The sequence below is a fragment of the Miniopterus schreibersii genome, assembly GCF_964146895.1.
Source record: "Miniopterus schreibersii genome assembly, chromosome: X".
Lineage (NCBI taxonomy): Eukaryota > Metazoa > Chordata > Mammalia > Chiroptera > Miniopteridae > Miniopterus > Miniopterus schreibersii.
The window spans coordinates 85,546,378-85,618,466 of NC_138104.1; positions in this window are offsets into that span (position 1 = coordinate 85,546,378).

The window sequence follows — 72,089 nt, forward strand, 5'->3', positions numbered from 1 at the left end:
CTGCCTTTCCAGCCGAAGCCCGCCAGCCTTCCGGCCTCGAGGCTTTACGACGGCGCGGGGCGGGGCTTCCGGTCTTGCGCACTAGGAAGTCTCCATTTTAGCTTCTGTTCGGCGCGCCGAGCGGAGGCTTTTCCCCTGCGGGCTCTTCTCCGAGGCGCCTTCTCTTCTGCTTCTTCCCCACCGAGCAGACGACAGTATCGAGGCTGACACCTGCCTCCGTGCTCTTCCCGGCTCCAGGTTCATGTAAGTGAGACTCCCTGTCCCTGACTGCTGCAGAGGGCCTCTCGCTTCGAGTTTGCCGGCTCCGGCGGAGCGCTCCTTCTCGGGGCCTTAGTTCCACAGAAATGGCGGAGGCTGCCGGACAGAAGGCCCCTGCCCAGAATTTGGTGACTTTCGGGGATGTGTACATTTTCTTTACCCCAGAGGAAAGGGTCCTACTTAGTGAGGCTCAGAAACAATTGTACTATTCTGTGATGATGGAGAACTTCCTAATGGCGTCTTCAGTGGGACGCAGAATTTGCGAACACCCTGTAATTACACAGCCTGGGCCACTGAGATAACCCAGTGTTCCTGAAAAGGTAGACAGAGCTCCAACCAAGTGAAAGATGATATAAGGGAGCTCTGTTCCTGGTTGTGGGAATCAACTAGGAGATAAAAATGGACCTTCTCCGAGGGGTGTTTCTGTTAGAGTGTCACAGGTGAGAACTCTCAAGGTGGGTCCTTACATCCAAAAGAGCCACCAATGTGACATGGGTGACCCAGTCTTAAAAGACATGTTGCATCTGGCTGGGCAGCAGGGAACATCCCCTGGACAGAAGTCATATAAGTCCTGTGGGAGAGCCGTCCGTGTAAACCATGACCAAATGCTGAGGCAGCCCAGTGGAAAGACATCCAGTATGATGAAAAAGGGCCAGGACCAGTCTGTTAAGAGTGGCAGGTGCCACGTATCAGAGAATGCCTTCGTTTGCAGGAAGGGTGGGGAGGACTTCTCTGCCAGCTCTGGACTTGTCCAACACCAAGCCACTAACAATGGGGAGAAGTCATACTTGAGCACTGAGTGTGAGAAGGCCTTTCACACTGAACAAAAAGGTTCTGTAAATTTTTGTGGGCAAATTTTTGGCCACAAAGGCATGTGGTCAGGACCAGAATAGCCAGATGGGAGAAGAACCTTATCAGTGCAGCCAATGTGGCAAATTCTTTAGCAACCACTGGGACTTTATTTACACAACAAATTTCACAAGGCATTTATGGATGCCGTGATTGTGGGGAACATTTTAAGTGTAGCACCAGCCTCGAAGTACACCTGAAACATCACAAGGAAATATTCACACCTTATCAGTGTGCAGAATGTGGGGAAATCTTTTGTAGAAATTGCTACCTTATTCGGCACCAGAAAATTCACGCTGGAGTAAAACCTTATGAGTGCAATGAGTGTCAGAAAACCTTTGTCCACAAAAATGCACTTATTCAGCACCAGAAAAGTCACAGTGGAATAAAGCCTTATTCTTGTGACAAATGTGGCAAAAGCTTTTGCCATAAATGTATACTTCTTGACCACCAGCTGATGCACAATGGAGAAAAGATTTATGAGTGTGATGAATGTGGGAGATGATTGTTACAGCACCTCCCTTAGAACACATAAGAGACTTCACAGTGGACCCAAGCCTTATCTGTGCACTGAATGTGGGAAAACCGTCATTGCTAATACCCACCTTACTCAACACCGAAGCAGGGGCAAGGGGGAAGAGAATGTGGGAAATTCTTTGGTGGCAACTTCAGCCTCATTATCCACCAGGGACAGAACACTGGAGCAAGGCATTATGTGTTCAGCAAGTAAGGGAGAGTCTACAGAAGATGCTCCCACCTTCTGTACATGGAAAGTTTGTACCAAAGGAGGACCTCATGAGTGTAACCGTTTCAGTGATCCTTCAGCTCCATCTTTTAAGTTCATTTAGCACCAGAACCTTCACACTCAAGAGAGGCCGTGAGAGAGCTGGGAATGTGATTTCTCCTTGCTCAACATAGCATCACTCTGAACAGCAGCCTTTGAGATGAAGTAAACAACCAGAAGTTGAACTTTGTGCATCCAGGGATCCACACTGTGAAGATAATACAAGTACCAGGTAGGTATGTGGGAAGTTTTCTGGAGCTACTTTATGTTTTCTAACCTTTCTCAGGATCTTTCCTTGACCTGAGTTATGTTTTTGCCAGTGTGTGTTGCAGAAACCATCCCACTTTTACCAGCAGTCAAGACCCTAAACTGTGTGTCAGTCACTCCGGTGTACTCAAAAGACCTCCACTATCCCTCCTGTTACCTTGAGAGAATCACACGTGATCAGAACCCACTGGGGTTCCTCATTCCCTCCCCCCTGATGGTTTCAGCATGGACATAACCCAGCTCCTTCCAAAAAGAAGAGCTGGAATCTGCTGGAATCCAGAAGTTGCTGTTTTCCATATACAGTATTGACTCTATATGAGATAGTCTCCAAATCACCCAACCTTGGAACTGTTTACCTTACACTGACCTTATTTGTGCAGTGAAAAAGACTTTCTGGTAATGCTTTTACTCTGTTCTGTTCACTGTGTGGGGTTGATTGAGAAAATAAATGGGTTTTTAGGAAACAGGTCATCACTCACTGAGCTCATTTCTCTCCTTCACACCCACAAGGGTGTTGATTGCTTTCCACAGTTAGGAAGAAAACTAGGACTGTGGGCTGAGTTAAATATCTAGGGGAATTTTGCTGTCCAATATGGTAGCCACGTAGGAATATTGAGCCCCTGAAATGTAGCTGGTCTGAGCTAAGATATGGTATAAGTATAACATGCACACTGGATTCTCAAGACAGTATTTTAAAAAAGGAGAGAAGATGTAAAATATAACCGTCATATTGACTATGTTAAAATGATAACATTTTGGATATATTGGATTAAATAAAATGTTATTAAAATTTAAAATAAATGGACTTTGCCAGCATGAAGGTAGGAACCCTTTTTTGGGGCCCCAAACTTATGTGCCTCAGAAAAAATAGCGAGATTGCTGAGAACAGCTCTCTGTTTAATTTGGCTTAATTGGTAATGCTGGCTAAGCACTCTTAGGAAAAACTGTTCGGCCTTGTGAAACTGATCTTATGACCAAGATGTCAGGGTCTCCTTTGAGACCTATGCTCACCCTATTGAGGGAGTAATTGGTATGACAACCTCCAGTGCTTTTCAGACAGGATGAGTTAAGTCCCTTTTTCCCAAAGGATGTCTCACATTCCCCAACACTTGAAGTGTAGCTGTCTCCCACGACCTACCCTACCGTGCAGTCATGACCCCTGTGAAGTCTGATTCTGGTAGGCAGATAAGACCTACAGGGGCTAAGTGGGGAACATAATTGATATATTTCTTTTTCTAGTGCATAAAATGTCATCTTTCCTGATGTTCAAATTTATGAAAAGAGATACAAATTCTTTCTAAAAATTTAAGCCTTAACAATTAGTAAGACTAACACTGTTAAATATTGTTTTACTTAGAAATCTTAAAAGTTTTGATTGTATTCTATGTTATATTTTACTTAAAGAAAAAAGTATTTTAAAAAATGACAAAATACTCCTTTCAGGTATATAAACACTGTGTATAAAAACATTAATAGTAGGGAATGGTGGATATTGTGGCAAAGTAGAAGTCATGTGTTTTGTTCTCTTCGGCAACACATATACTAAAGTTGGTATGCTACAGAGAAGATTAGCATAGAGGTTATGTGTCTGCTCAGAAGGGCATACACAAGTTTCATGTGACATGGCTCTGTGGGTTAAAGGTATACAGAAATTCTCAGAACTTATAAACCAATTTATCTCCTGTGGCTGAGATCAAATAATCTAAATGTTTTCTGTATTCCTGTACCTCCCTGGGCTGTTGCCCTTATGGCCACATTGCACAAGCAGGAACCCTAGGGCAGAGAAGAGAGATCCTGAAGTCTCAGGTGGGTCTTTTGACCCACCCAGTGTTTGAGTAGATATGGTTTTAACTGTTCTCCAGTTTTTGCTGCAGGGCTCACCCTACCAAAACATGGAAGTGGAAGATGGTTGAGTCAATATGGTTGATTTTCCAAGAGAAATGAGAAATGCAGACTTTTATGTCTAGCTATTTTATCTCTTAACAGTTTTATTGATATATAATTAGAATACAGTAAACTGAACATATTTAAATTGTACTTTTGGATAAATTTTTACATATGTATACACCTATAATACCATCACCACAATTAAGGTAATGAACATATTACCCCAAAAAGTTTTCTTATGCCTCTTAATAATCTCCTACTGTTCTTCTCTGATCCCTCATCCCCATGCAACCATTGATTTGTTTTATTTCACAATATAGCAGGTATTCGAACAACATCATTTTGTTCAATATCGTTTTGATATAATGTTGAGAAAGAAAAATTGTTCCCAACTAGGACCACTTAACTGTGTGGAGGTTGCACATTCTCCCCATGTCTGTGTAGGTTTTCTCCGGGTACTCTGGTTTCCTCCCACATCCCAAAGATATGCACGTTAGGTGACTTGGCGTGTCTGAATTGTCACAGTCCGAGTGAGCATGGATGTGGATATGCCCTGTGATGGAAGATTGTCCTGTCCAGAGTTGTTATCTCCCTTGCACCCTGAGCTCCCGGGATATGGTCCAGTCACCTGCAACCCTGAACTGAAATAAATTGGTTGGAAAATAATAATTTTACTTGTTTCTATTAATCTTTCTTAAATGTACTTATAGCTTACATTTATTTCAATGTTTAATATTAGAAGTTTTTTGGGTCTTTGTTTTGAAGTCGGTGGTTTGTGTGACAAGAAAAATGCTATAGGAACTTAAGTCTTGTTTATGTCAACTAGTGTATAGTAAAATCTGTTTAGTTATATGTCATTTTGCTTAAGCCACAGTTTCCAAGAACCTATCAGTGATGTTAAATAAGGACTTTCTGTATGTTAGTTTGCATTTTCTAGAATCTTATATAAATGTAATACAGTATGGGCTTACTTTTTTCCTACCTTTCAGTAAGCATAATTGTTTTGAGATTAATTACTATTGATAATATTAATAGGTTATTCCTTTTTGTTGCTGAGTAATATTTCACTGTGTATGGATGTAATACAATTGTTTATCAGTTGTTGATGAACATTTAGGTGGTTTCTAGGTTTTGGTTATTAAAAATAAAGCTTATTTAAGTGAAAAAAATCTTTAATAGCTTCTGAGAGTCAGTTTCCTTTGAAAGAAAAGCAACTCCTAAAGAACAAACCCCACCACTCACATTGGTTCCACGTTGGCCTTGAAGAGTCAGCTGCATGGCCCAGGGGGAAATGTCAGGATTTGGGGAGGATATAGCACTTTTATCCAATGTAATCATGAGTTCCTGCTAATTTGTATGAGCCAGAAATCAGGAAGTAGTGTGGAATGGATCTTAATTTTGCTGGACTGAGGAGAATAGAGCATAAGGTTAAATCAGGTGAAATTGATCAAGGTGGGTAAAGTTACCTGAAGTTTGTCATTGAATGGGCAAGGCGAAGGAAGCATTTGGACGTGGATCTAACAGTTTGTTAAAGCCTGGATTGAATGGTAGCCTGCATAAAAGAGTTCAAATGCCCCAGAATTTCCCTGGGATAATTTTTCTGTATCTCAGAGGTGACTCCTGCAAATCACATCTCTGAGTTTACTTGTTCTCTGGCTTCTATGTAGATTCAGCCACTGGGAGGCACTTAAGCCAGACTGGAGGGCAGGAAGTAGGACGAGTCCAGGTTTCTTCTGCTTCTTGTACGCTTCAGCTGGCTTATATGGCAATGTCTGCATCTCCTTCTTTCCTTGCAGACAGCCCTATCATGGTTCCAACACTGACCAAGTTATCTTGGGCCCTGGACACCAGTAACACCACATTGGCTTTGTACTTCTAGCCCAGGGGTGGTAATTTCTTCCTGCTGATACTAATCTCTATATTGCGCCACCTCCCCCCAGTTTTGGGTTCCCAACAATCCATCAACTGAGTAGTCAGTTACCTGAATTAAACTCTGTCTGTTTAAATACTTATTTAAAATATTTTTTTTCTTAAGTCCTATTTTTCCTGCTTATATCCTAACTAGTAAATGACTATCCTGAAAGAATGGGAGGAGGAGGGTGAGTGTGTGAGAAATGTGGGAGCTAAATATCATTTAGTTATTGTTTCTGCAGAAAAAAAGATAGCGTATTCAAAAGAAGAGAATTTAATGAAAAAGCTATAGAGTTGAGGGAAGGATTAAGGAACCCAACAGAACTGGTGATGCGCCTGGAGACTAACAATATAGGAAGCTATTCCCAGCCTTACAAAAGAAAGCATGGGAGAGAGCAGTGTTACTGAAACTGGCAAGACCTGTAACTGTTGGAAAGGGCCTCCCAACAGGAACAATGGCCATAGGTAGGGAAATACAGCCACTATTAAACTAATCTGGCAGGGAAGCATCACCAGGGACCGGAAATAGACACCTGACCTCTCTCTGCTCCTGACCTTAGATCTCTGCCAATACTGGTCATTGGCAAAGTACAATCATCAACCAAAGGTCAAGTGGGCTCTAGTGATCCAGTCCATACAGGTCATCCTCCCAGGACACTGAACAGAACAAAGAGAGACAGAGATTGGATCTAGAGAAACAAATAGAGATCAATCAGCATATTCAACTTCAGAATTGAAAGTTGAGAGTACTTGCTAAAACTGATAAATCAAGAAATAGCTGTAAAAGTTTGTGTCTAGGGAAAAGCACACTGTTTTCCTTTACTCATACACAATACTTCTGATACCAGATGTATGTGTGGTGTGTGTGTTTTTTTCCACACTGACCAACTCTCTAACCAGCTAAGTGCCCTGCAATTCAGTTCAATCCTAATAAAAACTGGAGTTAGCACAGACCCCATAGGTTAAGGGCTCAGTCCTACAAGATTCCCCCCTACTTCAGATGCCAATTGTAAGTTGTAGGTCCCCACAACTTATATCTGACTTGGCTACAAATCAGGGGTTCCCATGACCCATTCCTTGAGATTGATAATTCGCTAGAATGGCTCACAGAACTCAGGAAAATGGTTTACTTACTATTGCCGATTTATGACAAAGGATATTTCAAGGAATACAAAGGAACAGCGAGATGAAGGAATACATAGGGCATGGTCTTGAAGGAGCTTAGATGTGTTTACCAACCTGGAAGCTCCCCCAACCCCATACTTTGGGGATTTTATTGGAGTCATCATCGTGTAGGCATAGTCGATCATTAATTCATTCTCCAGCCTCTCTTTCCTTCCCAGAGGATGGGAGTAAGGGCTAAAAGTTCCAAGCTTCTAATAATGGCCTAGTCTTTCTGGCAAGACCTATAACTGAGGTGGGGCATTATTCAGGCTACCACACATAGTGAGAGAGAGCACTGTGAATAATTACATAGCAGCAATGGGCAAATGAGGACTGCCCAGGCAAACTGGAATACATGGTCACCTATTTGAAGACAGATTTGGGAGCTTCAGATTTCTGAAATGTTCTTTTATAAGTAACCATGAGGCAGGAAGCCTGGACAATGCTCACTGTCCATTCAAGCAAGCATATTACAGAGGAAGCAGTTATCTTTGAGATATAGGCAGGAAGCTGCTGGCCCACACAACACCTGTGATGCATTCTGGTGAATGCAGCCCAGCACCAGGGTGTATTAATTTGGTCACTCTGCAGTAAGCATTCTTCACAGCCATATGCGATAGCCCGAGACAGACACCAGTTTTATAGAAGATAAAGCAAAAAAAGTGTTTGTGAAGAAGTTTGGAATTCAAATAAAAGAGGTTGAATTTGAATCACTGATAAATACAGATACAGGAAATGTGAAAATAGCTGATGTCAAAATTCCTAATTGACATTTGTTATGAACTTCACCCACCACCGAATTTTCTTCATGATCAGCAAGCACCAAAACTTGTAATGCAATATTTTCCCACTGTTTCTGCTAGTTTCATCCTATTGCCTTTTCAGAGGAGGAAAAATAATTTTCCTTCTACCCTTCTATGTTCCTCTGGCTGGCCTAATCAAATTGATATGTGACAGATTAACAAGAAAAAATGACCAAATTTATCATGTATGAACATAAGGGGTTCCATTGGGCAGTTGAGGTTTATATGCCATTCTAGGCTAAGGAGAGGGAGGCAGGGATCTGGGACTTCAAAGGGAAAGTAAGCAATTCACAGATGAGAAAGAGCAAACATGGTTAAATTCTTGCTGGACCACCCAGAAACAGTGGGACACAGAAAGTAGTGTAACAAACAGACTTTGCTAGATTCCTCCCTGTCTGTCAGACTTAATTTATATTATGCTAAGGTGATAGCTCTCTTCCTTTTAGCAGGTTTTTCTATCAGAATTCTTTTAGGCAAGTAAGAGGGAGGAAAAGGGCTCTTCTTGAGTCTTTTGTTCTTTAAAAAATAATCAGTATCCCAAAAAGGCATAGTTTAGGGTGGCAAATTCTGCTCCCCCTCACCTTGTCTCAGTTCTCCAGCTGCCTAGATTTCTGTACAGGGGTTGTAATTTGGTCTAGGCTACCATCTCTCTCCAATAGGGAACATTGAAATCTAACTTTTTTCTTAGATTATCTATTTAAACTCAAATCCATTAAATAATTTCAACTAATTTTTCAACTTTATGCTGTGCAGATATAGCTTAAACATAAATTTCCTAAATTGGAAAAATACATTTAAAGTAAGAAAATTAAATATAAGGCAGACACATCCTTCTTTTTTTTCTTTTTAAATTTTGTATATACTACTCCCCAAGGTTCAGTTGAAGATTTCTGAGGAGGAGAAATTAGTTTCTTTAATGAAACAAGATGTCCTATTAAACAAAATAATTTCTTCAATTCTCCTATTCAAAGGTATATATTTAGTTAATGGATTATAGGGAGTAACGAAATTATTTTGGATGAAAAACAAACTTAGCACTGTTAAAGATGCTACTTCAAGAAAAATATATAATCTTTATTACTCTGTTAATAGATAGTTATGACAATATATAAGCATTGTTTTCAGTTATAATAGTATTCTATCAGTCCCAAAATGTATAAATTCTATTATGTAGTTTCTTGATTTAATGCACACATAAATAAAAACAGATCAAAGCAAAACTAATTTTTCATATGGAAATGAAAAGGAACGAAGAAACAGATAAGTAAACATGCTTTGCTCAATCCCTCGGTAAAGGATTGCATTACATTGAAAATATTTCTATTAGATTTTAAACCTGTTGATTGGCGAGCTATTTTTGCTATTGTTTCCCTTGGAGATGCACCAGGTATTCACACACATAATCTAGTTCATTTCTAACAGGCAGAAACACTTAAAATTGAGTAAAAACAAACAGCTTTCTAATCTCATGACATTTGGCATGCAAAAAAGAAATTAGAGTATGGATTTGGCAGTAAAATGACAGAAGTGGATTCCCTCATCTATTCTCCATCTTGAGGGAGCTCTAAATTAAGAAGGTGGTAAAGAAGGTAATATGAGCCAACCATAAACACAGCAACCTATTTCAAAAGCATTTCATCCTCTCTCTTCCTCTCAAATCAATAAAGATTTTTTTTTTTTTTCAAAAAAGCATTTCATCCTTAAATGTTCCAGGGATTCATTTACCTATCTATTCTTCCAGCATTTTTCCATAACTTGTAAATTCTGCAAGTTTGCCTTTCAGATAAGTTACCGACGATGAGTTCAATCTCTTTTAATTTAGTAAAATCAAATCTATTCACAGTGACCTGTACTTAAAACTTTGCGTTTTGAAAGGTAGCAAGCCATTATAGAAAAGGAAATCTCACCTCTATGGTAATGGAGTTAGAAGCCTCCAAAGCAACAGTGCTAATAATAAGATTTTGAAAGCAATTTTAACCCACAAAGTCAAACAATGACCTGTAGGATTGATTTTACTTCACTGAGGGTGAATTAATGTGTCATTTCTTTGGGTTGTAGTAATAACAAATTTATTTCACTATAAAAATAAAACAGTGAAGTCAACTCTAGTTTTAAGTTACTAAATTATTGCATGCCTATCTGTTTTATGAAATATTATTTAGGATTAGATACATGAAGACTACTTTAATGTATCACATTAATTTTATATAGCTCCTAAGAGTATAACTTCTATTGGCCAAGTGCATTACTTTAATCTATTATCATACAAGAATGTTCCTTGTGATAATAGGGTACATGTGTAAATTCCACTCTAAATTGACATTAAAATATTATTTAGCCTTCTCATAATAAGAACAGAAGTTAAGTACGTTGCTGTACATGGAAAATAAATAGTTTCTACATCATGAATATTAATTGCAAAAGAGAAAAAAACATAGCATGGTAGTACATGAATTTATATCTTTAGAGAGTAAATATATCCTACCAATTCTCAAGGAAACACTATTTTCTCATTAAGTATTTTGAATGTCTACATTTAAAACTGAATGATTTTAATGTAGACATTCAAAACTGAATGATTTTAATGAAACAACCTAAAAGCCAGATTTAGGGCCTGCTGGGGACTATATTTTGAAAATACTTATTTTTACCCCCCTCTGTCCTCCATCACTCACTGCCTTATTCTCCAACCCTCCTGTCTCATAAGTTTATCTACAAAGTGGGCTTAGCCCTGCCTGTTTCTATCTTGTAAATTTTGAAATTTTACAGTGTGGGACTCATATTTTTCATAATTGCTGCCCTCTAGTATGTGATGTTCTAATCTGTGATGAACAGGCTTCATTTATTAAATAATTTTTTAATATCATGCCACTTGTAAAATGAATTAATTGCCTGTGCCAAATAAATTTTCTAAGTTTGAAATTCTGAGATAAAAGGGACTGGGGTAAAGTGAATTACTCAACCTACTATAGAGGGAGCCTACAATTGTTGGCTTTTAAATAGTTAGCAGCTTTAATGACAGTTTCAAGCTTGTTGTCTTAAAATGGTGGAGGAAACATTAAGGATAAATGTCTAACTCATCTCCATATGATAGAGCATAGGCCTCAGGCCTTAAGGTATAACTGGAAAGAGTGGGACTAGGCTACAGAACAATGATGTCTTTAGAGTCATTTTGCACCTATAATTTTGTATTAAATAAAATTCATTTATCAAATCAGCTAAGTTTATATGCAAATACAAAAAGACATATATATATTTTGTGCAGTTAGGCATTGGGAAGTAAAATTCCTGTTGAGCTATATTGAAAAAAATGATCCTCTGTATTCTGTAATAGTAGTGTCAGTGTCTTTACCAAAGCATAGAAGAGAATTGATATTCTGAAAAAACAGAGGTACATCTTGGACAATGTCATTCAACATAGGTATCGATGCATAAACCACTGGACAGAAGAAACTACTAAAGCCTACTAGCCTTTTTATTGTATTGCAGAATTAAAAGGGAGGACCTATGTTCTATACTTGATGTATTTCTTCTAATGCCATTGAAGTGTAATAGAATAGCTATCGTTGGGCTATTTTCTTCCTGTAATAGAATCTTTGATTTATAAAGGCGCTGAATCATGCATTAGCCTTATTTCTGTGTATACACACAGGAGTCATTTCAACCGGAACTGAAGGGCTACAACCAGGATAGAAGACAGCAGCTGTTTAACATTACACAGTATAACCATGCATATGAAAAAGCAGCAAAGATTTCACTTTATTGATTTACCTTCAGAACATTTGCACATCACAATGGCAATCATACTAAGACATTTTCATTTTAAGGGAATGTCACTGGTCCAAGTTTAATGAGATTCTATCCTCAATAGAATTAAAGTGTCATACAATTTGGAGTTAGGTTCTTCTCTAGAGAATCTATTCCCCTCATCCTCAATTTATATATTAAGAAATCAAGGGCTGAAAGAGGTTAAATGATTTGGCCATGGCTAGTAAATAGCTCTGACTAGAGCCCAAGTATAAGCCCTTTGACCTTTTTACATAGCACAATTATTAAAGAGAAAAATAGTATGTAATTCAGTTCTTCCTATGTTCCACACAAAATCTGATGTTTAAAATATATCAGGGACTGCCTTGGCCAGCATGGCTCAGTGGTTAGAGCAATTGCCTGCAGACCTAAGGCTCGAGAGTTTGATTCCTGGTCAAGGGCATGTAACTGGATTCCAGGTTTGTTCCCAGGCACCCCATGGGGAACGTGTGGGAGGTGACCGATCAATACGTCTCTGTCACATTGATGTTTCTCTCTCTCTCTCTCTCTCTCTCCCCCCCTTCCCTCCCGTTCACTCTCTCTAAAAAAAAAAATCAATGGAAAAAATATCCTCAGGTGAGGATAGATAGATAAATAAATAATAAAATATTAAGAACCAGTTAGTCTTAGCAATTTTGTGGCATGAAATAGAATGAATGGGAATCAAGGGTATTTGTCTCACTGAAAATTCCTATAGATTTTCTAGATTTGAATACTTGACCACATCAATGAATTTAATATAGTGAAAGTGGATTCAAGGAGGGACACAGGGAACAGTTGTCCTAAGTGGTGTTTCTTTCAGTAATTTTCTCATTTTCCTGCGTCCTTATTTGTCTGGTAGTCTAATTTCGTACAATCTTCGTTAGGCTCACCAAATTCCTAAAATCTGATGGAGATTAAGAAAGAAATACTTTTTAAAAGGTAAAAAAGTGGTTGAAGAAGATTGTAGCAGAATAAAACCCATTAGCCAAGTACTCGTATTCTTCCAAAGCATTCCATAATGAGTGACATAACTGAGAGCAGCTAATACCAGTGAAAGGGGCTGATTTTATTTCAGCTTAGTTATTTCAGTTAGACTATCCACGCCCAGATTTGACATTAACACAAGAGGCACTGAGCACATACCATTTTTAGGTGCTATATATTGAAAAATCCTGGTTGCCTAGACACAGGCTAGTGGCACTGTAAGCACCTGGCAAGTCAAGAAATACCAAAACACAGAGAAAAGTTTAAATGACTGAGCATATTAGCAACAAGTAATTCCCAAATTTTTCTAATCCTAAAACTTAACATTTAAATTCTGCTATGATTGGTAGATGGCTGACCTAAGGGATTATAAAATCTACTCAGAAGCCAATTAAAAAATAGCAGTGGTCCCAGAAAGTGAAAGAAGAAAGAATAGCTAGATCAGGGAAAATAGGAGAGGCATCCCCAATATAACAACATTTTTAAATATAAAAAGCACTGTTGCTTGAATATGCTCATATAAACCATAAATGTTGATTATTAAAGCATTGTTTATAACAGATTGAAAACTACATGCATATGCATCAATGGATAAGTGACTAATAACTTCATGTTGATGCTTTGAAACACCACACTTTAATGTGGTAGATTCAGATGTATTGATTTGAGGGGATGTTCCTGGCATAGAGTTAAATTGTATTAAAATGTGCACAATAATATGTATTTTCATAAAATCTGTGTTTTTAATCTCCAACCATGTAAGGGTATATTTGGTTTTATGCATGAACATAAGTAAAGAAAAAGAGTTGAAAGGAAACATATAAGATTCCAAATAGTGGTTACATTGCAGGGGTGGAATTGTAGTGTGATAGAGGAGGAGACTGTTGATTTCATGGTAGACACTCTGATAATATAATGAGCATATATAATTTACTCAGTTAAATGACTGGATTTTTAAAACTGAGATTCAGAATAATTCATTTCTAGAAACACTATTTTAAGGACCCAAATAAAACACTTGACAGGGCCTCTATAGACTACTAAAGCGCAAATACCTAAAGATACATACATGAACCATATGGCCAAGAATAAGGAACAATAAAGTGAAAATCAGTGGTGGTCTTTAGAAGTTAATCATCTTAAACTTTGGTTCTCTCTCTCCACTTGTTACAACTGTGGTCTTAAGAAAGCTTTAAACCTCAGGACAAAAGTTGAGCAAATGGAGTTACACATCTCTTTTGAGATCCCTTTGAACTGAAAGCCAAGATATTTGATAAAACTGTGATGGAATGCAAAATTGTGTGATATTATTGCATACAGGGGCCTTGGTAAGTCAGTATGAACTGGCCTGACTGAAGCAGTTATCGAGTAAGACTTACAGCAGGCATTGAACGATATACCTCCAGACTTCACATGGAAAAATCCAAGACACTGGATTTCATACTGTTAAATCCAAAAGCTGTCTTGCTGGAATTTGATGCTATATTTGGCACCAATTATCACATTTCTTTGGTTAAACTATCAACTACCTTCAATTTCATGGCATCATTCTCTCTCACTCCTGTTCCTCATTCTAACTCTGACTCTTCCTGTTTGAAGTCTATAATTGACTTCTCTTTTCCTATCTCCTGCCTTATATTTTACATCCCAAGGTTTCTACCCAGACTATTGCTCTGTTCATGCTCCATGCTGTGCGTGACTGATTTCATCCAGCCCTTTCTTCCTTTTAACTAGAGTTTAAATATCAGTGACCCTTGGTTCTAATTTGACCCCAGATATTCAGATTTATATATCCAACAGTTTGTTGCATACATCCACTTGGATTTCCATAAAGCAGTGAAAGCACAGCATGTCATCTTCTTTCTTTCCTTCCTTACTTCCTTTCCTTCTGTATAGTCCTATGACCTGCATCTCTTCCTGTATTCCATTTTTCAGTTAATAGCACTACCATTTATAAGGTTAGTCAAGCCTTTTTTCTTCCACACCTTAAAAATATTCAATATACATCCCAATTCGTTTACTTCTCTCTTCTCTAAAAACACCATAAGGATCACTGGAGCATTCATGTGTTACAGTTCAATGATTCCAAGGCTGGCTCAGATTACTCTTTCAAAAGTAAATACTGGAATTATCAATAGTAGTGCTTTTCAACTAGGGATGATTTTGCTCCCCAGGGGACATCTGACAATGTCTGGTTGTCACAACCAAAGGAGGGAGTGCTACTGTCATGTAGTAGGTAGAGGCCAGGCAAACTACAGAACATCCTACAATGCATAGGACAGGCCCCACAACAAAAACCCTCCCACCAAAATGTTAGTGGTGCCCAGACTGAGAAACCCTGATCTGTCGTTTTGCATTCTAATTGGAGAGCTCTTAAGAAATATTTACAGATTGGATTATAGAACCAGTGTGTAGCCACTCTCTAAGAGCATACTCCAATATTATTCTTTTTTTTTAAGTTTCTTTATCTTTATTGTTGAAAATATTACAGATGTCCCCTTTTTACCCTCATTGATCCCCTCCACCCTGCATGCACCCCACCCCCAGGCCTTCCCCAGACCAGTGTCTGTGTCCATGGGTTATGCCTATAAACGTAAGTTATTCTAATACGACTAATATTTGAGTCACACAGATAATTTATTTTAGATCAGTATTAGTAGTATTGTAGTGGGCACACCCTAAGGTGACCTTCAGTGAGGCATGCCTTTATATAATCCCCTGCCCTTGAGGTCAGCTGGAACCTGGGACTTTTGTGAATAGCAAAGTGGTGGGATAGCCACTCCCTTAATTATGTTCCACTGCAGAACATTCCCTCTTAGCACACTGGAGCAAGAGAGTCTCTTGCTGGCCTTAAAGAAGTAAGATGCTACGTTTTGAGAGAACCACTTAGCAAAGCACTGTGGAGGCCTCTAGGAACTGCAAAGAAAGTCTGCAAGAAAGTAGAAACTTCAGTCCTACAATCTCAAGGAACCACAAGGAACTGAATTCTGCCAACAACCACATGCATTTGGAAGAAAATGCTGTGTCTGCGTTCCAGACGAGAGAACACAGGCCAGCCAACACCTTGATTACATGCGTCTAGGAGCAGAGAACTCAGATAAGCTGTGCCCGGACTCCTTACCCCTGAACACTGAGGTAAAAAAAAAAAAGTATGTTGTTTTAAGCTGTGATATATATGATAATTGATTATGCAGCAACAAATAACTAATACAAGTGCCATTCAGGGAAAAAAGAACAAAAGAAACCCAGGAAGAGTGAGCACATGCCTTGAATTAATACAGTATAACAATTTATAAATTTTATTGTGCATTTTTTTGTTTTCTCTTCTAGCCACTGATTTCTCTCAAACCTTTTCTTCTATGTATTTGGGGGATTAGATTAATATCCATATTAATTTAATATACATTAAGATTCTCCCAACGTTTGTTTGCAACTTAAAACTCCAGCATTGAGATAGTTGTGGTGAAGAGAACTTTGCTGAAGGTCAGTAATTAAATAGAATACTTTCACAAATGGAAAGTCAGGTGTGCTGATATGTATATAATAAGGACATAATATGGATTTCTTTGTTTTTAGCTTTACTTAGTAATCTGGGTTTGATAGTTGTTGTAGTTATTTTCAGTAGATATTAAATTTCAAATAGAGGTGATGTCTCTCTGGTACAAAATAGTTTTAAAAAACAGTCAAAATTGCTGGTATCTTGGCAGAAGATGAGAAACATGCTGTATAACAAACTAGAAGAGACGTATAAGATACAGAGCTAACTTGTGATTATTTCAGCATTTTAAAATACCCGTATCCTTTAAGATAAGTGAATTATATCTAAAATACTGTCAAATTTTAAATGTCATCAAATTTCATTTTATCTCATAGATCTTGACTCTCTAAAGCAGGGATCAGCAAACTATAACCTGTGGGCCAAATCCAGCTCACCGTTTATTTTTATACAGTCATCAACCTAAGAATGGCTTTTACATTTTTAGATGGTTCAACAAAATTAAAAAAATAATATCTAGTGACATGAAAATTGTGATATTCAAATGTCAGTGTTGATAAATAGTTATTGGAACCCAGCCACACGCGTTCATTTACATATTATTTATGGCTCCTTTCCAGCTACTCTAATAGAGGTGAAGAGTTGAGACAGAGACTGGATATAGCCAGCAAAACTTAAAATATAAGCTATCTGCCCCTTTTTAGAAAAAGTTTGATGATCCTTTCTCTAAAATATGCTGTGTTTTGAAAAATCATGCCAAAGAAGGTTAGCATATATTATATTTAGTATGTGTAATGTATATGTTCATCTATGTGTGTGTATCTATGTTCCTATTTTTTCTTTAATATACCGATTTGATATATTTTCTATTCCATTCCAATTAAACATCACATTCCAAAAATATAGGATATATTTCTTTTGCATAGCTTCAGTCTTGAGAATTCTAAGGTACAGGCTTTAGGTTTGGGTTCCATTATTTTTCCCCATTATCCCCATTTTTATGTGTCCTAAGTGCACAAAGCCTGTAAGACATTCCTGAGCTCCACAGCCCTGCATCCTGCACTGCGCTGTTCAAGAATGTTTCAAGCCATCTGGTGACTTCTTTACAAATGCCCTACAGGGGTGGAGAGTTGTAAATCATTGCTTGGCATTTCCAAAAAGTTAACAAAAGGTATTAAGATTCTATTAGCAATGCTGGAGGAGTACAAGCCAGCCCCCATCTTCCCTGTCTGGAGATTTTCATAGCATGATGTCTCTATAAAATGGAAACATGCCCCAAAGGAAGATAAAGATACCAATGGTAAAGGTTAGAAAACTCCAGTAAAGTTATTCTAATAAACATGGAGGCATTATGGCTGCTTTTTACATGGGAATAAAGGAAGAATGGAAAAATCACAGGAAGGAAACGAATGTATCATTTACTGCTGTGAACACTACGTTGTTATTCTTTTGACAAAATGTTGAAACATACTTGAAATGTGTCTGATAATTATCTTCTCAGACTTCCTTGACACGGAATTCACTGGTAATTTGGTTTGTAAAACATTGAGACAACAAAATACATTTTAAGATGCATGTATTTACAGATAAGCATTTAAATTTTTATTCCTCCCTCTATTTTACAAACTTTATTTTACTAATATCTGTGATATGTGAAGCAAATACAAAAAAGTAATTCTTATACAAATGGAAACTTTGTTAGAAACATCATACAAGGCCCCCCACTCTAACTTCTCTGGACCAATAGAAGATGCTCTTCATGACTGTCCCTATTAATATTTGTTGGGAAACAGAAATGACTTGGATCCTGGTAGGAATGGTGTTACAGTGCTGGGCCAGGGACCCAGAATTACTTCAGTCTTACCTAGCCCAGCAAGATCTTCCCTATCACCTTTCCAAGGAAGGTATATAAGAGGTTCAGAAAACAAAGAAATTTGTTATTATTCAATGGGGCTTTGGCCCTGAACCTCAAAGTAGAGCACTACTGCCAGATGATCTAGACCACCTAGCAGGCTCCGTGATCCTTTGGTCCAGAGGAGAAATATGCAGCAAAATTTTTGTTTACTATTTCAACTACACAAAACGCTGCACCTAATTTTCATGTTAAATCCTGGCCCTTTGACCCCACTTCTGTGACCAAGAAAAGACACATGAACGGAGAAAAAAGATAGAGCTGCTCAGATGAAGCCAAACCATTTGAGTGAAGGGATAGCATGGGGAAAGGAAAGTTCAAGTTCATTTGAGAAGAGTCAAATGAACACTAAATCCAATTACGTGTTGATCCATCAGATGAAGATCATAGTTTGTTAAAGAAAGAATAACAAGGAAAACAAACCCTGAGATAAGGTGAACGACAGTGATTTACTAACGGGAAAGTTACCTGTTTATTTCATTTAACATTTGAAAATTTCTTTTATTAATCCAAATTATATCTATCTTTTCTTTGTAACTGCTCTCTATGATTTCTCCTAGTTCTGCCCTCTGGATGTAAACAGGGAAAGCCAATGCACTAGTCATCCATGAAGTAGCTGGAATTTCAGGATTTACTCCATCATCTCAGGTGGGACAAGTGGTCACTACTCCCTTCTCGCACACATAGACACAGAGGTAGCAAAAGGTCACATTGAATTCATGAGGAACTCTGACTTCAGGAAACCACAATATTTTAAAGGGGGCTGCTAGTGAACAAGCCCAGACTTTACTCTGAGGGAGACATTATCTTTTTTATTCTGAACAGCAAAAACTATCAGTCCTCTGCCTCTTATCCCAGAGGAAGACACTATTTCTATCTCCCAATCCTGTTTTCCATACAAATATCCTTGAAAGATAGTCCCAAACAAAAGCTGATATAAGATTGCAAAATGTGAGAGCTCCATGGATACATGTCTGCCATGTATAGGGCGGGGCAAAAGTAGATTTACAGTTCGTATGGAAAATAATACAATAATTTATAAAGAATAATAAAGAATGAACTTTTGTTTACTTAAAACTGTAAACCTACTTTTGCCCCACCCTGTATATACACACATACATATAAAATATGTGCACTCTTTACACTCATAGAAGTTAATTTTTGCATACGTTGGATAAATTTTAGTATAGTTTGTAACATATTTTCTTTGTGGGTATCTTTCTTTCTCAATATAATTCACTTTTTCGAAACTATATAGTATTCTGCAGTACTTCTATACCATGATATATTAAAAGTTCTGAGCCATTTTCCAATGAATGAACTTTTAGATATTTCCCAATTTTTTACTCCTACAAAACTGCTAGGAAAAACAACCTTTACACATATATCTTTGTGGAATATGTCTAAGTATTTCTGTAGGAAAAATGAGTAGAAATGGAATTACTTGATCAAAAACATGCATTGAAAAATTTGAAGGCTATGTACAAGTTGTCTATGTCCATTTATAGTCTTCCAACAATATATGAGAGTGTAAAAGTCCTGTTTTCCTGTGCGCTAAAATATTTACATGTCCCTACTAAGGATAAACCTATAGAAAGACATAATTTAAAATGATCATTGGATAGTATATTGGATTTTACTACACTTTTATTCTCTCTATCAAACTGATCCCTGCACAAACCCTGGAAGCTGGCTATTATTAGTTCCAATATTAGCTGAGCAAAGTGAGGCATTTCTGTAAATGAGGAAGCTATGGAAAGAGAGATAATCAGAATTCCTGATGCTAATTTCTTATATTTTTGTATTCAGTCTTGCTGGTTTCCCCTGGCACAAATAAAGTATGTGCGGTCCAGGAGGTTATACATCAAAAAAAAAAAAAAAAAGCAAAAACTTCCTATTGGAGCATTCTAGAATGTATTTCATCTCCCAAAGGAACCTTTATTATATAGCTTCAACACAGTTTCCAAAGTTGAGTTTCGTGGCAGTGAACTTGCAACTAGGGACTCATATTGAACTTGAAGTCAACTAAAACTTCAGGTTCCTTTTGTGCTGCTGCTGCTGCTGCTGCTGTTGTTGCGGTTGCTTTAACGTAATCTACCAATTATCAAGGTTTTCCCCAACTTTATATATGCAATTGATTGTTTTTATCCTGAGTGAAGAACTTTATATGTATCCTTGCAAGATATAAACTCATCATCTTGCTAATTTCAGCTCATATTTCCAAATTGTCAAGATCTTTTGGACACACGATTCTGTCTTCTATTATATTAGCTGACTCTTCCACTTCTGCATCATCCATGCAATTAACAAATCTACGCCCTTTCTATAAAATCGTTGAACTCACTTATTAAAATGTTGAACAGGACACATCCAAACCCAAGTACATGGCTCTGCCACAAGCATATTGTCAGAAGGTGGACATCATTTGGTTTATAACCCTGCCCTGCCTTTCATCAGGATAATCATGGTCCTGAATTGAAATGAGTCTGCTATCACTAGCTGAAATGTAGAGTATGTGAGATGATTGTGGCAGGAAGAAAAGCTAATGGGAGGGAGAAAGCTGCTATTTTTCATACAGATCTGTAGTTAAACAGGCCTCATGGGAAAGGTAGTAGAGAAGGGCAACATACACAGTGAATTAAATTCTCATAAAATGAAATGCTCTTAATTCTGTTTTTCCTGAACATCAATGTAATGAATAATTAAAAATGCCCTTTTTCTTCTTAGATTTGCAGAAAACAGTGAATTTCTCATATCCACTTTGCAGCTTTATTAGCTACTATTGTTCGTTTATATCAAAGAGGTCATCTACCTGCTGAATTGGTTTTTAATATCACTTTGGTAATTATGTTTTCATGCTTATATTTGCATGATTATGTTCAAAGCTCTCATGTCTAATAAATGTATTGAATGCAGAAGAAAAGGCAGGGTGATAATATGGGCCATGAAGAAAATGAGTACTTTAATGCCCACATGTATTGTGGTCTTAATTAAAGACCAGTCCAGAAGAGCTATAGGTATAAAATCACTTTCTTTCATTTTTAATTTGAAGTTTCCTATTTTCAACGTGAAGAAGGACTTATTTATTTTACTCAATTAAGCTGCCACTGGGAAGTTTGCTCTGGTGTCAGTGAGAGGGACCAAGTTATTTTTAAAATATTATAGTTAAGTTAATCCCCTGATGGTCAAAGCAAAGCAGTGATCGAATTTGAACAGACCCAATCTTAAGGGTATAAATCCATGACAATTGCATGTCCAAGGCACTGAGGAATATTGTGCTAGGCAATATCAGGAAGATAAGACAATCCCAAACCTTTCAGCAAAGAAGGAAGAAGCACCATTACAAGGGAGGTCTGTAAAGCTCAAATACAGGGTAGGCAAAAGTAGGTTTACAGTTGTAATATAAATAATACAATAATAAATAATAATACATGAATAAACACTGTTTTTTGTAAAGCTACTTTTGCCCACCCCTGTATATTACATGACTATCTTCAATGCCAGGACCTGCTCAAAAGGACAACATTTCTTGGCCAGCTGCTGCCCTTTGGGGACAGCACTGCATGGTCCTGTTGTTCCCCTATATCTTGTCCAAAATAGGAAGCCCAGTCCCTGGTTATTTTACCAAATTCATTCATATTTTAATGTGTAACAACAATGTTGTAACCTAACCTATACATATAGCCTAGCAGGTAGCTTAGCATAGGCTAACTTTAAGATTTCATAACTTTATGAAATTAACCTTTAAACCCACTTAGAGCAGCCTAGATTTTATAAGGTTCGTGCAACCATATCCTGTAGTTTGCTAAAAGTTTAACAGAAAGGCTGAGACTTAACTAGTTAAACTTTCTTTTATACCTCTGCCACCCCTAACACTGATGAATGCACAGAGCTGTTTTTCGGGAACAAGCCCGGGATGTTTTGCAGAACCAGGGGCTTTGCAGGGCTGAACCCACCTGAGGCCGCCCAAAGCTTGGAGGACTCTCTAGTGACCTTTTCATGAACTTTTCTCATTATCCCTTCATTACTATACTAAAATCTCCTCTCAGGAGGAGATTTTTTGCTATTTTTGAACATGCGATGTATATATAGGCATGTTTTCTAACTGCAAGAGCAGGAATGTCCTCACCTGTACATGCAATGACAAAGTTCACCTTGATGTTTATGCATGATTTCCCTGAATAAAGATGATCCCGATCCTTTGTTCGGGGACATGCTGCTTTGGAAGTGACCCTCAGTGTGTCCTTGCTTGCTGCCTCACAATGAAGTTCCTTCTCATAATATCATCTTGGAGTTGTCTTCTGGCTGGCAACTACTGAGTAATTGGACCTGGTTTGGTCCGGTAACAGTATAACCAGGCTTCTTGTCCATAATGATCAGTTCTAGTATTGAAATAGCAGTGGGCACAGCACTGTCATTTTTCTTACATGCAAAAAATAAATAGCAAATATTATTTTTTCTTTATTTTATTTTCTTCTTTGACTCAATTTTCTTCTTTGACTCTCTTTCCTGTGTGAAACACTAAACTTGTGCAATAACTACCTACTTTAATAACATGATTCTGCAAAAATACTGTGAGAGTAGGAGGGATATTTTTTGTGTGTGATTTTTGTGTGTAAAGGTAATTTTTTGTGTCTGGAGTCAATGGAACAAGTAACAGTAACGTGCATAAAATTCATTATTTATGGATTTATAAACATCTATCACAAAATCACTAATACTACAGGGCTGAAAGGAGCTTTAGGTATTTTTCTCATAGACAATATTTAAACTTTTCTAAATATATGACCTAGATAGTATTAAAGAGAAAAACCACAGGCCCAAAATGGAGTCACTTGTGCTAAAGCCCACAATACCAAACCTAAATTTAATACCTGACCTAATTGCTGTTTCAACCTCTACCAGAAACATATCAACCAGTCTGAATTTTCTGGTCAACTTCAGCGAGGTAATTTGTCACATGGGCTCTCTCCATCCCTCACTGAACAAAAAAGGCAATCTGCATGATAAAAACTCCTCCCATTCCTTTCCCCTTATAAGTTGTCCTGGTCTAAAAATAATTATTTCTTTTCTTAATAGCTTCCTTGACCCACCCTTCTTCATATAAAAATCTTCCATTTTGTACAACCCCTAGGAGTGCTCTTCCAGTTGCTAGATAGGATTGCAGCCAATTCATGAGTCACTTAATAAAGCCAATTAGATCTTCAAATTTACTCAGTTAAATTTTGTTTTTTAACACGTTATAAAAATTCCTCCCTTCTATTCTAGATTTTAATTCCATGAAGTTGATTGTGGCTTAATCAATCACTCATTCCCCAATAGTTTTGACAGTGCCTGGCTAATAAAAGGTACTCAATGAAAATTTGTTAAGTCCTCTCTATGTAAAGTATAGGAAATAAGACTCTGAAAGACTGATGTGATTTGCAGTGGCTTACACAGCTACTCAATATGGAAACCTAGTAAGCCCTGGATCTCCCAGTAAAAATCTTGTGTCATTTATTAACTATTTTGAATTTGAATCTTGCCTTGCTTCTTTGACTTGCTCTTGAAGACACAAACCTTGTGTTGAACATCTAGAACATTGTCTTTGTTCCTCCATGTGCCTAATTCCAGTTCAAATGCCTGGCTCAGAGATATCTCCAGATGAGGTCTTTAAGAAAAATAGATGTACTACTTTATTCTAAAAATTGTGTTAAAAATACTTTATGGAAAAAGTGCTTTATTGTCAAACTTAACTGCTATATTGTAAATTGTCCACCCATGATTTTTTTTCTTGCCAAAAATCGCCCAAATTCCTAGAAATATCAGGGCAATGTAGAAACTACAGGGTAGCAATTTCTGTCCGCTGTGTAGTAGTCCATCCAAAATGCCTTTAATTGCCCACTTTAGATGGTTTTCAGCCGTTGGAAATCTGGGGGATAAAAAACCTTTGTAGTAAATCCACCCCTTCAGAAAAGTATAAAGGTAAACCCCCTGAACCTAAGGAACGTGAACCACACAGATCTGCTGTATTTGGTATAACCAAGAGTAAAACCATCCATTTCCTGTATTGTGCATAACATCTCTGAGAATATTATCGTTCTAAAATGCTAATCCTTACTCGGTGCCCTCAGGCCTTGCCCTAATCCCTGTGGGAGCAATTCTTTCTGACTGTGGGCAGTAGTTTGGTCCCCAGTAGACAAGGGCATAAAACTGATAAACATCAGTCCCTCAGCCCTTAACCAGGGGGAAATAAATGACTTCAACAGATACGTAATTAAAAGGCTTCTCAGCAAGTGTTCTGTGCTCCCCAAGCAGGGATTTAAGTCCAAAGATGCAGCAGTGTGTCCCCAGCAGATGAAAAGCCCAGACAGAAGAGAGAATCAAGATAACACCTACAGACCCTCCCGCAGTTCAACAAGAGTCTTCGTACACGGTAATCATATCAGTCTTTTCAGCTCAAACACTAAAATTTCTGCCCTTGGAAGGCTGCTTAGGTCCAGCCAACAACTGTACACACTTGTTTATAAAGGGAAGGCTTAATGCAGGGGGTGGAGAAACAGTGCAGAGAAAAAAGACAAACATTCTTATGACCAACGCTCCATGTTTTGTTTTGTAGGATGTAAAATTTACTTCTTGCTTCTGAGAATTGTTTTTCAGCCAAAAAGCTTTCAAGAATGTGGTGTACTTAATTCAAAGCCTTTAAAATTTATGTTATAAAATTTATTACAGTGCCTTATAAATCAGTACTTGGTAGTAACAAATTATCAGAATGTGCCATATATTAAAAAGATAAATCAGAATTAAATAGTAAAGAGAGAAGGTGTTTTCAAATCAGACAGCCAACACACTAACTAATGGGAACATTTGCAAACGTGACAGTGATTTACAGCAAGGCTCTTGGTTAGATGCATAAATCCAGCAGATTTTGCATTTATCATCTGGGACTTTTGGTTCACTGTTTATAAATCAAGAAGTTAATGAAGTCAGAGGTTTGTAAATCCAGTCACTAGATTAGAAATTTGTAGCTTTTGATTTATAAATAAGGTACCTCAAGAATTACATATTTAAATAAGCAGAAAGAGAAACTGCATTTAAACTCAGGTAAAGGTTAACATTTATAAATCATAGTTGTAAATTAAAAGTTTACCAATACCAACTCGAGCACTTCTAGAATTCTGCATTTCATAAGACCACAACAGGGATGTATAAAGCAGAATGCCAGCACTTAGCAACTTCAGTGTAATTAGTTCATTATTATTCTGTTAATTTTAATAGGTTATAATTTTTTTTAAATATGGTATTGAGCCCTGACCCATGTGGCTTATTTGGTTGGGCATTGCCCCCAGCACCAAGGGGTTCCCGGTCCCATTCCTGGTCAGGGCACATGCCCAGATTGTGGGCTCAATCCCTGGTGTCGGTGCAGGAAGCAGACAGTTAATGTTCCACTGTCCCATTTATGTTTCTCTTTCCCTCTCCCTTCCTCTTTCTCTAAAAATTAATTTAAAAAAAATTTTTTTTAAATATGGTATTGACATTACAATCCTTTTTTGCTCTACCAAAAAAGGATTTAAAAAAACGTTTACATGTCAAATCGTAACCCGAAAAGACATTAGTTATATACATGAAGTTCAAAGACCTTCCCTTTCCCTTCAGATGCACATGCCTGCGGGACCAAACAATCCCAGGTAGGGACAAGGCTCTCCTGTTTGGCTTTGCTCCCCAACTTCACCTCCCAGTGGAACCCAAGAGGAGCACACGCCACTCAGGTGCAGGTTGCCCAAGCCCCATGTGCTCGCTCTACTCAGGCCACATGATGTGATGCTGAAGCACATGAGTCTGAGGGACTCTCACAGATCTCCTGTCTGTTTATCCCCAAATGTCTCCTGAAGGGAGAAGGAAGATGCTCATCCCAAAAGGACATGAGTGAGGCAGAATCAAGGGACACTGGAGAGCACGCGGCTAAGAAACCCAACAGGTGACTGGCTCAGAGGTGAGGGTGAACAGGCATGTGTTTGCCTTTTCGGGCTCAGTTTCAGAGACTCCACTGCTGAATTGTGTCCCTGTGAGTTACACAGCCATGGAATAACTGAGTATACTGGAGTTTCAGGAGACTTATCCTGTCAAAACCCCTCTCTGTCCCTGATCTCCACGTCCCATTGTCCCTTGAGAGTCAGGTGCCTTATTGTCCTGGCCACCCTGAGGCTGAGGTATACGGTCTGCCTCCCCTTTCTTATTGTAGTGTCCCTGCCGTGTCCTCTTCTGTCCGTAGCACATCAGGTAGCGCCTCACTAATCAAAACCATTCATGCTCCAGATCTGAACGGTTGCTAATCTAAGACCTCATGTGGCCCAGCATCTATGCATGTTAATAGGGGCCTTCAGGTGCTCTTCCTTAAGGGAGGTAATAATATGGAACTTTATAGAGGCACAGGGGAGGGATAATACGGGTGGGAGTAGATGGGGAGAGTTGTATGTTGAAGGTGTTTGGGAAGAGGGACATCTGTCCTAGAATCACCCAGATGACACCTCATGAGCCACTGCTTACTACCCTGACTAGGCTGGGATTGAATCAGATCTCAGCAGCCACTGCATCGTGAGCACTAAAGGCTTGAGTGGAAAGTATCTGCCTTTTCCCTCCCCCGTTTTCACTGAGCAGTGACTCACGGATGTGGACACTGTGGACTCCCCCACATACCTCTTGCTCAGGGTCTGAAATCGTAGCATTTCGAGGCAGACACAGTCTCCTGTGAGGAGTAGGGAATAGAGTAGGGGACTTGAGGTTTATCCTTTCAACCCCATTCTTCACTGTGACTTCATGACATGTCCCTTGTCAGTCCTCACTTCACAGGTCCTTGCTGTACAGCTTTCCCAAGTTCATGTTTATGGACTGTGCGCTTTTGTAGATTCCCTGCCTTCCAGTTTGGCAGCTACCCTGCTCTTCATCATGACAGTGTATGGGGAAACCGTGAAAATTTAAATGTCAAGTGTGTCCCCATCTCTGACCGGATAGAACCACTTGTCCTTGGGAAGGACTGCACAGAGAAGCCACCTAATAATATTTGTTAAATTTTAAAAGCACAGGCTTAAAGACGCAATGCATTTCAACTGGCTGATTTGCAAAATGGATACTCTATGAAAGGATTGATTACCAGGCAGCATTTGTGAATAGAGATAGAAACAAAAGCCAATTAAGTGAATAAATAATCAAATAAATGGCAGCTAGAACTTGTTGCTTTTATAAAAAGAACAACAAAATTATGATTTAGGGTCTCTAGGGGACCCTAGACCCTAAATCATCTGCCCCTAGACCCACTGAAAGTCATTCTGTTCTGTGTGCCCGCAGACTGAGCCCTGCCATGTGCATCATCTGGGCTCCTCAGCACTTTGGCTTCTGTTGGGTTTAGCCAACGGCAGGTGTCAGTGGGAGCTTGGAGGACAGGAAGGGAGAAAGGTCATGGAATTTATTCCTCTCACCTCTTCCTGACTAGGGCAGTTATGGCAGTGGCTGTCCCCCTCCACAGGTACAGCTCCTGCCAGTGACCCTTCCTGCAAGGCTCCCTCTCTCATCCAGCTGCCAGAACCCCTTTCTCCCTCAGGTGTGGTAAAGGCTTCTTTTATTGCAGGTTCCTGGGTGCCTCAACATCCTTCCCTAATCCTGTCCACCTCTCTGTGAATAGTCCTACACTAAAAGAAGTCACCTTAGGGATCATCTTGTCAACCACCTTGTGCTTTTTAAAAAAATAATATGTCTTATTAATTTCAGAGAGAAGAAAGGAGAAGGAGAGAGAGATAGAAACATCAATGATGAGTCATTGAATGGCTCCCTCCTAAACGCCCCCTGCTAGGGATCGAGCACAGAACCTGAGCATGTGCCCTGACCTGGAATCGAACCTCCATCTCCTGGACCCTAGATCAATACTCAACTGCTGAGCCTTGCCAGCCGGGCCACTCTGACTTTTTTAATGGATAAAATAGTCAAATGTCATACAGCTATTGCAAATTATGGTTAGATTTTAAGTCCCTGGCCTCCCAGTCTAGGCATTGCCCCACACAACCCTCTGCCATGTTCCCATATGGAAAGAGGCCTCGGGGCAGGGGTTGTAGTAATAAGAGGAAAGGCCATGGCACATCCATAATGAGAAAGGGTGAAAGGGCAAGAAGAGGGAGGCATGGTCTGTGAACTTGCATTGGCATCGACAGCACTGTGCTTGAGGCTACACCCTTTAGATGTAGAGAGATGGCGATCCTCTCACGGAAAAGCACATTTCATGCCTCTTACCACAAGGGTCGACTCAAATTCCACCTTCTGTCTGAAACCTTCCTGGATCTGAAACTACCAAGCAAAATTAAATTCCCATAGAATTTATTGCTCGCAATGTTGTGAAGATCAAGTGAGATAATGCCTATTGAAACGCTTTGTGGAAAGTGATAGATTTACGGTATTATTAATGAGAAGCGTCAATTAAAAATGAGAATCCTTGCCTCCTACATACAGTGTCTGTTTTGACATGAAAGGAAACCTGATAAAGATGCTACTATCTTAACCTGTAATTAATATGCCTTAACTTTCTTCATAGGGCTCAAATGAAAGGGCTCAATGAAGAATTAGTAAATAAACTTGAATTTGGTGTTCAGTGCCTGTCTCGTCTGAGCTACACCTGGACCACTGTCTACAGTAGCCAATTTTCCTTTGTATAAGATACTAAGGATGACGTGGTCTCCATAGACTCTGAGATGGCCTATATCACTGGCAGGGAAACAGCCTTCCTTACCGTTGAATTCCCAGAACACAACTGGAACCTTTGTTGGATGGATTACATCATTTCCAGTAGATTTTCTACAACACTCCAAAAAAACTTCTCCCCCAAAAAATGAGGATTTACTAAATCATACTTTTCAAAGGAATCACCTGACTCTGAACTGGTAGTCAGCTCTAAGAGAGAAGGCAAATAGATCTTTCCCTGAGCTATACTTCATATAAAGCAGCCAGAGAATACTTTGAAACTCAGCTTCACCCAGAGCATGTGGCTTCCAAAGCCTGATAGAGATGCCAGGAGCTCTCAAACTGATAAAACCCTAGCAGTCACCAACAGGCATCCACATTTCCCTCTGAACTCCGGATACTGAAACAACTTGAAGAAACAGTCTGAATGGTGAAGAATGAAGCTTCAGTTTCAATGAAGTTCAATTTCCCCTTTGGAGCCTCCAGAAGAAATACAGGCTTCAGAGGCAGCCAACTTGTTATCCCCATTTTGCCCTGAGGAAATTCTGCCAGTCTGTATTCACTGAGCAGTGAGTGGAAACAGAACCATCTGCAAGGTGCTCTCAGGAAACAGAAACATGGAAGACAAATGTCTTTCCCTCACGTGCTTGCTGCTATCAACAGAAACATCCCAGTGCTAACAGAGTTGTTAGAGAGTTCATAGAGAGAATGCTGGAGTTGTAGTTACTACAGGCAGTCTGAGGTGGGCACCAGGTATGTGCAGCTGCTACAAGCAACTGGACAAACAGACACACCACGACCCATGTGGACAACCGTGTTTTTATTTCACATCCATAAATCTGCACCAGTGTCAGTATGTTTGGAAGAAAGCTGATAGGTACAGCAAGATACTTCTGACTGAGAACAAAAAGAGTAATTTACTTTTACTAAAAAGACCACCAAAATGCAACACTGATTCTTACTTAAATAGGGAGTGGAACAGTTCAGGTCAGAGGCGAACTTTTAGGGGGGTAGATCTTGGTTTAACCTGTGTTGCTGGTACATTCGAATGCTTCCTGAGAGTGCCCTGAAGTTGGGCAACAGGCACTGGTCATGGGAATACAGGCCTCAGGTCGCAAGTTAAGAAAATATTTGGCTTTGCAACAACAAAGATCAATTGAATTTTACAGGCTATTAGAGGAATCCTATCAGAGACCATTTGGCCAGTTGCCTGTGGACCATTTGGTAACCTTTTGTCATTTTTAAAAGGGCTGGGTCAGGAACCTGAGCAGCCCACCATCCGCCCGACTAATTCTTCCCAGGAGCTTGAAACCATCAGGATCTATCTGACCTCAGGGCCCAAACTGACATCACCAGATCTCAAGATGCACTTCATAAAGAGCTCACCCTGCAGGCTTTCAAGTCAGGAAGCGCTGTTGTCAACCACACCCCTTGTGTGCCACTTTAGATTTTCGTTGGCGAGGAAACTCTGAAAGGGCTTTGTGAACTCTGGCTGCATTTGTCCGCAGCTTGCCTTGTGGATGAGTGCCCTGCTCCACACATGTCTGTTATTGCACCTGGTGTAAGTGACACCATAACTGTTTATGGGTCCGCCTTCCCAGGGAGAATTCCAGTTCTTTAGGGGAATGTGTGTTTAGCCTTTATTGAGATGAAGTATTCTCAACACCAGACTTAACGCATTAAAAAATAAAATACTAATGGAAGGAAGGATGAAAAAGAAAGAGGGAAGGAAAGAATTACAGAATTATAAGTAATAACAATTGTCATTTATTGAATCCCTGCTATACAATAGGAATTATCTTTTTTTATAAATATTTTCTCATGAATATCAGAGAAACTCTAAAATATTTTTATCTCTTTCTTGCAGTAGACAAAACTGGGCTCGAAAGAGTTCAACTTTCCTCAACTCACAGAAATGAAAAGTGGTGAAATCCACATCTGAAGTCAGTTTTGACTAACTTCAAATCCTTTGTTCTTATCTGCCAAGCACAGAAAACACCAGAGCCTAGAGAATTTGAGAATCTTACCTAATCCTATTACTAGTTAGTAGGAGAGTAGTGTAAGACTCTGGTTCTAGCACTTAGAAGCTCTTTGAAGGCAAGTGACAGAAACCGTTCTAGGTACTTTTGCCAGAAGCATCTTTGCTGTAGATATCTTTGCCAAAATAATATTTTGCTGCATAACTAATTGGCCACAGGCAATTTTGCTGTAGAAAAAGATAAAACACAACACATAAAAGATGGGTATTTAAAAGGACATAATGAAACATGGAAAAATTAATAACAAAATTAAGACTTTTTGTGAAATACAGAATATTTGAATACATTTAAAATGTGTGTAGATTCATGGCAATACTGCATAAATAACTGGCTTGATTTTGTGGATTACACCTAAGAACTTGTCTGCATCCTATGGGAAATGTGGGTTCAACTGTGCGCCCTCTAAGAGGTCCCTCGGCCTCCCTTTACCCTCCCAATGCTGTGAGCTCCAAAACAAGAGACCAGCTCTCAGGGCAAGTCATGGTCATCAGGAAGAAATGTTAACTATTTTAAGACCACCACCATATCCGCTCATCACTCTATAGACTACTATAAAAGCTGGCTAGCTAAGATTTCAGATTATAATATAATATAATAATATAAAATATAATATAATTAATAATATAATATAATTAATATAATGTGATTAGTATAATATGATATAATATAATATAATTAATATAACTGCAAGAACTTCATCAATGGAGAAACTAAAGTGACAACTAGTTTTAGTATATTAAGTCTGCTGAAGACAGTTGATTTGTCAATGGAGAAATGAAGCCAAACAAACAAAAATCCAAACAGTCAAGCGTTATTTTATCTTTTTCAAAGGTGGTTGATTGATTTGTCAATGAAGAGATGAAGCCAAACAAATAAAAAATTGTCAGCCAATTATATATTTTCTATTTTTTCAGTGAATTTATTGGGGTGACATTGATTAATTAAATTACATAGGTTTCAAGTATACAATTCTATAATACATCATCTGTATATTGTTTTGTGTTCACCACGTCAAGTTTCCTTCCATCACCACTTATCACATCCTTACCCCCTCCTATTGCCCCTCCCCCCCGACCCCTCGTTCTCTCTGATAGTCAGCACACTGTTGTCTGTTATCTTTTAAAGGGAAATTTGACTTACAGCTATTAGCTATGCTGTGAAAATGTTTCGGCAAAAATGTTTGCAGCAAAGATGCTACAGTGAACATACCGGATGCAGACAGAAACCATATCAAGTTCAGTTTAAATGGTTCGCAGGTCACAAGAAAAAGACTGTGTCTGGGCCTCAGAAACCATTGGAATCTGCAGACTAAAACCAGGGCTAAGAAAGTCACTGGGAGCATTCACCTCGCTTCTTGGCTCCTCTGCACATCAACTTCATACCTCCTGGCTGATGAGGATTCTTTGTTTCTCAGTTAAATGGTGGGAATGCAGACTGGTGCAACCACTATGGAAAACAGTATGGAGGTTCCTCAAAAAATTAAAAATGGAACTACCATTTGACCCAGTGATCCCACTTCCAGATATATATCCTAAGAATCTTGAAACACTAATCAGAAAGAATATATGCCCCCCTACGTTCATAGCAGCACAATTTACAATAGCTAAGAAACAGCCCAAGTGCCCATCAGTAGATGAGTGGATAAAAAAGCTGTGGGACATTCACACCATGGAACACTATGCAACTGTAAAAAAAGAAGGATCTCATACCCTTTGAGACAGCATGGAGGGACCTGGAGAGTATTCTGCTAAGTGAAATAAGCCAAACAGAGAAAGACAAGCATCACATGATCTCACTTTTATGTGAAATCTAAAGAAAGAAATAAACTGACAAACAAGATAGACCCAGAGACATTGAAACATGCAACAGACTGACATATAGCAGAAGGAAAGGGGAGGGCAGGAAGAGATTAACCAAAGAACTTATATTCAACATAGTACTGGAAATCCTAGCCACAGTGATCAGGCAAGAATAAAAAATAAAAGGCATCCTAATTGGAAAAGAGGAAGTAAAACTGTCATTATTTAGTACTAGAAAACCCTAAGGGCTCCGCCAAAAAACTACTAGATTTAATAAATGAACTCCACAATGTAGCAGGATACAAAATTAACACCCAGAAATCGATGGCATTTTTATACACCAACAATGATCTCTCAGAAAAAGAAACTAAAAAAAAAGTCCATTTACCATATCAACAAAAAAAATTTAAGATACTTAGGAATATACTTAACCAAGGAGGTAAATATCTGAACTCAGAAAACTACAGGATGATGAAAAAAGCGATAAAAAAAGGTATAAAAAAGTAGAATATAACATGTTCATGGATTAGAATTAACATCATTAAAATGTCCATATTACCCGAAGTAATTTATAGCTTCAATGCAATCCCTATTCAAATAAAAACAGCATAGCCCTAGCTGGCTTGGTTCAGTAGTTAGAGCACCGACCTTTAGACCGAAGGGTCTTGGGTTCAATTCTCGCCAAGGACAAGTACCTGGTTGCAGGCTTGATCCCCAGCCCTGGTCAGGGTGTGTGCGGGAGGCAACCAACCGATGTGTCTTTCTGGCATCAATGTTCCTCCGTCTCTCTCTCTCTCTCCCCCACTCTCTCTGAAAAAGCAATGGAAAAAATATCCTTGGGTAGGGATTAAAATAATAATAATAATAAAATATAATGAAATAATAAAATAAAATACCAATGGCACATTTCACAGATCTAGAACAAACACTCCAAAAATTTACATGGAACCAGAAAAAGACCCTGAATAGCTGCAGCAATCTTGAGAAAGAAGAACAAAGTTGGAGGAATCACAATACTTGATATCAAGTTATACTACAAAGCCACTGTAATCAAAGCAGCCTGGTACTGGCACAAGAACAGGCATATAGATCAATGGAACAGAACAAAGAACCCAGAAATTGACCCATGCCATTATGCTCAATTAATATTTGACAGAGGAGGCAAGAACATACAGTGGAGTAAAGACAGTCTCTTCAATAATGGTGTTGGGAAAACTGGACAGGTACATGCAAAAAATGAAACCAGACCACCAACTCACACCATACACAAGAATAAACTCAAAATGGATAAAAGACTTAAATATAAGCTGTGAAACCATAAAAATCCTGGAAGAAAACATAGGCAACAAAATATCAGACATCTCATGTAGCAGAATATTCACATATACATTGCCCAGGGCAAGAGAAACAAATGGGACTGCATCAAACTAAAAAGCTTCTGCACAGCAAAGGAAACCAGCATCAAAGTGAAAAGGGAGCCCACTGTATGGGAGAGCATATTTGCCAATGCTACATCTGAAAAGGGATTAATTTCCAAAATATATAAAGTATTCATACAACTCAACAAAAGGAAGACAAACAATCCAATTTAAAAATGGGCAGAGCCTGGCAGGGCTTGGCTCATTTGTTGAGCATCGACCTGGGATCCAGATCATGGTTCGATTCCCGGTCAGGGCACAGGCCCGGGTTGAGGGCTCGATCCCCTGCAGGGGGCGTGCAGGAGGCAGCTGATCCATGACTCTCATCATTGATGTTTCTCTCTCTCTCTCTCTCTCTCTCTCTCTCTTTCTCCCTTCCTCTCTCTGAAAATCAATAAGGATATATATATTTTTTAATGGGCAGAAGGGTACTATTTAAAGTACATCACAACCAGTATCACAGTGTAGTGTCCAGGCAGAATGGAGACACTTCCCAATGCTGAAGAGGGTCTTGGAAGGCAATTCCAGACTCGTCCCCTTAGTTGCTGAGTGGATTATATAGTAGTGGGGGGAGAGGGGGAGAAGGTCTGAGAAGTGGGTTGTTAATCAACTGGTATTCAAACACCTCAGTATATTGATATAAGATCTAGTACCATCTCTCAGGTACTAGATCTTAAGTCCAAGATCCTAGAGGGACAGCTTTGATGACGAAAGATTTGCCCATTAATAACATTTTAGATCACATGAGGAGTGCAGAATAGTCATTAGAAAAGAGTACCAGCCAAGCTACTTAAAGCTGTGTCTACAGAACATTCCTTTCTCTCTCCAGGCCCTGAAATGGGAGCGATGACACCTACCTCACAAGGGTGTTGTGGAGATCAAATGAAATGGGAAAATGCTCAGCGTAGTGACCAGCACATAGAAACTGCACAGTAATCACTGAAATATAATGTTACACCGGAAGGAACCTAATTAACATTTCGGGCAATTCCTTGTCCTACATGAGAAACTTCAGGTCCAGGGGTGTCATTTCCTCACCGTTACCCAATAGTTTAATTAGAAGCTCAGAAGAGGAACCCAGGTTTCCCGCCTCCCAGGTGAACATTCTGCATTCTGCATTACATGATCCTTTTACAAAGAATTTTCATAACTTTGCCCCTGTGGTACATTAAGAAGATATGTGTTCATGTTAATAACTTATTGCTGTAGGACACATAGCAGGGAAGAGGGAAAGGTAAACACAAAATGAGGTTTTATGTATAAAGGATGAAACCTACAGAGATTTACTTAATGAAGGGACTTGGAGGTGGGGTGGGGGATCCCGATGAAAATGGTATACATTTCTATATAAGCTAAGAACACATTCTTCCAAGAATGATCAGACAGCATGATGCTGTTTTCTATTTCTTGTCCTCATAAATATATACCAGTTATTCTCTGACTAATTTGACTCTCCAGAAGCTTAGGTAGGGGAATATATTCTGATAGAACACAGACAATCTTACCTTGGGAACTGTTGCCACTAAGTCACCTCTGAATCTGCATTTCTCTAACTGGCAGCTTCAAGGTGATATTTATAACCAGCAATGTTAAGTAAAAGCCACAGCTCCAAGAGTGTGTTCACCAGATTAGCACTACCCCTGACTGTTGGGGACAATCTCACATTTAAAGAAAACTCCCAGTTATGTCACTCTATTCCTTGCTTGTCATTTATTTATCCTTAATCAATAAATGAGTTTGTGCCCTGGCCAGTGTGGCTCAGTTGGTTGAGCAGTGTCCCATGCACTGAAAGGTGTCCAGTTTGATTCCTGGTCAGGGCGCATACCCAGGTTTTAGGCTCGATACCCAGTCAGGGAGCTTGTGTGCAGTAACCGATCAATGTTTCTCACACTGATGTCTATCTCTCTCTCTCTCTCTCTCTCTTTTCCTCTCTAAAATCAATAAAAACAAAAAATAAAAACAAATAAGTGTGTTCATGTGTGGATAAAGCAAAGGAAACAAGCATCAGGCCTGGATCTTGGCAGCCCTCCCTTTCCCTGCCTCCTCCCCAACCTACAAATCTCTAAATGAGCAGCACCATTGATAGAAGTTAAGATATGGTTCCGTGGCTCATTGATGTCTGCGTGTGTATATGATCTTGCTATATCCACAAACTCGTCATAGTTCCTAAGGCAGCAGAACATGTTCTACCTTCCAAGAAGCAGAAGAATCCGTCGCAGTCTGTCAGAAAACAACTGTTTGCCAAGGAACTCTTCCAGGAGCCTAACCTTTGCTTAATATGTTATTGATTTTCTGAATTGTCAAGTATGGTTTATAATGGCAATAACCTACATGATATCACTCATTACATCAGTTAATATGTAGTTTATTAGAATATCATTAACTTTTGCCACAGGCAGTTAACTGACAAACTGATTGTGCTGTGTGTGTGTGTGTGTGAGAGAGAGAGAGAGAGAGAGAGAGAGAGAGAGAGAGAGGAGAGAGAGAGAGAGAGAGACTTATTAGGCATTGGAAATCATGTGCATGGTTAATTAAATGTCACTATTAATGGAAGAGGTGTGTGTGTGTGTGTGTGTGTGTGTGTGTGTGTGTGTGTGAAGGTAGGAGAACTTGGGAATAGTATAAGGAAGAATTCTAAACTCACATAAGAACATGAAGTGTTGCTCCATCATTGGTGCAAGGTAAGATTCATGTTTATTCCTTTACATGAAGGTAGCATGGCATGGGAAGTTTTTTATATTTTATTGTATTCTCACCTTATATTGTGTATTTTTATGAAATAATATTGTCTAGCCTATCTATACTCATATAATGATTTATCTCCCTAAGGCCCTTTGTGAAAAGTATTTAATATTCTCAGTAAATATATATATATGAAGAAGATGCCTTGCTATTTCTGTTTTTAAAAAAAGTTCGAAAACTGATATTTGGAAGAGACAAGACTTCCAGAATGGTGGAGTGAGGAGACTGGCAAATCCTCTACCTAACACACAATGATACAACTGGATGCAACTGCCAAAACATTTATTTCAATATTGTTTGGGAAATCAACCGCAGGCATGCAACTCTCTGAGAACCATTTGTTTATGCTAAAAGAACTGCTGAAATTTGGGATTCAGGTACAAACAGTGTGAGTCTATGGCATTTTCATCTATACCTTCTCCCCTCCTTTCCCTGTTCCCTGCTAAGGTCCTTTTGGATAGTAGTTCTAAGGTGGGCAAGCCATAAGCATCAGGAGCTTTACTACCAGTGGAGGCTGACCTGATCTGGTAACCAAATGCAGGGCCTTTGTCTGAAACAATAGCTACCTTGGTGGCAAACAATCAGGGAAGGCCAACATCATAGTTGTCTGAGTTGTGATTCTGGATGGAGCAATTTACCATACAACCCAGCAGTTTCACTCCTAAGTGTTTACGCAAAAGAGATGAACACACAGATTTGTACACAAATATTCATAGCAGCATTATACACATATAATAGTCAAAAAACTAAAAACCACCCAAATGTCTATCAATGGATAGAAGAAATGTGGTACATACATAAAATCAAATATTAGTCAACAATAAAAAAGAATGAACTACTGCTACATGTTACAACATAAATGAATCTTTAAAAAAATAGCTAATTGAAAGACACCAAAACCAAAGATCACATATTGTATGATTTCACTTAGAATGTCCAGAAAAGGCAGATCTATAGAAACAGAAAACAGATTAGTAATTGTCAAGGACTGGAGGTAAGACTATGGAGTAAATTTAAGTGGGCAAGTGGGATCATTTCAGATTGTGGTTATGGTTACACAACTCTATAATTTACTAAAAGACCTGTAATTGTACACTTAAAATGGGTGAATTGTATGTATACAAATGTCCCTGAATAAAGCTGTTAAAAGTTGGTGTATCATAGAGAATGAAGATTTGAGTAAGAATACTAGCACTAACAGAATAAACATTAGCTCTATAATGATACTCTAACTTCTCTTAAAGTATGAAGCATCTTGAAATAGCATTGTAAGACTGTAAGTTCTAAAAAGCACATCTCTTAATGCTTCATAATATGCTAAAATAGAAAATTCTAAGAGCCTCATTATTTTCCACGGTATATCTTAAGAAATTTTTCCATTTGGAAATGGTCTCATAAATCATGATAATAATTTCAGATAGTTACAGGAAAATCTGTTCCGAAATTACATGTATTCTAATAAACTACACATTAGAAAAAACACAGGAATTACTCCATGTTCCAGCTACTGAAAAAGAGAAAAATTAGTGTTAATAATTTACTCTGGCATTAGCTTCGCATCAGATAATGCAATGCGCTGGACAGAAAAGTGAATGCCATCACAGATATTATCTACCAAGGTCTTCTGAGATTGATGTAATTGTCAATTTTTAAACTAATTGAAAAACCTAAGACCATTGTCCCTATGTTCCCTTACAGAGTTTCTTTGCCAGAGATTGATCAGAAGCTCAGTTTCATATTTTGTCAGAACAACAGCAACTCAATAAAACAGTCATTTTGTGCTGAAAAGATTTTTACTAAAAAGTAAAAGATAAAATTAATTTTATCTATCTTTTAAAATGCAGGGTTATTTTCACCTATGAAATGTATACAATACATATGTGTATACACATATATGCATATAAATACATATATAACATATATGTATATATTTAAGTAAATTACATTACCTAATGTTGATGGGGATGTGGGAAATTTGATAATACCCACGTATGTTATTGGTGACAGTGCAAATGGAAAACAGTGTGTCCATGTTTATCTTGAAACATGAAAATCTTCATGCCTGTGACTAGTAATTCTCTTCTGAAAGTCTGTCCAAATATCTTGCTACTTGGGTACCACTTCAATAGGCGCAGCCTCTTTGGGGTCCAGGGTATGTGTGCCTATGAGAAAGAACAATCGGACTCAAAGAATGTTAAATTTTTGCTAATTTCAGAATGCCTACCTACATGATGATAAAAAATTAACCAAAGCTAATGTAGATTAAATATCTTTTCTCCTCTGACATTTTCTACAAAGCCCTCTCAGTTCAGCTTTATTGCCACATCAATCCATATCCCATGTGAATTAACAGATAGAACCAAAAGATCTTGGCAAAATGAACCTGGAATTGTGACCTTCAAGGCTAATGGAGAAACAATTGCCAATTCAGGTCCCAGTTGGTAAGGTTTTACTGGTTTTAAGGCTTTTGGTTCATTGTGACCTACAGTATCTGCCAATGAGCATGTGCAGAGTCCACATTTAAGTCCTCAAAATTCTTATAGCTTAGTACCAAGAATATCATTTATGTTACAAGATCATAAATGCAACTCTTCCTGTAGGATCAGAATGAGGCCACAAAGGCTAAAAAGAGAAGGGGCTGGCTCATCTATGGAGGATTTGCAGAGGGGGTGGCCCAAAGCTGGTTTTTTCTAGCATTTAACAGATCACCAATCTCCAGCTCAGATAAGAGGGTGAGATTAAAAAGTCAAGATAGTTAATCTCATTTTTGTTGGCTTGTTTTTGTTTCCTTTTGTTTTGTTTTATAATTCCTATTGAAGTGTTACATCCAAAAGAAAAGGGCATGTATTAATAAGTGTGTAGCTCAATAAAATTTTATGAACTAAATTTACCCATAACACTAGCAGCAGATCAGGAAACAGAACATTACCAACACCACAGATTCAGCCTTCGAGCTTCTTCCAGCCAATCACTCCACTCTTCTTGACCTCCAATATAACAAAATAACTTGACCTTGGTTAAGGATTTTCTATAAATGGTGTCATTCAGTATGTACTCTTGGGCCTGGATTCATCTGCTCAATATTGTGTTTTTGATAGTTTAGTGTGATCAGTTGTAGAATGATCATCCTCAATACTGTATAACATTCCATTGTGTGACTATACCACCATTTATCTTTTCATTCTATTATTGATAAGCAATTAGACAATTTTCAATTTAGGCATATTACAAATATGGCTTCTACAAAAATACTTCTGTTGAACATATATGTGCATGTCAAAGATTACAATTGCTATGTCATAGAGAATAGATATATTTAGCTATAGTATATAATGCCTAGGCATTTTCCAGTAACTATACCAATTTATACTCCCACCAGTAGTATATGAGAATTCCAGTTGTTCCACGTCGTCACCAACATAGTATTTTCATTTAGTTTTCATTTTAGTCACTCTGGTGGGTGTATTGGGTGGGTATACAACAGTGAGAGGATTTGTTTTAAAAAAGATTTAATTGTGCTGTGCTTCACTTCCCCTAAACTCAAGTGAGAGGAGCTTTGGGATCTACAAGAAAACCTTCAAATGAGTTTGTGAGAGCTTGAGGAACAATAGGACAAGCATCTGACTTCTGCCTATGAATTCTAAAGGCAAGATTTATGGCTGTGTTGGAGATGGGGAGAATTCCCCCCACCTACCCTTCTTCGGTTCTTACTGCTACACCAATCATTAACAAAATTGAAACAAGACTATATTAACAGGAGGGAAAAAAAACTGAATACTTTAGCATGAGAGATCACAATATGATGCTCAGATCATAAAATGAAGCTCAAAGAAATGATCTAACCAGATGCACTTTTACACTTTTTAAACAAAGAAACAAGACATTTGTTAGAAATGGACAGGACAAAGAAAGTCAGTTCTCACTACAAAGGAATCTAAGCAAGGTTTAGGTTTAGGTAGTAAATTAGTAAAGGAATAACCACGTTTGTTTATATAGGCTTTTTTGACTCTAGATTTTATAACTCTTGTGATAAAGCTGTAACTCAGCCCTTCAGGAGTAGGGAGTACACCTATCATGGAGATTTATCTTCTGCCTTTAGAGGGACAGAGGAGAGTTATAGAGATCTCCCTGCTCGTATTGCTTCTCAGGTGACTTTGTTCAAAATAATCATATGCCATTGTGAGGTATCTTGAGGCCAGCCTACCCTGGGCCCTGACAACTGGTACTGCCCCTTGGCACTGGCAGAGTGGAAAGGGCTGCCCTGGGAGCCAGCTCCTCTTCCGACAAAGGTGGGGCAGAGGTGCAAGGTTCCTGACATGACTTTGACCAAATATGACTTTGTAAAAGGGATCCATTCTGGGTTTTCTCCAGATTTACTCCAATCCAGAAGATTGATTAGAGATACATAGGGAACCCAATTATTAACAGCTAAAAGCCCAGAGGCCAAGGCTGAAGTCAGGTGCAGGTAGCCAGACAAAAGGCATTCACCTCACCAAGGAGTTGAAGCGGGAGATCTCCAAGAGGAAAATTACTAAGGACCTCATAAATGCTTCCATGGGAAAGAAAGAGGCATCATTGGAAAAATATCGCTAGAGTGTCCCAACACCAGATTCCAACTGACCCAGCCACTTTAGGGCGACGAAACTCTTGCCCTTTTCACCATTGCCCTAAGGTCAGCCATGTAATAATTAGCCAAAGGTTAAGAGAAGAAGCTAGTTTCTGACCTTTTTCTTCTGTAGGTTTCCAGTATCAAGAAGGGCTGTGCTTAAGGAAAAGTTTAACTCTGAATAAGTTTGGCATTTGAAATAACACTAGACTGGAGTAAGCCATTATGAGATGAGACTGAACTTGTCAATGCTTTAAATAGATTTTAAAAACTTTTTAAGAAGGACTGGAAAAACTGGAGGGCATGTCAAGGATTTCATCCAGGGGCAAGGAGATAACTGATCCTCAGTGATAATTAAAAGGATGAGAAAGCATAAGGAAGACTTTTATACAATATAGGTGATTGGATTAGTGTTAAAAAATAAATCTCTGATAACCCCAATGTTGATGTCCCCTATGATAATCAGTCTCTCATGGATACCATTTATAGGCGAGCAGTAAGCAGCAAGATGTTTGAAGTTAATGTGAAAATTGCTACAGTGCATGTAAAAACAAATCAGCTTCAACTACTATCCAATCATGTGCTTCAGAAAAGGCTAACTCATTCGGCGGAAGGTGTCAGATTGACATCTCTGAGGGTAGGTAACCTCTACTTCCCAAGGAACAGTGATAACTGCATACCTCTGACTTAACCTACTAGAGCTTTGAAGCCTGTTCCATCAAACTGTTCTGACAGGCCCCAGCACAGAAACAGTCTTGTTCCAGTTGTGATAGTAACATGTGGGACCAACATACATACTACTGAAGTTTCTGTGCCACAAGTCAATCCCAGTGAAAGTTCAGGTGTACATAAAGTGTAAGCATTCCTCAGTCTTACACACCATTTCTCCACCACTAAAGCCTACAGTCCATTCTTCAACATGTCTGGTAAATCAACCGTCTAGAGCTTCAGGGGCTGTAGCAACAAAATGTCCCGATCCTATAGTAGGAATCAAGAGAACATCCTCACCTTATAAAGAAGAGCATTCCAAGAAAACCAAAGCAGAAGGGAATAAAACAAGCTAAGATGCTAATGGTCTTGTTTTGAGTGGGCATGAGAAAACAAAAGCAGAGGAACAACTTTATACAAAGAAAAATATGACTCATCTAAAAACTAAAAGGTTTCACTGTTTGCCTCTCAGAAAACATCTAATATGGATCTTTCCAGTACCCCCAGTCTCCCTGAAACTCCTACTCCTGTAATCAAGGATGCAATAAAACTGATATTTAACTGGTCAAAACAACTTCAGGAGCCATAAACAGTCTCTTCCAACTCAAACTGTTGTCTTCAAATGCTGAAAAAGGAGAATAGAGGATGCAAGATTAAACATGACTAAAAATGACTGTTTATTTGATGGCTTCCCTAACTGATGAAGGAGAGCAGAGTTTTCACCCCCAAATATGCCTCTTTGGGATATTGATTATTTTAAGCTGTTTATTTTTAAGAAACAAAAGACTCAAGAAAAACCCTTGACCTTCCTCCTAACTGCCTAAAAGACTTTCCAGGAAGGGAGCTATGGTTATAGATAACTATGGTTTAATATGAACCGATGTGTGACAGACAGGGATTAATTTAGCAAGGACCGTTTGATCAAAGTCCTCTCTGTGGCCCATTGTTAAAGATGGCCCAGCAAACATTTATTTACCAAACATTTGCTTTTCCCATCTCTTTGTGAACTGCCTTCTACACTTTGAGGTTCAAAGCACTACCCCCTTTCTCCTTAGCTCCAGAATGGCATATAAACCTCAACTGCCCTATTTGTCCTAGGGCCCCATATTCTTATAGAACCCCCTAGTACATGAGTACCTTAACTATTTTTCTCCTCTTAATCTGTCTCATGTGATTTTAATTATTCTACCAGGCAGAACTAAGAAGGGAAAGGGGAAATTTCGCCTCCCCAACACTGGACTAATCAGCATTTGTTAGCGAGTCCTAATTAGTAAATGCAGAGCCAGGAGTCTATTATTAATTTGCTAACAACAGTATGAAGGATGTCAGATATTGATAAATTTAGTTACTCTTTTATTTTTAATCTGCACCCAAGGATATGTTTTTATTGATTTTAGAGAGAGAGGAAGGAAGAGAGGAAACATCAATGTGAGAGAGAAACATCGATCAGTTAGCTCCCATACATGCCCCGAAAGGGATCTAACCCTCAACCTAGGTATGTGCCCTGACTGGGAGTTGAACCAGCAACTTTCGGTGCATGGGATGACTCTCCAACCAACTGAGCAACAAGGCCAGGGCTAATTACTTTTTCTTAATCTGGACATAGAAAACAAAGAAATTTTTTTTTTCAAATAGCATGTTTCATAAATTCTTCATTGTGCTCCATTTTATATGTGTATTTTTCATGTTAAATTATAATTATTCAAACTCTTTATCTTTTCAATTTTCCAAAGTTGGAGTATAGTCTTTACACACTTAGGAGATGCATTCATTGAGACTGTCTTTTCACCATTGCTTTATGCTATCTAGTATACACTATTTCTTCTTCCCACATTTTTGTTCTCTGTAGTCACTTTGCTTCCCCCTCTCCGCTACCTAAAAAATATGGTTATACTCATAGGTGAAATGTGTGTGGTGTTTTGTGTAGCTGTGGATTTAGATTGAAATTGCCAGGCACAGATTTAGTCTTGTCACTTTGTTTACACAATGGGGGGAAATTCAGCTTATTGAACATTTCATGAAATTGCACCCAAGCTTTGCCAACCAAAAAAGTTGGACCTTTTCTGTCTAGTGACTCTTTTTTTTTTTTTAAACAATTTTTATTATATAAATCCCTTTATTTATTTTTAAAATATATCTTTATTGATTTCAGAGAGAGGAAAGGAGAGGCAGAGAGAGAGAGAAACATCAATGATGAGAGAGTCATTGATCAAGCCCACAACCCGGGCCTGTGCCCTGACCTGGAATCGAACCCCGATCGCCTGGATCTCAGATCGACGCTCAACCACTGAGCCATGCCCGGCTGGGCTGTAGTGACTTTTTAATTCTAGTTTTCATAACCTAGAGATCAGACTATTGCTTTCATATGATGTATGTAGTATCTCATGACTGGAGTTTGCTTTGTCTTATACTATCTATATTCCTTTTATTTTTCAAGAGTTATATTGAAAACAGATGACATATTTCCTCATTAAAAGTACATTTTTAAAAAACACCAAAAAAGAAAGGGGGAAAAAGAAACTGGCAGCAAAAACCAACAGCAAGCTTAAAGGGAAAAAAATCAGGAATGAAATAAGCTAAATGTTTAGCATTAAAGTAGTTGAGATTGTGAATGTGTTTAACTGTACTTAGTATTTCTAATTTTCCATGATACAAGTATGTGACATTTGTAATGTTAAGAATATAAAATTAGTAGCTTGGAGCTGTTAACTAAAACAAACATTCGAGAGTAAAGATTCATACTTTACTTTAAATGGTTAGATAAATTTAATGATAGCTTTCATTGTCTATAAATTTAGAAGTTATTTGGGGAAGTAATTTATAATATTTCCACTAAGTATATTTAGATTTATATAATATATATGTATATATACACAGATATGTGTATATATGTTTGTGTGCATGTCTATGTATGGTTCAAAAGCATTTATTGTCTGCCTCATTGTATACAGTAGTTTTAAATTTATAGGTGCAAAACGCAGTAACAGATATATAATACTGCTTTGCTGGAGCCTAGAAAGCTGTAAAGCAGTAAAGAGCTATAAGAACTTGTTATACGTTTTCATGTGTGTTTTTTGTTGTTGTTGTTCAAAATATTACAGATGTTCCTTTTCCTCCCCATTGACACCTTCTACCTCTTCTGCCCCCCTCCCCAGTCCCCTCCGCACCACTGTCCGTGTCCTTGGGTTGTGCATATCTGCATATAAATTCTTTGGTTACTCTCTCCCCCTCCACCCACCTGCCCTCCTCCATCCCTCTAACATTTGTCAGTCTCATCTATGCTTCTATGTCATTGAATCTATTCTGTCCATCAGTTTATTAAGTTCTTTAGGTTCCACACATAAGTGAGATCATGTGATGTTTGCCTTTCTCTGCCTGGCTTATTTCACTTAGCATAATTTTCTCCAGGTCCATCCATATTGTCCCAAAGGGTAAGAGATCCTTCTTCTTTACAGCCGCATAGTATTCCATGGGGTAAATGTCCCACAGCTTTTTACCCACTCATCTCCTGATGGGCACTTGGGCTGCTTCCATATCTTAGCTATTGTAAACTGTGCTATGAACATCAGGGTACATATATTCTTTCTGATTAGTGTTTCAGGATTCTTGGGATATATTCCTAGAAGCAGAATCACTGGGTCAAAAAGCAGCTCCATTTTTAATCTTTTGAGGAAACTCCACACTGCTTTCCATAGTGGCTCCACCAGTCTGCATTCCCACCAGAAGTGCTCCAGGGCTCCCCTTTCTCCACACCTTGGCCAGCACATGTCATTTGTTGACTTGTTGATGGAGCCATTCTGACAGGTGTGAGGTGATACCTCATTGTGGTTTTAATTTGCATCTCTGATGATTAGCAATGTTGAGCATTTTCTCATGTGTCTCTTGGCCATCCGTATGTCCTCTTTGGAGAAGTGTCTATTCAGGTCCTGTGCCCATTTTTTAATTGGATTGTTTGTCTTTCTCTTGTTGAGTTGTATGAGGTCTTTGTACACTTTGGAAATTAACCCCTTATCAGATGTATCCTTGGCAAATATGTTTTCCCAGACTGCGGGATTCATGTGGTTTTAATGGGATTACAGAATATTTTGTAGCAGAGATGCCAGTATGTTAGCTGAATCATCAGATAATTTTTAGACAACATTACTAAAATCAATGTCTGGAGTTTATATCTAAGAAGTTATCCTTGTAACCCTGGGTCAACTCTATGATTCCCTTAATCTTAACCACCTTAAACTCTTTGTTAGGTACATGGTATAGGGCCATTAAAAACTCTAGATAATGTTGGTCTCAATCCTTTGTAGATAGTCCAATGTCCTATCAAAGATTTTTGCAAATTTCTGATACAGGTGTCAAAGAGAGGAATTACAGGTCGGACTGTATGTCTTCAATTAGAATAGTTCAGTTCACTCCACTCTAAGGGAAAATCTAAGGCAAGACACACCCCACTTCTTGAGGCCTCAAACCAAAAGTGAACAGAATATTATTTTAAGAATTCTGTTGAATAATATATAAGCATGATATATCAAAGTAAATTGAAATTGCATATTAGATATGCTTATCCTTCAAATCCATTGATCATCTAGGTACAAGAGATTGCTTCTCAATTCCACTGGCCCACACAGCACTCTGGCCTCTTGACATTTCTAAATCTCTCTACTCATCAAATGAACCATATTCCCCCAATCACGCTACAATAGTTCTCCCTTATCCATGGGTAGTATGTTCCAAGACTTCCCGTGCATACGTAAAACCACAGATAGTAGCAAATCCTATATGTACTATGTTTTTTCCTATACGTAGATATCAATGATAAAGTTTAATTTATAATTTAAGCACAGTTAGAAATTAATAAGTAACAATAGAACTGAACAACTGTAACAATAAAAGTAATAAATAAATAATAAAAGTTTGTAATAAAAATTTGTGAATGGCTTTGGGGACATTATTAAGTAACATAAAGGTTATCTGAACACTGTAATATCGTGACAGCCGATCTGACAACCAAAATCACTGCTAAATTACTAATAGGCAGATAGCATAAGCAGCATGCATACATTGGATAAAGGGATGAGTCATGTCCCTGGTGAGGTGGAGTGAGCCCATGAGAGATTTCACCAGGCTGCTCAGAATGGTGCATAATTTAAAACTTATGATTTGTTTATTTCTGAAATATTCCATTTAATATTTTTGGACTGAGGTTGACTGTGGATAACTGAAACTATGGAAAGCAAAATCATGGATAATGGGAAACTACTGTATTTTCTTACCCTATTATTGAAAACAAATAAGAGCTTATTAATATCTATTTCTATAACCACCGCTTATAACCACCTAAATAAAATCAACTGATGAACAAAATAGATCCAGTGACATAGAAGCATGGAACAGTCTGACAGTTCTCAGAGGGAAGGCGGGGGAGGGTGGGTGGAGAGAGATTAACCAAAGAATTTATATGCATATATGCACAATCCATGGACACAGACTATAGTGTGGTGAGGGCCTGGGGTGGGGGTGGGTGAGGGATCAATGGGGAAAAAAAGGGGACATCCCTAATTCTTTCAACAATAAAGATAAATTAAAAAGAGAAAAATGAAAAATATCAAAACAAATGCCATATGGACAGGAGGTCCTAGGAGAGGGAGAAATTTACATTGATTTTTTTTTTTTACACAGATCCATTGACTGAGTTTGCCCAGTCCATTTAAAGGAGAGTTGAGACAGCATGAATTCATCCACTTGGAGAAATGCTGGCAGCGTGCTAGCCTCTTAGGATACTTTGTTGAATGAAACAGAAAAAGCCCCTGCACTTCGGTAGTGTGCTGTCGAGGGGAGACAGACAAATTATCACAAGTGTACAGGGAACCCAATTTCCACTGAAACCTCCAGGAAGGCCTCTCTGAGAAATCAGCAGCAGCAGCATGTCCTCGATGATGAGAAGCCGGGCATGGAAATGGCAGAGGGGAAGATGCACGAAAGCCTTGAGGTGAAAACTTGGGGGTTTGAGGGAATGACAGAGGCCTGAGTAGCACAGGGGGGTGTTTGCAGAGTTTGTAGAGGAAGACAGAGGTCAGCTCCCAAAGGATTTAAGATGTTATTTTAGGTATAATGGGAAATCCTGGAAAAGGTTTTGGGGACGAGATGGCCTGATCCAGTTGACATTTTTAGGAGATTACTCTGTAGTTTATGAAGGTTAGATCCAAGGACAACAATGGATGGCATTTATTTTCATAAATCTAGAAGAAATCATGAAGTTGAGGACATAAATTACATATAACATACTTTTTTTGGAAAGAGTTAGGTGTCAGGAAATATATCCAATTTGTCTAATCAGGGAAATGCCTCTTAAGAGCATTAGAAATCTAGAATAAAATTCCTAGTAGACATTACCTACATAAACTTCCCTCATACAGGTAAAAGTCTAAATTACTTGAAATGCCTTTTCCCATTTGATCATCAAATGGAACATCTGATTCTAATATTCCCATGTATCAAAGCCATGTAAGATCATTCGGATGCAATTTCACAGGACAAAGCCCAAAATTGCAAGTCTAATTTATATCGCCTTTGCATTCACACGTCTGCATGCAGCTGACTGTGTGGCTGATGATACAGTGAAGAATAAGGCTCCTTAAATTTAAAACTATGTCACCCAGAACACATACTATTATGAACCCTAGTCGCTCTATTAATTTTATAAATTTTTTGCTGCAGTGGCTGAGAGACAATATACACAGCACTGTGAGCCTGCAATATACTGCGGGTGCCAACCGCTTGGTGAATACAGGGTGGCGCAAAAGTAGGTTTACAGGTGTGAGTATGCAAAACAGAGTTTATTTTTATATTGTTATTTATTAATTATTGTCTTATTTTCTATACAAACAACTGTAAACCTACTTTTGCCCACCCCTGTATGAGGAACTATATCATAGTTTTACTAGGTGATTTTAAATTAAATTTACACATTTTAAAGAAATTGGTTGCACGCGTATTATAATAAAGCAGTAATGATAGAGGCCACTATTTGTTAAAAATGAGTTTTAGACATTCCAGCAAAAAATGCAGCATATTAACTTCATGCTAATATTCAGAAAATTTTCTACAGCCCTTGCTTCCCTTTTGGTACAGCTTTGCATTTTTCTAACAGCTGGGAGTGTATACATTTAAATTTGGTGTAGGTTGGTCTGTTACCCCTGTATATTTCCATCCTTGCAAAACTGTTGCGGAGCCTTTAAAATGTGAATTATCACGGTAATTCAGATGAAGTTCCGTTGCAACCAATCTCAGCTCTTAATAGCTTATTCACATGTGATGATACATGAAGTAGGCCTTATTTTGTATTTTAGGAAATTGACTGGTACATTGTGCCTTTCTTTTAGCGGAAAAATGTTAGCTACAAATAGCCCAAAGCATAAAAGAGATGAATGTTAAAGCATAATTTGTCAGACCCACTAGAGTTTTTCATTACATCCAGTCCTAATCTTCCAGGAAAAGAAACAAAAAACACACAAACTTGAACTTTGCTTTCTATGAAATAAAAAATTCTGGCCTTGATTAGTACCCATTTTTAACCATACTCTTAGTCTATTTAGACATACATTTAGTGGAACTTTCCCTGTAAATCAATGAAACAGGTCCTGATCTCAAAAATAATTCATGCTATTTTCAGAATTTGTTTTCAGAGGGTGCCACCAAGGGATTCCTGTAATCCTAAACCAGTTCTTAGTTGTCTGTAAATATATAAAATTTTGGTTTTGCTTTCTCCTGTCACATTGATGGAAATTATAAAGGGGTTAAAATAGCCCAAGGAATCTTTCCTAATACCCGGAATAACAATAAAACAAAGATATGAACCCTCTAAATTTGATTTGTGTTCAACATGGAGCTGCAGAGGAGAGAGATGGCCTGGGCTGGAGGGTGTAGTTAACTTAAAAAGTATTCACAACCTGCTCCCCTCTTCAACGCTTTGCCTGCAGTTCTGGGGCCTTTGGTTGGGCAGAATTGGAGAAATGGTCACGATAAAGGGTGATAGAAGATGGATACATTCGAACTATATTGGAAACAGCAGAGAAAAAGTGGTGAAAACAGCATGGATTTGACTATGTGGAGGTTTGGGGGTTGGGGTTTGGGAGCATTTCAATGGGGGGGGAAAGACTTTGCTTCTGCTGCGATGCATGTGACGTTGTGACAGAGAGTCATGGAGAAAGAGGGTTTTCAGTTGTGTTGATTGTCAAAAACTATCAACATTCATAACTATTTCTTTAGAGACTAAGGTATGAAAAATGAAATGGTTTTCCCATTGGTTTTGGATGGTCAATTGTTTGGTGGGTGTGTTTTTTTTCATCTAAGGCAGTGCCGTATACCTTTTGTATACAATACCTCTAATCCTGACAAAGTAATTACTACTGTGCTCATTTTACAGATGAGAGAACTGAAGTCCAGAAATATTAATTGCCTTGTTCAAAGCCCCACGGTTATTAAGTAGGCCTGCTGGAGATTTTAACCTGATATGTATAAATTCAAAATCTATTTTCCATTCTATCACGCTGCTTCCATATGCATCCTTCCTTCTGAGCAGAGAAAGGAAAGCAAGCATTAAGAGGAAAGAATTATGGAACTTTCCCTTTTATCAGTCTGCTGCCAACATAAATATTTCCTCCCTAAACTTATTTTAAATCGAAACAGGAGTGCTATCAAATAATAGCACATCATTTAAAGGGAAAAAACAGACAATTATCTGGTCCAATTGAATTTCTTTTGACTTATTTCTTCAGATAGACACTGCTTTTAGCGTGGGTGGCAGAACAGACATATAGAAATAAGAAGTCAGTGGCTTGTGATAATGATATATAATAGGGATTCTCCTTCTTTTCACACAAATCACAGACAAATGTGTGTTCCCAAAGACCCAGAGGTTCCCACAGAAATGAGAAAGACAAAAAGCCAGTACTGAAAGCCCAGTTCTTTAAATAAAAGAGGAATATTACAGAAACACGAGGCAGCAAGGCTTCATTGATCATTTGTCTACCTGGGCTACTGTCAGCAATATTCAGGTTCAGTCCTTTTTTTCTTATCAGAATGTTTGTCTGGCAGTGTCCTTACAGATTATCTATTTCTGCTGAATAACTTGCAGGGCTGCTAATCAAGAGAGAAAAGAAGCTGCCTTTGGTGATGAAAAGTGTTTTCCAGTGACTGATTGTGCTAATCAATCTTCTACAGAAGAAACCAGGAGTAAAAGATGGCCAATAATTGCAAAACACTGGTGTACACATGAAGAAAAATAACTGATGCACAAAGCACAGAAAAGCAACTCTTGAGAAAATGTTGCAGCGTTGGCTATTTAAAAAGTATATATGTTGGAAAGCAGTTTTTTACAATTTAACACCTAAGCCTTATTTTTCATATGTAGGTAAGGACTATGCCTACTTTACCCTGGTATTATAGTATTTGACAACACTTCATAATTTGAAAGTAACCTGGCATTTCTCTTTAGGAATCTGAAAACTCATTGAAAGTTATAAAAACTATCAAGATTCTGATGCATGGATTATATTTGCCGCCGATCATAATTTTCTGGTATGAAAATCAAAACTGAATTCATGGCAGAAAATCTTTATTTGTAATTATTCCCAACTGTCAGTGCAGCTCAAGAAATAATCCCTAGTGTTTCAGTCTCTGTTTACAGTTTGCTTGTAAGTTAATTGTGCTAATGCAAGTATGAAATCCGATGTAATATTGGATCTACAGGTACTTCTATGCAAATATTGTCAAGTACAATCTAAAACTTATACTCCTCCCCATAAAAAACTATGAAATGTTTTTTTCCAACCTGTTATGAACTTACACAATTTTTTAGGAATGTGCAACTTGAGTCAATTACGTAAGAGATCTAAAATCATATATGTCTGTAAAATATGTTTAGGTGATGCCTGAAATTTTGGAAATCAATTTTGGCTGCTTAGATGCAAACTTTTCTTCAAATCTAAGAGAGCATTAATTGTAAGGCTCATTAAAACAGGGAAGAAGTATGTCACAAATTAATTTATGATATATTGCTTTAATGAGAGTCTTGCATGACACATGATGTGGTCACACCAGCCTCTTTTTTCTTTGAAGTTTACTCTTCCAAACAGCAACATTTATTTATGATGGGAATCCCTCTAAGGTCTCATGAAGCATTTTTGTATTTCTTTGCATAAAATCATGAAATCGCGTTCATGCCCCCCCAATGATAAGTGTTTGCTTTAATAGCACGGTCCTTTTTAAAGCTGGTTTTAGTGGTGTTTGGTAGACATTGTCACACATCAGGTGTATGTGAAAGCTGCTTTCTCAAGCAAGGTGTCACCTTTTCTAGTCTTTTCTCATGACAATATATCTCTGTCAGTCATGAAGCTTCTTCCTGAAACAAGAAAGCATTAAATCAACCAGCACTGAGTACATTAAAATTACTACTATTTAGCACATGGTTGATACTGACTTTTGGTAGATGTCCCTCACACATCTACTGTGCCAAAAAAAAAAAAAAAAACAAACACAAAAAAAAAAAACACCAAAAAAAAAACAAAACAAAAAAAACAGAGCTCAAAAATATTGAAGGACTAACACTGTACAAAAATAAGAAACTTCATAGTAAAAATAGACTAACCAGTACCTGAATGTGTTTGGCATCATTTAGACAGTATTCTGGATCAGTAGACATATGTTTAGCTACAGATCAAAGGATGAAGGAGAAATTATATGTTGTTTGAGTTGGTTTTATGGGCAGTAATTTCCTCTCACTTTTTCTCTTCTATAACTTAACAGACTGCAGTCCTAAGAACAATCTTTAACTAACCTGAAAGCCATAATCTCTCTGCCATAAAGATTAGTCAACCAGATATATGATATAAGCTGTCCTTTTCATATAAAACTATACCTTCCTACATAATTATAGATATTATGATTCAGTCACAACCTTTTATACAGAGAAACATACACACATATAGCACTATATATAGCACCATACAGATATGAGTTTTAGATTTATTATGAGCACAGGCTTTACAAATTAAGGTTTCATAAATCAAATAATATGTTAGAAAATAAATTTAATGTTCAGAAACAGAGAATTTAATTAACATGATGAGATTCAAACAACCATTAGAAAATATGGCCTCAAACAATTTCTCAGTATCTATTAAAACATTAAACTTATATTAATTTTTTAAAAGCATACTGTGTGATCTAACTAATGTGATCCTAGCTAAAATCTATACATATTATATGTAGCTGCCAATATATATTTATCTATATACTAATATTTAGAAGATTATACATCCAAATATAAAATGAGAACAGAGATTAATATGAGCCATGGCATTATGAAATACTATTCAGATAAAATGAAATTCCTTTTGTGTCTTAATATGTTCATTTTATGTTATTGTTCTTTTTTGCTAATACAGAGCATTCACATTTTCTGGAAGATTTATTCATTAATATACTATGAACATATTATATTATGTCTATTAATAAAAAACTACTTACTACTAGGTCGGGATATTTGCAAATTGCATGACAGTGGTCAAACATTTGTTGTTAGATCACTTCGGTTGCCATCAGAAATCAATGATAATATCTATATAATTGATAGATCCTTAATCTGAGAAATCTATGTAAGCCATGGCTGCATTGGGTATAATAAGAGGTAACAGGATTGTTTTAAGAATGAAATGCAATAATGTATGTAAAATACCTAGTGTATTGCCTAGAATAGATTAAGCACTCAATGGTTAATTTTTCATAAGAGAAGAATGTTATTTGGGTTTTTTTACTTAAAATCATATCAGCAAATATATGCATCTTTTTTAAAAAATTATAATTCAATTATTAAATAATGTTAAACCAAGAGTTGGGGAATCCATTACACCATATAGTAAATATGTAGACCTTGTGCTGATAGGTGCTTTGAAATCCCACTGTATTTCACCAATGTATATTTCACCAATCAATTGGTTCTGTACCCATCTGAAGGTATTTCAAATGACACCTTTTCCAATTCATAGATTTCTACTTCAAGAAACTAAATTTGCAGTTACATTAATCCAGAATTAATGTATTGCAAATCTCAATTCATCTTGCCATACTTCTAACATATTTTGCCAGCCATGTCTGCAACTCTTAGAAAAAAATTATGTTAGGACAGAAAACCATGACATTCTTATTAAAATAAAACACCCAATGATAGTGGAGTGAGAATTTCCCAGAAGGCAATCACCATTGTACATCAAAGCTCCAAAATAGCTTCTGAAATGTATTTTCTCTTTGTATTTCTTGCTAGTTACTATAGAGACCACCACACTGGCCAAGGGTGGAAATGAAGGTTAGAAGGGAAACAAGTAGAGAAATGCCCTAATAGCCACAAAACTCATCTCTGAGTATTTTACAGAGTTGTTAAATTTATTGAAGGCTAAGGTAGTGGCTTCAATTTGTCATTTTTAAATTTTTTTCAATCAACATGGAGCTATTCCAGGTGACACAGAATCAGGGATCGCAGGGCCTATCTTCTCAAGGAGGGTCTTTGGAACCCTTAGATCTTTCCATTGAACAGGGCTTTGAAAAGACCTGAGGTAGAGGGTAACCAAAGGGAAATAAACACGGGAAAACACGAACCTAGATAATCTGATTTATAAGATGTACTTTGCTTGTTTTCAATTCGAGGACTTCTTTCATAGAGAATATGAGACTCATAGCATACCACCATGGAGCAAAAACTATCATATCTGTCATGAAAAAGAGCACATACATGCTTCTAGACTCTTAAACCCAACAAAGCAAAGTCTAAAATGAAGTTCTTTTGCTCATGCTGGCCCAAATTTGACTTTCTTTCTAGGTTCTACTTCTTAGTCTAGGAACTGAAGTCTACCCAAGCACTGACACAGTAAGGCCCACTCTCTCAAGGAGTACTACAAGAAAACCTTGTCTGAATACATTGTCATAACTGAACATAACATACAATAGACCCACACCTACCATGTCAGCTGGGGTTTCATAACACAGTTTTCCCCAAACTCCTCAGAAGTCTAAGTCCTGACTTTATTTACCACCCATTCTCATATATTAGAACTAGCAGACTAACAGAATGGTCATTGTGTAAAATCACCCTACATCCATTTACAAAGGACAGCCACTATTGTGGTTCCATTTCAGTCTTGCAGCACACCATACAACCTAAAAAATGTCAGCTGTGTGGAAATACCAAATTATTTTGATGCTATCATGATCTATTAATTTGAATATTCCCAACTTAATTGATCATAACCAGAAGATGGCATAAATATACCAAATAAGAATGTGAATAAATATTTAGAGAGAGTTTCCTTGTTAAGAAATATAAAGAAGTTTTAAAAATTATAGTGCACAATACAATTTTAATTTTTTCTTACTTATCACAGAGCTCTTCTTTACTGTAGAGACTGGGAATCTTATAAAAATGCAAAAGATCTTCATTAACATTGGTATCAATGTTTTAAAAGGTAAAGATCTGTTTTAGTCTAGAGTAGAATCTGGGGAAAAAGTAAAATCCTTATTTCAGTTGATATTTTTCAATATGAAATACCTATTTTTCTTGCCACTTTAAAGGAAATAAACATTGATAAATGTTATTAACATTTAATGAATGATTAATAGTACTTCCTTTTCCGTAATAATTTATTACATGAAGTGTTTTATCATGTTCAAGAGACATGTAAATAATTCTATGCACTGCCATTTATAAATGCTTTATAACAAGTTGATAGGACATTATTTAGAACTTGTTTCAAACAAGGTAGGAACAAGCCTAATGACTGAATCTTAAAAGTCTATGCTTTCATTAATCAAGATTTCTAAGTCATTTCTAAATGTTACCTCAATTTAAAAGGCAACTACCATTTCTTATTTGGTTTTGACCTCAAGTAGAAATAGAAAATCTATAGCACTCAACCTGGAGTGAGCACCATGGCATAGAATTGTTAAGGACAATGGTAGCAAAAGTTCCAGAACATTACCTGTAATCAAAGCCTAGAATATTGTTATTAGTTTTAGATAGATTCTAAGTAAGGGATATAGAAGGAAGGAGTTTATGAAACTTTTTAGATAAACTTTTCAAACCAGTTTACTGATACTAAACCTAACGTAGAAGTGAATGCCACCTATTATTGGAAAGTAAGACATTTTCAACCGCATGTGGCATTTTTCTCCTTTCTGGCCTCTTGATGGAAAATTTATCTTAATTCTGACATTGCAGATTCATGGAACATAATAACCACCTCCAGAAACTGTGATGAAGAGAAAAATTCTCACTGGCCTCTCCTGGAGGTAAGGAGTTAAGCAGTCCTAGCTCACTTTGGGTGGATTGGGTTGAATGGAGGAGTAAGGTGGGGTAGGGGATTCTTTAGAGGTCTATACCTCCTTAGGCACCGGCCAGAAATTAAATTTGAGGAGTTTAAGAACACATTTTCATTGTAGAGCCTATTCTCCTTCGTGCCCTTCATCTGTTTTTTTGTACAGACCAAACCATTGGCTAAATTCTTGAGCATGTACAATCAGCAATACCACATTCAAATAAAATAGGAAAGTACATTTTATATAGATTTGTGTAAAATAAACAAACTGAAGAAAATAAATAAAACAACAAAACTCTTATAGTGCTATAATGAACACTAATCCAAAATTTGACAAAAACAATTTCACAAGTCTCCATGCCTTGTGAGTTCTCACTAGATTATCCCTTTACTTTTGATCCCTTTACCTTGTCACCACCACCCTTCCCTGCTCAAATTTGCCTCCTCTCCCTGCCTCAAGCTCCTGTCCTCTCTACTTTATTTTACACACTTCCTCAGGATTCCTTTTCCTAATCATAATACTTGTGTCATACCACTTCTTTGGGGACCTGTCATTCCTCACATTAGCATTTCTCACCCAAAATCCTCAGAACACATATGTCTCTGGAGATGCTGCATGGTGTTTGATGAAAAAAAAAACAAAAAGGAATTGGTGATCAAATATACTTGGAAAATACAGGGTAAACAGAGTAAAGTCAGTTTCTCTATTTCTCATAACCTTTGGTATCCCCAAAACTCAATGTGAATTTCCAAATTAGAGTTAAGATATGAAGTACTTTCCAAATTTATTGGTCCATTAAAGTCGTTTTTTTGCAGAACATCTTCTAACACCTTAAAGGACACTTTTGAGCCCAGCTGGGCGTGGCTCAGCGGTTGAGCGTCGACCTAGGATCCAGGTGATCAGGGTTCGATTCCCGGTCAGGGCACAGGCCCGGGTTGTGGGCTCGATCAATGACTCTCATCATTGATGTTTCTATCTCTCTCTCCCTCTCCCTTCCTCTCTCTAAAATCAATAAAGATATATTTAAAAAAAATATTAAAAATTTAAAAAAAAGACACTTTTGACATAGTAGCCAACAGTATAACGACTCAATTCTAAACCTGGTAGTCCATGAACTTCCCAACAGGGCCCTATATTAGTTTCTTCAGGCTGCCAAAGCAAAGTACCATAAACTGGGTGGCTTAAAACAACAGAAATGTATTCTCTCACAGCTCTGAATGCTGGAAGTCCAAGATCAAGGTGTCAGCAGGGCCATGCTCTCTCTGAAGTCTCTAGGTGAGGATTATCTCCACAGCTCTTCCTGGTTTCTAGTGGTTGCCAGCAATCCTTAGCATCCTTTGCCTTGCAGCTGTGTAACTCCAACTGCTGCCTCCATCATCAAGTGGCTATCTTCCCTCTGTGTTTGTCATCACATTAACTTCCCTCTATGTGTGTCTGTGTCTAAATTTTCCTCTCTCTTTTTTTTTTTTACTTTTTAAATTTATCTTTATTGTTGAGAGTATTACATGTATCCCATTTTCCCCCAAAATTGATCCCCTCCACTTCCCTCCCACCCCCTTCCCAGGCCCTCACCCTGTTATTAACTGTGTCCATGGGTTATGCATATATGCATATAACTTCTTTGGTTAATCTCTTCCCACCCTCCACCCCCTTCCCTCTTTCCTCTGAAATATGATTGTCTGTTGCATGCTTCAATATCTCTGGATCTATTTAGTTTGTCAGATTCTTCTGTTCATCAGCTTCTTCTTAAAGAAGACCCTTCAACATTTCCTGTAGTGCTGGTCTGGTGGTGATGAACTCCTTTAGCTTTTCCTTGTCTGAGAAGCTCTTTCTAAATGATAGCTTTTCTGGGTAGAGTAATCTTGGTTGTAGTTCCATGTTTTTCATCACTTTGAATATTTCTTGCCTCTCCCTTCTGGCCTGCAAGGTTTCTGTTGAGAAATCAGCTGACAGTCGTATGGGTGCTCCCTTGTAGGCAACTAACTGCTTTTCTCTCGCTGCTTTTAAGATTCTCTCTTTGTCTTTAATGTTTGGCATTTTAATTATGATGTGCCTTGCTGTGGGCCTCTTTGGGTCCCTCTTCTTTGGGCCCCTCTGTGCTTCCTGGACTTGTAATTCGATTTCTTTCCCTAGGTAGGGGAAGTTTTCTGTAATTATTTTTTCAAATAGGTTTTCAATTTCTTGGTGTCTTTCTTCCCCTTCTGGCACCCCAATAATATGAATGTTGGGCCTCTTGAAGTTGGGCCTCCAGAGGCTCCTTTACTATTTTCATATTTCCAGATTCTTTTTTCTTTTTACTCTTCTGGTTGGGTGTTTTTTGTTTCCTCGTGTTCCAAATTGCTGATTTGATTCTCAGTGTCCTCTACTCTACTGTTGATTCCCTGTAAATTAGTCTTGATTTTAGTTCGTGTAGCCTTCATTTCAAATTGGTAGTTTATTATGTTATCGATTTTCTCAGTTATTTCCCTAACAGTCTGATTAAACATCCTTATAACCATTATTCTGAACTCTCTGTCTGTTAGCTTGCTTGGATCTATTTCATTTAGTTCCTCTTCTAGAGATTTCTTCTGTTCTTTCCTTTGTGACATGTTTCTTTGCCTCCACATTTTGGCTGCTCTGAGGTGTTCGTTTCTATGTATTAGGTAGAGCTGCTGTGTCTCCAGAAATTTGTAGAGTGGCTTTGTGTAGTAGGTGTCCTGTGGGGTCCAGTGGCTCAACCTCCCCAGTCACCTGAGCTGGGCCCTCTAGGTGCTCCCCTGTGTGGGCTGTGTGCACTGTCCTGTTGTAGTTGAGCCTTGGTTGCTGTTGGGGTCACTGGGAGGAATTGACCCCCAGGCCAATCGGCTGTGGGGACCAGCTGCAACTACAGCCAGAGAGCTGCTGTGCTGGAGACACCCCTATGGAGCAGGATTTGCTTCAGTGGAGCTTTGGGGTTCACCAAGTGCATCCCTTGAGTGTCACTCGTGGCTGTGGTAGGGTTGTCATCCAGCGTGGTCAAGTCTGAGCACCAGGTGCACTGTCTCTGGGGCCTCCCGGAAGGTTCAAAGTCAGCCTCCACCTGTCCCTTGCCCAGGGCCACCCAGCATGAGCTACACAGCAAACAGTAGGTGGCTGCTCCTTGTGCTGGGCTTGGCGGTGCCCAGGAGAGGCCCAGCTATGAGCCAGTGCAGCTGCCACTAGTGCCAGGCCTGGGGCCGCTTATCAAGCCATATGGGGCCGCTGCTGCTTGTTGGAGAGATTTTAGGAAAGTCCCAAGCATGAGGCTCGAGAGGCCACTTGCACAGAAAAGCCCCTGGAAGTGGCCTGGATGAGCTGCAGGTGGGGAGGGGCGGGGCCTCCGGGAGTCACGGGGCGGGGCCAAGGGTGAGAGTCAGGTGCTGGCGACTCAAACATGGCGCCTGCCTGCCGGCTGTGCGGGGAGGACTCGCCACAGGAGCCATGGCCTCCGCCAGCCCTTCTGCCCCGGAGGAAGCCGCCCTCCGCCTCTCGCCCGGATCTCAGGCAGGTTAGTTCCCCCCGAGTGTCCCGGGTCCCTTCAGGCCGCTGCCCGGCGCTGGGCTCAGAGGGAGCGTCCGAGTGAGTCCGAGCGCGGCCCTTTAGAGGAGCTGCTGGGGCTCCCGCAGCCTCCGCGACCCTCAGGGACAGTCCCCGCTGGTTTCACAGCCGGAAGCTGTGGGGATTTCTCTTCCCGGCCCTGGAGCCCTGGGCTGGGGCCCTGCTGTGGGGCTGGGAGCCCTCCCTCCTCCGGGAATCCTCCGCCGCCGAGATTCCCTCCCGGGTTTCCCCGCGGCACCGGGTGTGGGCCCGCGGCCTCGTCTCCGGGATCCAGCCCCGCCCCGCCCGCGTCCCCACCCCTCCCCCGGTCTCGGTGCTGCCTCAGCTCCCTGGTTGCGGGGCTTCTGTGCAGCCGGGTCTCAGGAGGCTCTGAGCGATGGTGGTTCCGTGTTTAGTTGTGATTTTGATGCGGCTGCGGGAGGGGCGGGTGCAGCTGTTCCCTGCGCCGCCAGCTTGTTTCTCTAAATTTTCCTCTTCTTATAAGGGTTCCAATCATTCGACTGGGGTCCACTCTAATCCAGTTTGACCTCATCTTAACTTGATTATATCTAAAGGACCCTATTTCCAAATAAGTTCACATTCTGAGGTTCCAGGTGGTTATGAATTTTGGAGAGACACTATTCAACCTAGTACATATCGCAGCCATCTTTGCAGTATTTTCCTTCACTATTCTTTTACTATTTCTTATATTTCAACCAATAAGGCTTAGCTATCATGCTTTCTTTCCTCTACAGTTCAGACTTATAGATTATGTCCTGGGATGAGTTATCCTTGAGACAGATGTTATATATTGGCCCACTCATCAACTATACCAACTTTCTTTGCCTCACTTTCCTCTACTTTTGAAACTGGAAAGGGAGATACTTGACTTCCCAGCCACTCTTGCAGCTAGAGGCAGCCATGTGGAAACTCCCACAAAAAAGTCCTTGGAGAAGGTTGTCACCAAAAAATGAAAATACAAATCATCATGAGGAAAAGAATATTTTCCTTTTCTAAAAATCCTCAACCGAGGATATGTTTATTGATTTTTAGAGAGAGGGGGGAGGGAGAGAGAGAGAGACATTGGTGCGAGAGAGAACATTGATCGGTTGCCTTCTGTACATGCCCTGATGGGGGATCGAACCCACAACCTAGGTATTTGTGTTGACCGAGAATCAAACCAGCGACCTTTCGGTGTATGGTATGATGCTCCAAGCAACTGAGCCACACTGGCCAGGACATTTCCATTATACTTTACATTTTTCTTGTCTTCCTAGGAAATGGGGAGACATGATGGCTGAATGTGCAGCAAGCACCGTATGACCATAAAGGTGAAAGCCATACATACTACATGTAGTAAAGCAGGGAGATCAAAGGAGCTTGGGTGCTTGCTAATACCATGGATTGCCTCTTTCTAGCCTTTTTGTGTGTAAGAGCCACTGTTTGCAGGGTTTTCTTCAGCTAGCGGCCAAGCGTAATCCTGATTAATAAGCCTCTTCAATTTATTAAATTCAAGTTCTTTCAGTTCTCAATAATCAGACCCTGCTTTCTATAGCTGAGAAAAGGCTTTCTTCTCTGAATCGATATAATGACTGATTGCTGGGATTCATTTATCAATTAATCCTGCCCTGCCAGGCAGCATTTCTTCTATTCTACTCTTGAACTGTTATTTCAATATTTTGTGTACCTTAACTGTTTTCATATTTTCATATATAACCAAATATAACATAGTTGTATTATATGACTCACAAATATATTATAACACACTGAAGAGAAAGTATGGCTTCTTACATTTCCTTCTACTTTATAGTATATAATAGCTAACGTATCTTATCAGAACATGTCCACTATGCTATTAAATTTGGGGGGTTTTAACTATCTGTAAAGGTGTTATTTAATATTGTCTTCTCAAATAGTTATTTTTGCTGAATCGTCTGCTACATACATCACACTGTCTTGCTGACATCCTACTGCATAATAAACCTGGAGGCTAACATTGCAGATATGATCTATAAGGAAGATAGTTTATAAATTGATTTCTTTGAGACAAGAAATTAAGTGTCTGGTACTCAAAGGGTCAGTTCAGTGTTTGTCTTTTATTCAAACCATAACTTCTCTCTGCTCTTGGAACTTGACTCTTGGCAGAAGGATAGACAGGCCTAAAATGTTTTTTTGGGAGTCCAAAGAGAAGGAGCCAGAAAGGGCCGCTGCTGATTGCAATAAACTTTAAAGAATTTGGTAAATGTTCCATTTATCCTAAGATAACCTTTTGACAAGTAGAGGAAAATCCCTTTATAAAAATGGTTTCTGAAGGTAAGTATATATGTTTGCTTAGGCCTGGCCCCATAGCATGGACAGAGCCAAACCTCTACTTAGTGCCTTTGCTATACATGCACACATTCATAAATATATACATACAACCAATACACACATACATTCATAAATGCATACACAGACACATGGATATTTATAAATATACACATGCATACACATTCATAAGTAGACACACATTAATAAACACACACGTATCTATAAACATACACATACAGACATTCATGCACACTCAGAAATCCTGCTAATCTTTACATATGTTAACTATGTCAGGTCTCCCAAGTGAAATGGAGAGAGAAATGTCCACGGTGTTTTCAGCATAAAATTTATAACAAGAAGTTTCTGTTGTCTCACCATGGAGATAAGAAGCACAAGAACTAAAGGCAGCTATTTTGTTTTTAAATAGGATTAGAGAAGTCCCAGAGCTCATATTCTGTAACAAGTATTGTTTGAAAAGAGTGCCTTGCCATCTCATCTCTTGCTTAATCTATGCAAGCCACACACCCTGGCATTCATTTAGCTACTTAAATACTGTACCATCTTCTTTCATGATTCAGACACTCTGTCCATGTTGTTCATTTCTGTTACCTAGTTAGTTAACTGGTACTTATCTTCCAAATCTTATGGTAAATTTCTCCTCCTTAGGGAAACCTTAACTGGAACAAGTATTAAGTGAGCTCCTCCTTTTATAGTCTTTTATAACCTTGAGTATATTTCTTTTATTGTGCTCATCAAAGGTTGTAGTTTACATTTATTTGTGTGATTATTTAATGAAAGGTTTTTCCTGCACTAGATTATAAGCTAAGAAAGCAAGAGTTGTCTAGTTTGTATAATGTTACCTCCCCTCAACCTATTACAGTGACTGGCACATATGTAGTAGATAAACAATAAATAGTTGATTTGATAGAAGGTTATCTCTGAAAGATCATTAGGCACAAAACATTACTGCCGTGTATCAGAACATATTCAGCTGCCAAAAGACAAGCTGAATATAGCTCAAATAATAAAGTAAACTTATTGGTTTACATAGTTAGAAAATCCAGATGTGGGGTGAATATCAAGGTTGGTTTTATTCAACAGATCAGTGGGGTCTACAAGAACCCTGATCCTTTTCATCTCTCTCTGCAACATCATAGACCCGGCTCCCTTCCATGGTCAAAGATGACTGCCAAAAGCTCCAAAGATTACATGCTTTCTTGTCCATATTCAAGGGGGAAAATATTCACCACAGTAAAAGAAAGAAACCTACAGGTTTTGAATTGTGTCTCCCCAAAGTTAATATGTTAAAGCCCCAACCCCCTATAACTCCAAATGTGACTGTATTTACAGATAGTATTGATCATATCAATAGATGCAGAAAAAGCATTCGACAAAATCCAACATACATTTTTGACAAAAACTCTCAGCAAAGTGAAAATACAGAGATCATACCTCAACATAATAAAGGCCATATATGACAAACTTGCAGCCAACATCATACTCAATGGGCAAAAACTAAAACCATTTCCCCTAATAACAGGAACAATACAGGGGTGTCCACTTTCACCACTTTTATTCAGCATAGTACTGGAAGTCCTAGCCATAGTGATCAGACAAGAACAAAACATAAAAGGCATCCAAACTGGAAAGGAGGAAACAAAACTGTCATTATTTGCAGATGACATGATATTGTACACAGAAAATCCTAAAGACTCCACCAAAAAACGACTAGATTTAATAAATTAATTTGGCAAGTTAGCAAGATACAAAATTAACACCCAGAAATTGATGGCATTGTTATACACCAATAACAAACTCTCAGAAAGAAACTAAAAAAAATTCCCATTTACCATTGCAACTAAAAGAATAAGATACCTAGGAATAAACGTAACAAAAGAGGTAATAAACCGCCCGGCCGGGCGTGGCTCAGCGGTTGAGCATCGACCTAGGATCCAGGCAATCGGGGTTCGATTCCCGGTCAGGGCACATGCCCGGGTTGTGGGCTCGATCAATGGCTCTCTCATCATTGATGTTTCTATCTCTCTCTCTCCCTCTCCTTTCCTCTCTCTGAGATCAATAAAAATATATTTTAAAAAAAAAGATGTAAAAAACCTGTACTCGGAAAACTACAGGACACTGAATAAAGAAATAGAGGAAGATATAAACAAGTGGAAGAATAAATGTTCATGGATTGGACATCATGGTTAATCACAGTTTAATGATTAACATCATTAAAATGTCCATACTACCCAAAGCAATCTATAAATTCAGTGTAATCCCTATTAAAATACCAACAGCATATTTCACAGATCTAGAACAAACACTTCAAAAATTTATATGAAACCAAAAAGATCCCAAATAGCCACGGCAATCTTGAGAAAGAAGAACAAAGTTGCAGGGATCACAATAACAGATATCAAGTTATACTACAAAGCCACTGTAATCAAAACAGCCTGGTATTGGCACAAAAACAGACATATAGATCAGTGGAATAGAACAGAGAACCCAGAAATTGACCCATGCCATTATGGTCAATTAATATTTGACAAAGGAGGCAAGAACATACAATGGAGTAAAGACAGTCTCTTCAATAAATGGTGCTGGGAAAATTGGACAGGTACATGCAAAAAAATGAAACCAGACCACCAGCTTACTCCATACACAAAAATAAACTCAGAATGGATAAAAGACTTAAATGTAAGATGTGAAACCATAAAAATCCTAGAGGAAAACATAGGCAGCAAAATCTCAGACATCTCTCAGAGCAATATGTTTGCTGATACATCTCCCAGGGCAAGAGAAACTAAGGAGAAAATAAACAAATGGGACTACATCAAAATAAAAAGCTTCTGCACAGCAAAAGAAACCATAAACAAAACGAAAAGGGAGCCCATTGTATGGGAGAACATATTTGCCAAGGACACATCTGATAAGGGGTTAATATCCAAAATATATTAGGAACTCATACAACCTAACAAAAGGAAGACTGACAATCCAATTTAAAAAATGGGCAAAGGACCTAAATAGACACTTCTCCAAAGAGGACATACGGATGGCCAAGAGACATGAAAAAATGCTCAACATTCCTAATCATCAGAGAGATGCAAATTAAAACCACAGTGAGGTATCACCTCACCCCTGTCAGAATGGCTCCATCAACAAATCAACGAATTACAAGTGCTGGGGAGGGTGTGGAGAAAGGGGACCCTGGTACACTGCTGGTGGGAATGCAGACTGGGACAGCCACTATGGAAAACAGTATGGAAGTTCCTCAAAAGATTAAAAATTGACCTGCCAATTGACCCAGTGATCCCACTTCTAGGAATATATCCTAAGAAACCCAAAGCACCAGTCACAGAGAATTTATGCACCCCGTGTTCATAGCAGCGCAGTTTACAATAGCTGAGATCTGGAAACAGCCCAAGTGTCCATCAGTAGATGAGTGGATAAAAAAGCTGTGGGACATTCACACCATGGAATACTATGCAGCTGTAAAAAAGAAGGATCTTTTATCCTTTGGGACAGCATGGAGGGAACTAGAAAGTATTGTGCTGAATGAAACTGGCCAGTCAGAGAAGGACAAGTACCACATGATCGCACTTATATGTGGAATATAATGAACAAAATAAACTGATGAGCAAAATAGATCCAGATAATAGAAGCATGGAACAGACTGAAGGATCCCAGAGGGAAGGTGGGGAGGGGGGAGTGGGTGGCAAGAGATTAATCAAAGAACTTATACATTTATAAGCATAACCCAGGGACATAGACACTGGTCTGGGGAAGGCCTGAGGGTGGGTTGAATGTGGGATGGAAGGGATTAATGGGGGCAAAAAAAAATCATATTAAGCAAAACAAAAGCATCTCAGACACTGATAAAAGTTTGGTGTTTGCCAGAGGGAAGGGGGGGAGAGGGCAGGTGGAAGAGGACAATGGGGTGATAAAGGGTGATGGAAGGAAACGACTTCGGGTGGTGAGTGCACAGGGGAGTATGCAGATGATGTGTTGTAGAGTTGTGCGCTGGAAACCTGTATGATTTTATTAACTAATGTCACCCCAATAAATTAAATTTATTTTTAAAAAAGTAAAAGGTAGCCCAGCCGGGCGTGGCTCAGCGGTTGAGCGTCAACCTGGGATCCAGGCAATTGGGGTTCAATTCCCGGTCAGGGCACATGCCCGGGTTGGGGGCTCGATCAGTGACTCTCTCATCATTGATGTGTCTATCTCTCTCTCTCCCTCTCCTTTCCTCTCTCTGAAATCAATAAAGATATATTTTTAAAAAAAGTAAAAGGTAATTAAGTTAAAGCGGGGCTATTAGGGCAGGCTCTGATCCATTTATGACTGGTGTCCTATAAGAAGAGGGGACTAGGTCACAAACAGCTCAGGCAGAGGGATGACTATGTGAGTTCACAGCAAGAAGGTGGCATTCTGCAAGACAAAGAGAGAGGCCTCAGAAGAAATCAAACTTGCCTACACGTTGAACAATTCTACCTTCCAGAACTGTGAGAAAATATATTTCTGTCATGCTCTCATGCAAGTAAATTCCTAACAGAGTTGAAAAACATTCAAATTCCTGCTCTTTTATACTCGGGCTTCTATATTACTGCTCTTTTATATCATGCTTCATCCTCTTAGAAGATTTAACATAAGAATCTATATATTTCTATTTAAGATGTTTATAAATACTAGATCCTTTTGTCTCTTAAACAAAACTGAACAAGAACATGCACCATACTTATTCAGCAAGAGAAAGTAAGTTCTTCTTAAACAGATCTCCTTAAAAAGTACCCATGCCTCAGCATTCCGTGGTTCTGGAAAGTAAGTAGCCCCACAGTGTAACCCCAAGGCCTATTATCGTAAATCCATCTCTTCAGCAGATGTTCCTACTTCAACAATGTGACTGTTAGTAAATGGGAGGTAAGAGTCAGCATTTTTCAACAGTTGGAGAATGAAAGACAAAGTCAGGGCCCTGCATCTACATAGACCACAGAGGGGTTATTAGAGAAATCTCTAGGTCAGAAGAGGAAACAACTGCAGCATAAACCTACTAGCCCATGAAAGAGTTGAAACCCGAATCCTCTGCTTTTCTTCTCTTAATTTAGGGTTCCTATATCAAACACGGCCATAAACTCAGCTGTGCCAGAATTGCAGATTTATTTATTGCTTTCGAGTTCATCTGAATTTCTGTTATGATCTTCCATTTTACTGCCATGCTGATTATACTCCATTTGCCCTGCTCTCCCCTGCTTGGTTCTGTGCCTCAGGAGGCTGAGTCTACAGACTTCATATCCTAGTGTCCCTTGTTCTTTGGTTTGGTCAATGGAATGAGAAAGCAGGAGATAGTCAGTTTTCCACCCCACGCTTGTTTGCTGCTGAGCAAAGCCCTGATCAGAGTATAGGAACCTTTTGCTATTCCAGCTATGCTTTCTGCCCTGGACTGTGGAGAAATCTAAGAATTCCCAGGTAAGGAGGTAGCAGGCAGGCTGGTGCAAGGCACATAGGAAATCCACATGGAAGTTCATGGCAGCAGCAAATTATCAAGCAGTATGGTAGTATTTATAAGTGTTAATCATTTTTGTTGACTGGGTTTTTGCTGGCTGAACATCAGCCCTAGTTCTGCTCTAATCCATGGCCTGCCTGTGAGAGTGAATGTGAGTGAAGCTTCTGCTGGACTATCCCGTGTTCTAAATGAGGCACAATGACCTGTACCTCAATTATAACCCAGTATTTTAAAAAAAGAATACTAGAATAAAACTTTGATTTTTAAAATAAAACTATAATTTCAATAAACAACTAAACTAGCTGGAGCCTCAATTTCTTCAACCAAAAAGTGAAAATGGTGCATATCTCATGGGATACCTCTAAAGGTCAATGAACTCAGCATGTGTAATATGCTCAGTATTGTGAATGAGACCTAGTTTAAAGATGGTACTGGAGCAACCAATCTATGATCTAAATGAGGCAAAGTGACATACATACATACAGTATTTTGAAAAAAACAAAAAACAAAAAAAAGAAAAGAAAATTAAATAAATAAATAAATCAGTATTTTGAATTTGTAATCAACAGAACAAGTACTGAATATACTTGCTGTAGCTATGCAGAAATCACTACTTTTCAAAATAATTTGAAATACCTTCATTTAATTGTTTGAATTTACTTTCTCCATAGAAAAATCAGGATAGATCTAGCCTTCTTTGTTACAAGATAGAATTTTGCGAGGTTATCATTTCAGCTTTGTCCCAACCCAGCCTTTCCCACTCTCAACAGTTGCACTTTTGCTGCGCTGGTTTTTCTCTTCCTAAATCGGAGAAGAAAATGTTTTCTTTTAGATTTGGAAAAGTCCTGAAATAGGCAAGAAAAATATTTTTACATTGAAATGAACCATCTGGCCACTTTATCATTTTCTACATCTAACATCCAGAGTTACTATAATATTTATTTATTAGATTCTTTATTCATGTAAGTGATATTACAACTGTAAATTGTCATGAGCAGTCAGCAATTGGTTTTAACTATTTCTTTTCCTTTTTTCACACTAAGAAAAATTCTCCTTATGAGCTAGAATTAAGAAATGTTCGTGGAAATTAAAGCATCGATTAAGAAACCTACATCCAAACCTTAATTCTGCCACTAACTAATTTTGTAATCACCAACAATTCTCTTAATTAGTTAAATGTAGGATTGGGACAGGTGACCCTTAAGGAACCCTTCAGATTCAGTTATTATCTCTCTGTATTTCTACGGTATTTTAGCATAACATAGCACCTAATATATTGTCAGTAATTATATCTCGGGCATGTCCATTTAATAATCATAGCAACCCTACTTTGCAAATAAGTGATAAAACTATGAGGCTATGTTTCTAACTCAAGATCATACCAGTAGTTAGTAGAAGTGTCATAGCTTGAAAAGGTCGTTTTCAATTCAAATCCTATAACTCACTGAATATTACTTTATTTTATGATGATTTTTCAAAATAAACTAGAAGCTCAAATGACTGGGTGAAAAAAGTAACTTCACAAGCAATCAGTCAGCCAGTAAATAAATACACAACAATTTTAGCAAATTTGAAAGACTGTTAGGTATTCAAAATGTGTCATTTAAGAAATGTAGAGACATTTTAATCCATCTATTTAAAATCTATAAATGTAACTGCATTTCTAAGGAACAGAACAATAACAGCTACAAGAAAGAACACCCTCTTTCTGCCTCAATGACACCATGGACTGTTTTACTCCAAGCAAATACCAAGAGTATGGCACCAGCTGCCCATTTTCCTGCTGTGCTTCTCAGGCAGGTGTTTCTTTGTTGGGTACTTGTGGAATTCAATGGATGGTTGGCTCATAATGTGCAAATTATTACTTACATATTTATTTTTATAGTCAGTAGATTTTTTCTGGATAGATTATAACAGTTTCCTAAGATTTACATGAAACCAGTGACTCCTGAAATTCCTACTGGTGGAAGTTACAAAAAGATTCACAAGCTAGGGATATTTTTGATTGTTTTATAAGTGGAAAAGACCAACTTAAAAGAAAATTTAAAATGTAATACATATTTTAAATTATCTTAGTAAAAAGAAATGACAATAGCCATCTCTGTGGCAATTGTGTGAGGATAAAAGGGATGATATTGACAAAACTTTTTTTTAAATGTGAGATGATATTGCTCTTGGCTAACTATTAATCTCATTTATGAAGTCTTTAAAAGAAATACCTTCCTGAGGCAGTGATGACATTCCCCTTCATACTATACAATGCCTGTCTATGTAGAGTGCTGTAAAAAATCTTTTGTGGATTTGGAACTTGAACTTCACTTCTATTTATTGATGCCAAAGCATCAGTAAATAGAAATCACAGTAATTAGAATCAGTAAATAGAAATGACACATCATTTCTATTTAGATATGGTCTGATGTCAGTTCTTCTGATTCATTGAAATTAAAGCTCAATGTGTTTCTTTCCTTGGATAGAGCAATAGAAAAAAAATTACTCTCAGTTGATTGAGATAAAGTTTTATAACTAATAATGGTGTGGTGTCAGGTCCCCTGACAATTAGGCATTTCAAAACCGTTATATCTACTCTTCTCAGGTGACATGATCTTATATGTAGGAAACCCAAAGGATTCTACACACAAAAAAAACCTGTTAAAACTAATAAATGAATTTAACAGAGTTGCAGGAAACAAAGTCAACACACACAAATGAGTTGCATTTTTATATATCAATAGACAGCTCCTTGAATAGAGAGATAATCTAAACTCTTAACAAAATAAACTTCTCTTGTCAAGGAGCTTATATGATCCATATTTTATAAAAGTGAAAGGTTAACGGTTGGTGGTGCGCTGGCAGGCTAAATAGCCATCTCAGACGGGTGAACAAAGAGGAGTTAAATTTATTAAAAGGGGATGGGTGTATCCAAAGGGAAGCGCTTACACAGCATGATGTACTTGGGACAGTGAAACAAGAAAATATAGAAGCAACAGGAGAACCCAGGCTGGGCTGCTTGGCTCACTGAGAAGTCAGAGAGAGAGGAGGGGGCCTTGGAGTCAGGTTCAGGGGATAAGGCGGGGACAAGCTGCTGCTGCCCATTGCTCCCCTGGTTGCAAGTGTCATGGGGTCCCCTCAGAGGGATAGAGATGGTGCTGGCTTGCTCCCCTAGTGGGAAGCGAGCACTGGGTCCTTTGTCCTGAGCATATTTATCTCTTTCTTGCAGGCGGGAATCTTAGGGGAGATCTCAGGGGAGGGTCTCAATGGAATATCCATCAGCTTTCCAGGGGTGCTCTCTCAGGGTCGTGGTCTCCACTGATTGGTCGGTGCCAGGGAAGGGGGTCATTAGTCAGTGTAGCTGGTCCTGAGGCAGCCACCGGGAGCCACTTGTCTGGCTTCGCTGCTTATCTGGGCCCAGAGCTGAAACACAACTGAGGCCTAGATGTTATCTTTAGGGAGGAACACTCAGGGGGTCTGAGATACGCTGGGGAAGGGTCGATTACCCTGGGGACAAGGTTCTTGTTTTCCCAGTTTCGCACCTTGCTAAGCATCTGGGGCTTCCTGCCCTGGTGAGTTTCTGTACCCAAGTTTCTATACCTGGGTTTCTGTACCTGGCCCATCTAACAAAAAGATTCTCATTTTTGATGACCAAATTCCATACTCTTTTAACTATATATTCCACAATTGTCAGAATGGAAATCAATGAGTGGGGAGAAATTAGAAAGTAGTTCAAGGACTGTGTCTTATCCATCTCTCTGTTATAGCGTGTGTCCCATTTCCTAGCATTGCATTGCTGAGGATAAACAGAGTTCTACATAGTGATCAAATATTTCAATTGACCAGAAGATAATAATAATTCTTAACTCCTATGGACTTAATAATATAGCCTCAAACTATATAAAGCAAAATGTGACAGAATTAATGGGAAATTACAAAAACTCTATCACATTGAGAGACTTTAACACATATCTGTGATTAATGGAACAAACAGATAAAAACTTAGCAAGAATATATATTTGAACACCACAATGAATAAGTTCGATCTAATGAATGTATATGTAACATTGCATACAATGACTAAAGAATATATGTTTTTTTCAAGAACTTGAGGAACATTGTGAAAAGTGACCATATTCTAATCTACAAAATAAATGGCAATACTTTTCTTTCTCTTCTTGCTTCCCCTTGGCCCCTATTCAACCTATTCTCAACTTTACAACCGGAGTGATCCTGGGAAAACCTAACCTGGATAGGTCATCCCTCTCTTCAGATT